The 72,089-nt window shown below is 40.0% G+C and overlaps 1 protein-coding gene across 3 annotated transcripts; it reads left to right on the forward strand.

The window, feature by feature from the left end:
• Window positions 1-8,159: 8,159 nt before the first annotated feature.
• SP4 (Sp4 transcription factor) lies at window positions 8,160-35,442 on the forward strand. Of its 3 annotated transcripts, none has more exons than XM_074837100.1 (6): window positions 8,160-8,735; window positions 9,411-9,511; window positions 9,986-11,537; window positions 30,144-30,372; window positions 30,606-30,805; window positions 31,888-35,442. In XM_074837100.1, exons 1-6 carry the CDS (start codon window positions 8,729-8,731, stop codon window positions 32,133-32,135), a joined length of 2,337 nt encoding a protein of 778 aa, XP_074693201.1. In that variant the 5' UTR covers window positions 8,160-8,728; the 3' UTR covers window positions 32,136-35,442. The 3 variants fall into 3 exon arrangements, with proteins under 3 accessions (XP_074693201.1, XP_074693217.1, XP_074693209.1); XM_074837108.1 differs by lacking the exon at window positions 8,160-8,735 and adding an exon at window positions 9,081-9,307; XM_074837116.1 differs by lacking the exons at window positions 8,160-8,735; window positions 9,411-9,511 and adding an exon at window positions 9,079-9,345.
• Window positions 35,443-72,089: the final 36,647 nt, after the last annotated feature.

The raw sequence follows: 72,089 nt of genomic DNA on the forward strand, positions 1-72,089 counted from the left end.
CCAACTCTCTCAGCTTGTCCTCATAGGGGAGGTGCTCCAGCCCCCTGATCATCTTCATGGCCTCCTCTGGTGCTCGAGCCAGTCCACGTCCTTCTTATGTTGGGGGCCCCAGAGCTGGACACAGGACTCCAGGTGGGGTCTCATGAGAGCAGAGTAGAGTGGGAGAATCCCTCGACCTGCTGGCCACACTTCTCTTGATGCAGCCCAGGATACAGTTGGCTTTCTGGGCTGTGAGCACACATTGCTGGCTCACAGTCAGTTCTCCATCCACTACTACTCCCAAGTCCATCTCCGCAGGGCTGCTCTCAATCCACTCATCGCCCAGCCTGTATCTGTGCTTGGGATTGCCCTGACCCATGTGCAGGACCTTGCACTTGGCCTTGTTGAACTTCATGAGGTTCACATGGGCCCACCTCTCCAGCCTGTCCAGGTCCCTCTGGATGGCACATCCCTTCCCTCCAGCATGTCGACCGCACCACACAGCTTGATGTTGTCAGCAAACTTGCTGAGGGTGCACTCAGTCCCACTGCCCATGTTGCCAAGAAGATGTTAAACAGGGCTTGTCCCAGTACTGACCCCTGAGGAACGCCACTCGTCACTGCTCTCCACTTGGACATCGAGCCATTGACCACAACTCTTTTCCACCAAATGGTCCATCTGTCAAATCCACGTCTCTCCGATTTAGAGACAAGGATGTCATGCAAGACCAGTGTCAAATGCTTTGCACAAGTCCAGGCAGATGATGCCAGCTGGTCTTCCCTTATCCACCAATGCTGTAACCCCATCATAGAAATTCACCACATTTCTCAGGCCCTTAGTGAAGCCATGTGGGCTGTCACCAATCACCTCCTTATTTTCCATGTGCCCTAGCATAGTTTCCAGGAAGATCTGCTCCAAGATCTTGCCAGGCACAGAGGTAAGACTGACTGGCCTGTAGTTCCCCAGGTCTTATTTTTTTCCCTTTTTAAAAATGGGGGTTATGTTTCCCCTTTTCCAGACAGTGGGAACTTCACCAGACTTCCACAACTTCTCAAATATGATGGATAGTGGTTTAGCAACTTCAGCTGTCAGTTCCCTCAGGACACACGGATGAATCTCATCAGGTCCCATGGACTTGTGCACCTTCAGGTTCCTTAGATGGTCTGGAACCTGATCTTCTCCTACAGTGGGTGGTTCTTCATTCTCCTAGCCTCCACCTTTGCCTTCTGTGTCTTGGGCGGTGTGGCTGGAGCCCTGGTCAGTGAAGACAAAAAAGCTGTTGACTACCTCAGCCGTCTCCGTATCCTGGGTAACCAGGTCTCCCATTTCCTTCCAGAGAGGTCCCAAGCTTTCCCTAGTCTTCTTTTTTTCACCAACGTACCCGTAGAAGCTTTTTCTTGTTGCTCTTGACATCCCTGGTCAGATTTAATTCTATCAGGGCTTTGGCTTTCCTAACCTGATCCCTGGCTGCTCGGACAGTTTCTCTGTATTCCTCCCAGGCTCTCTGTCCTTGCTTCCACCCTCTGTAGGCTTCCTTTTTGTGTTCAAGCTTGTTCAGGAGCAACTTGTTCATCCATGCAGGTCTCCTGGTGTTCTTACCTGATTTCTCCTTTGTCAGGATGCATCACTCCTGAGCTTGGAGGAGGTGATCCTTGAATATTAATCGGATTTATTGGGGCCCTCTTCCCTCCAGGTCTTTATCCCACGGTACTCTGCCAAGTAGATCCCTGAAAAGGCCAAAGTCTGCCCTTCTGAAGCCCAGAGTAGCAAGCCTGCTGTGTGCCCTGCTCACTGTCCTAAGGATCTTGAACTCCACCATTTCATGGTCACTGCAGCCAAGGAATATTCATTGATTTTCTCAAACAAGAACTGGCATTGTTATTGACATGTCTCTCATGTAGCATTTTTTACATTTATTAATACAAGATCTGTGCAGAACTGGGTCACTGGTAGCATGTACAAAAGTTGGATCACAAATTGCAAATTACACAGAGCATAGGATATCCTGTCTCTGCTTATATGTATTATAGGCATGTTAACTAGTAGCCTAGCTTGAATTACATTCCACTTTCCCATCCTCTGCTACTTTGTAAGCTGCCAGCATGGTTTCACTTCAGGGTATAGGGGAGAGGGATCATGCTTCTGTCTTTGAAGTACTCAACAACTTAAAAAAAACTCATATAAAATGTCACAGACCAGTCACCACACCCACCATCAAAGCCTCTTCATTTTTGCAAGACAGAATGAGCAAGAAGCATGCATCTGGGCACAGCAACAGTGCATGCAGACTTCCTGAGCCAGAAGTGTTGTTTCCTGAACACAATGGGTCACATAAAATGAGACTGCAAAATTGGAGTTACATCAGGCATGACTTTCTGTGTAGTCAGATATTGTCACTGATGACAAAGACAGGATCCCTTTGAGTGTCACATCTGGCTCTGTGAGAAGAGTTCTGCAAATGCAGGTGGGGTGGCTCAGCAGTGAAAAGAGATTTCTAGAATGGGAAGTACAATATTAATGGTTGATTTGTGATAAATTCAGCCCTTGTTTGGTGAGATAATGGCTAGTATAAGTGTGTTGTTGAACAAGTAGAGGAGGATAACTAGTCATGTGGAGACCCAAAGCACAATTCCACTATATCAGTGCTCCGGAAGCATCTTGGGTCTCTAAATTCAACAGCAAACAAGATTATTTAGGAAATGAAAACAACCATTTTTATAAGAAGTGGTAGTAGACTTTTCTTGGATATTTTCTCAGCTGGATCAGGGTCACTGAATGGGAAAAAGTACTCTCCACATATTCAGGTCTCCATGCTCTAGATCAAAAGGAAGGAGTAATTGTGTTGCAAGCTGTTGTAGATAACCATGGAAGACAAAGCCATTGTCAGGTGATTTGGCAAGGTGCACGATGTCTGGGTGTCCCACAGCTGTCTCCCGGCCACGCTGACAGAAGCAGACTATGATCCCCCAAGTTCCCAGCACGGTGAGATCAACAGACTGACCCATCAAGAGCCACTGCACCTCAACATCCAAGTTCACGAACCCATTCATTGACAATCTCCACTGAGACCTTTTCAGTCACTGCTTAAGTTGTTGTCAAATGGTAGCTGGATGTGTGTGCTTGTCTAGCTCTAAGAAAAATCATTGATCTTCTGTCAGACTTGATTCTACTCACAACTTTCCTACATTTTTTAAAAACATATTTAACAGTATCTATCTCCTAATCATGAGGATGTGCATCCCAAGGTTTTTCCTTCCCTACTTAATTTAGCACTAATGATGGTAGGTTATGTCACATACTTGGCAATAGGGGCTCTCTGGCTTGGAAGAGAGGAGAAGGCAAGATATCTGCAGAGAATGTCAGATATCTGTCAGAAGTTAGGGACAGGAGAAAAGAAGCCAAAGACACTTCATTACAATAACAAGTAGCTCCTTGAGTTCAAACAGATTTTGGGCAAGGCTTTATTTTAGTTTCAAACTTGTGATAGGTTAGGTGTAGAAAAGTGAACAGAAGAGAATCATCACTCCCTTAAGATATGTATGTCACCTTCATGTTGGGTGATGTGATTCTGGGTGGTGAAAAACCATATCTTTGACTAAGTCAGGGGAAGCCCATCAGTGAATATCCTGAAGTTGATGACCATGCTGTGTCCTTGGACATGCCAAAGTCCTGGATCGTAGCTGTGACTTGTTACTGTGACAAGAAATAAAGTCTGACATCTTGAGTAATGTCAGGTGGATTCTACTTTTCTGTCCTATGCTAAAAGCTCACTTTTACAATGTCTGATGCAATGTCATCCAATGGTCCCAGTTGATATGGTAATGGAGTGCATGAGCCCTGTCTAGAGTCACATTATTGTATAAATTCTGTTTGGAATAAATAAATGCTTGGCTCAGTGTCTGAGACATACCTGTTTTCTTCTAGTTACCACCACATAGTAATGACATGAAAAAATCCTAGGAGAACATCAGGTGAGTGAGAAGCAGGTGCAATGGATATAGATGTGGTAGAAGGGAAGGGGATCTTTGTGTTTCAGGCTTGGACAAGTTAGGGCCATGGCAGGCAGAACTGGAGCATTCATTTTTACCATTGCTCTTCCTGGAGGCAGGATTCTTAACCCAGTCCTGCACTGTTTGAGGTCCCCCAGGCTGATGCATTTGCAAAGAAAGGACACTACAGAGGAATTCATGCCTTGAGTTCCCATGGTGTTGACAATAGATGCTTTCTGCAGAATCCAATCAGGTCAAATACCTCTGACTTGGTCCAGTTGGGATCATGTGGAACAGTGCCTAAGAAGCATGCTTGCCAAGTACACGATTTCCACTGTGGCTCTGGTCCAGGCTCTGTTGGATCAGTAACACTATGCCATCATCAAATTCTTCAGTGTTGTTGGAGCCAAGACAGTTTACAACAAAACACCAGATACCAGCAAGGGCCCCCCAAAATGGAGGAAAAATATGCACCCAAACCTGCATATATACAGGGAAAGAGATTTCTTGGAAACATTTGGGTTCCATGACAAATCAGCATCAAGAGCAGAAAGGGAGCATGAAAGAACTGGCAAAAGAGCCTTTGGGCTGGTGAAGAACGTTCATTCAGAAATGCAGTTATCTGATACTTGATCTTGCATAATCCTGCTAGATAAAAATTATTCCTTCATTTGTTTATTTAAATAGTCTCACCCGCAGCACCACCTTTAGTGAGAGTGATCTTATACTAGTTCAGTGTCTTGTGTCTAAGGACTGCGGCATTTTTAATCTAATACTAGCTACCCTCAACTGGATTTACAGTTTTGTGAAGACACTGTCTCATTACTGTCTCTGCTGTTTACAGCTGCTGGCTTCTCATCTCTCTCTGTCCAAACGCAGCCTATGTAAGTGCTGGCAGATAGTAGAGAGGGTAACCAATGAAACTGGAGCACGCAGCCAGCTGTCTCTCCCTCCCCCTTCACACCCCCCCTTTTTTTTTTCTTTGTAAAGATATTTAGGTGTTGCTCTGTTCAGCATTACAAGCCTCACTGTGCTCTGTAGAGCAATGCCTAAATATGTTCAAAAATATCAGTCAGTGTGTTAGGTGAAAAATCAATGAACAGCTTAGAGTGCAAGTCAGAAGTGACATAAAAGAAGATACAAGATAGTTTGGGAGTTTAAAAAGAACAAAAAAAACCACAGGTGGGGAATTTGGGTGAAAGAATATTTCTGAGATGGATAAAAGAGTGGGTATTAGAACCAGGAAAGAAAGTAGCAAGAAATAATGGGAAAAGCAAGCTCAAGGGAGGTAACTTCACAGAGGAAAAAGTTGAAGAAAATAAAGCAAATTAAATTAGGGTAGTAAGGTCAGAAAACCAGAAACAAAGTGTAGAACTGATAAACAAGACAGAAAACTGCACATATGGATACAGAGAAAGGATAATTAAAATATTAAAAACAAGGAGCTGAACAAAACAAATATACACTGTGAGAGGTGCCAAGTAGCAGAGACTCAGCACTAAGTGTTTTTTCTTAGTTTGGGCTGTTGTGCAAACCAGCCACCCTCATGTGATACTACATCTGAGCTACATCTTGCCAGGAACATTGAATTTCGGTGGGTCTCTGCTCACCCACATATTTCCATGCTGTGCTCTCTTTTTGGGTGTCAACATACTTTTAAACTTCTGAGCATGAAAGAAAGTGGTGATTAAAACTTTTTGCTTAATTTTTCCCCATTTCTGATATTTTTCTTTCATCCATTCCAATAGCGGATGGGGATTCCCATGTCAACAAATATACATCCTCAGACCTAATGCTACTTCCATGGAACTCAACAGGTGACTTCTGCTGACTTCCCTGACAGTCCGCAGAGAACAACCAGTATCAGGGTGCAAAGGGTAGGTACTGGTTCATGTGGGAACAGTGCTGAAAGAGGCAGGCTCAGAAAGCTTAAGTTGGCAGAAAGAATTTGAGCAAGAGTGACATTTGGAATTTGGAAAAGGGTAGGTGGTATAGGAGTAACTGTGGATGGTAAAAATATATAAAAATCATGATGCCCCTACTGAAACCACCTACACCACCAACATCTTTTATCTGTCACTTCAGTCACTCACTGAGTTGAGACAGCTTTTACTCTTTGCACCCTAGCGCCAGATTTTCAAAAGCACTGTACCTACAGCCGCAGATAGGAATCCAGTGAAAGTTTGAAAGCTTCCATAGGACTTAAAACATGTGTCTCTCACTAACAAAAAGAGTGGCCTTGCTAATACATTTGCCCATTCTTCACACAACCTCTTTTTCAGGAGGTGCTCCGTACTCCGCCTCTCAGAGCCCTGACCGCACAGGCAGGCTGCGGTGCTTTGACCACCCTTGCCCAGGACCCCTGCCCGCTGCCCAGGGGCTGGAGCTCCACCAGACCTCAGCCCTGGCCCCAGCCCTGGCCCCGTGGTGGAGGTGGCCCCATCTCTTGCTCATCTGATGACCACTGGACTATCGGCAGGTCCTGTCACCACCCCAGCACCGCCCTGCCAGGCTGGGCTCGCCTCTGCAGCCGTCTCCCTCCCGGGGCAGCCCAGCTCTTCCTGCTCCCTGGCACTGCCTAGAAGGCACTGGGATTTGGCTGAGCTGTAAACTGTGAGATATTACCATTTGCTTATCTAAACGCAATTTATTCTGCATCTGTAAGGTCATCTGCTGATGCATCTCCCTATGACCTGTGCGTCCCGTGTACAATGCCTGCGCCATGTTTATTTCTGACCATTTTGTTACTCTGTGATGGACAAGCTTGATCTTTCTACATTTCCTGTCTTCCAGACGGTGTGCTGCAGCCCTGGGATGGAGATCGAGGGCATCCCCGTCCCTTTGAAGGATGAAACTCTTGAACAGCTGGTAAGGAAATTCTTTGGCACTTTGGTCACCGACTTGTGGTTAGTAGGTGCTCTGTATTACTTGACAAAAGAATTTGGGCATGTGGTATAGAAAATTCAAACTGACAGAGCTGCACCTGTGTAGCACTACAAACAAATTTCTTCCAAATTCGGATGGGGTTAAACGGGTTTTACCGTGCTGCCAGTTTTCGCAGATTCGCCATTTCTGGCACCACACCACAGCCACAACCAGTTTGGGCTTACGCAGCCCTCCTTCCAAACCAGTCAGCTTGAGCGGGGACCACCGCCGGCCCGCTCTCCCGCACACCGGGGCCTCCTCCCCCAGGGAGCGGCCGCTACAAGAACCGGAAGAAACCAACAGCACCACCAAAATTTGGTTTTAATGCAGCGACGACCAGCCCTGGCCCACCACAGGCTGCTGGGGGCTGACTCCCGCTCCGTAAATCCGCAGCGAGGCTACGCGAGGCGCCGCGCTGACCCGCCCCGCCCGCTCCCGGCCTACACGGCGGCGCCAGCTCGCGCCGGGGCTGACGGCGCCGCGCGGCACCTGCCGGGCAGAGCGCCCCCGCCCCCCACCCTTCCAACGCCCAACGCCCGCTCTGCGCATGCGCCAGCGCCGCTCCGCGCGCCCCGAACCCGCGGCGCGGGCCCCGCCCAGAACTACATATCCCGGCGTGCCGCGCGCGCCCGCCGCCGCGGCTGAGCCAATGGGGAGGCAGGAGGCCGGTCCCCGCCCCCTCGCCCCCGGCTGCGGGAAATATCCCCGGCAGGTGCGGAGGAAATCCCGGGGCCGCCCTTCCCCCGGCGAGCCGGGCGCGCGGGGGGGGGGGCTGGCTCGGAAGGCTGTCACAAAGGAGGAGCGGGACGGGGGAGGCGGGGGAATAGGCCCTGGCATCCCCATGGGAACCACAGGGGTCCCTTCTCCTCCCTCCCCGGCCGGGGATGCGAGGGGGAGGCCGGCAGCGGGGCACTGGGCGGGGGGGGGGGGGGTGGCGCGCCTCAGGGGAAGCTGCGGCGCGGCTTCCCGCGCGCTGTCAGTTACGAGCGCGCGAGGCGGGCAGGTGCCACCGGGTTGGCCGGCGCCGCGCCCGCCCCGTCGCCCGATTTGCTGGCGGCCGGCGCGCGCGCGCTGTCAATCAGCACCCGAGCGGCGGCGGGCCGCGGGCCGCCCGAGGGCTACGGCTCGGCCGGGCCCCGCCCCGCGGCGGCCGGGCCCCGCCCTCCGCCTGCCCTCTGCCCCTCCCGCCCCTCGCGCTGTCAAGAGCGGCACGAGCGCGGGAGCCGGGGCTGCCCGCCCGCGCCGAGGGCAGCTGCCGCCTCCGCTCCCGCCCCGAAGCGCGCGCGCCTCGGCAGCCACGCCCCCTCCCTCCCTCTCGCCCGGCGCGCGGCACGGGCGGCCAGAAGACGAGGAGGAGGAGGAAGACGACGAGGAGGCCCCTTCGCCTGCCCCGCTGCCTACCGGGGCCGGGCTCGCGGGGAGCCGCGTCCCGCCCCCGCCCCGCCTCCCCTGCCTCCGGCGTGGGGAGCCGGGCTGAGGCGGAGAGGGGCGGCCGAGAGGCTGGCGGCTGGGCTCGGTTTCCTGCTCAGTGGGCGTCAGTTAGGCCCCGGCGGGCCCCGCCCCCGCCGCCGCTCGCCCGCCCTCCCCCTCGCCGCCCGGCCGGCCCGCAGCTGTCACTCAAGGCGGCGGGCTGAGGCCGGCGGCGGCGGCGGGCGGAGAGAGAGGCAGCTACGCCACAGCCCAGCGGCGGCCATTCGTGGAAAAATAGGCCGTCCCGCTCCTCCCAGCTCCGGCTGCGACCGGCCTTCTCCCCGCTACCCCCACCCCACCCTCCGCCTCCTCCTCCTCCTTCTCCTCCCCCCTAGAGCGGCGCCTCAGCGGGGCATTAATGCGGGATGAGCGGTATGTAACCCCCTCCCTCTCTCCCTCCTGTGCACACCCCTCCCTCCCTCCGCTCCTCCCTCCACCCTTCATCCCCCCCTCTATCCCGCCCTCCCGGGTTCCCCCTTTTCTTCCCTGCTTCTCCCCCTTCTTACCCCGCTCCCCTCTTCCTGCCCCTCCACCCATCCGCGCTGCTTCCTCTTATGCCCCCTTTCTTCTCTTCCTCCCCTGCCTGCCCCTCCGACTTGCCTCCTCCGTACCTCCCTCCTCCATTCCCCCTTTCTTCGCTAACCCTCCCTCCTGTGCACATCCCTCCCTCCTTCATTCCTCTTTTCCTCCCTCTTTCCCTCCCATGCACAACCCTCCTCCTGCCCCCTAAAGCATCGACGGCCACTGAGTGGCCGTCGATGCTTTAGGGGGCAGGAGGAGGAGGAGGGTTGTGGGTGGTTTTTTCCTGCTGTCTCTGGGAGAGGAAACCAAACCTCCCCTTTCTGGGTGTTAACTCTCCAGCCCCCATGGGTTGGGTTTCAAACCACGTTTCTTAGGACTCGTTCTTTTGTAATAATGATTTGCGCTGTTGTTTTTATGAAGAGGTAAAGGCGACAAGCTGGGAATCAAAAAGGATATGCTCGTAGGTTTTTGTTATTGTATAAATGAAGGTGAATAATTAACCTGTTACACTTGATATTTTTGCAGATCAAAAGAAGGAGGAAACTATGCCCACAGAGGGAGAGAAATCTCCCGAGGCAGAGAATAACAACAATAATAATAAAAAAGGGAAAACTGGAGGCTCACAGGTAAAGCACACACACCCGAATAGGGAAGTGCCCAAACTATTAGCATTTAAAATTAAATGTTCAGCTAACAGCATTTCCTGCTCAGGGCATCTTTCTTTGGGTTGGATGAAATGTAGTTGGTTGGGTGCAATATTTTTACTGCCTGGACATGTTTTTTTGATTGCATTTTGCAGTGATCAGCTGCTTTCCATGTAATAGAAGCATTTTTTAAAAATTCCTTTATTTTAGGAGGAAAAAAAAAGACTGGATTGAGGATGCGGTTGAGGTCCTGGCTGTCACATATTCATTGATAATTGAGGACTTTATGTTTAAAGATTACTTACAGAAATACATACTTCCTTATTCAGAGCTGTATCATTGGTCTCTATGCAGAAGCTCTTTTTTTTTTTCTCTTTCCTGTGTAAACCTTAATGCTTCTGATAGTTCATACTCATGCTCTTCTGAATCCGTTCTGTTTTCTCTCTTCATGGATAGGATTCTCAGCCTTCGCCTCTGGCTTTGCTAGCAGCCACTTGCAGCAAAATAGGAACTCCTGGTGAGAATCAAGGAACTGGACAGCAACAGATTATTATAGATCCAAATCAAGGTTTGGTGCAGCTTCAGAATCAGCCACAGCAGTTAGAATTGGTAACAACTCAGCTTGCTGGAAACGCTTGGCAGCTTGTTGCTGCTGCTCCTTCTGCTTCAAAAGAAAACAGCGTTGCTCAACAAGGATCTTCTGTTGCCTCGAGTGCAGGAAGTCCCTCCAGCAGTAACAATGGAAGTACATCTCCTTCAAAAACCAAATCGGGCAATTCTTCTGCAACAACCCCTGGACAATTCCAGGTCATTCAAGTACAAAATCCAAGCGGTAGTGTCCAATACCAAGTGATCCCACAGATTCAGACAACAGAAGGTCAACAACTTCAAATCAATCCATCTAATGCTACTGGTCTACAAGACATACAGGGACAAATTCAGCTTATTCCTGCAGGGAATAATCAAGCTATCCTCACAACTGCAAATAGGACAGCTTCGGGGAACGTTATTGCTCAAAACCTAGCAAATCAGACAGTTCCAGTCCAAATTAGGCCTGGTGTTTCCATACCACTGCAACTGCAAACTATTCCTGGTACTCAGGCACAAGTTGTAACAACATTACCTATAAACATTGGTGGGGTAACCCTGGCGTTGCCTGTGATAAACAGTGTAGCAGCTGGAGGAGGTTCCGGACAAGTTGGCCAGTCTACTGAGAGTGGAGTTTCCAATGGAAATCAGCTATCGTCTACACCTGTCACTTCTGCCTCTACAATGCCAGAGTCTCCTTCGTCATCTTCCACCTCTACAACCACTGCCTCAACATCTCTTACGAGCAGTGACACACTAGTAAGCTCTGCAGAAACAGGCCAGTACACAAGCACAGCAGGCAGCAGTTCCGAGCAGACCACTGAAGAACCTCCAACAACTGCTGCAGACTCCGAAGCCCAGAGCTCCAGTCAGCTTCAGTCCAATGGACTACAGAATGTCCAGGATCAGTCGGGTTCCCTTCAGCAGGTCCAGATTGTGGGTCAGCCTATTCTGCAGCAGATACAGATCCAGCAGCCTCAACAGCAGATTATTCAGGCCATTCCTCCACAGTCATTTCAGCTCCAGTCAGGGCAGACTATACAGACCATCCAGCAGCAGCCTTTGCAGAACGTTCAGCTGCAGGCAGTGAGTCCAACTCAGGTGCTCATCAGGGCTCCAACTTTAACACCATCAGGGCAGATCAGCTGGCAAACTGTACAGGTTCAAAATCTGCAGAGCCTTTCAAATCTTCAAGTTCAAAATGCTGGGTTACCCCAACAGCTAACCATTACCCCTGTGTCTTCAAGTGGTGGCACAACCATTGCCCAGATTGCACCAGTGGCTGTTGCTGGTACCCCCATCACTCTGAATGCTGCCCAGCTTGCTTCAGTACCTAATCTTCAAACAGTAAGTGTTGCCAACCTGAGTGCTGCAGGTGTTCAAGTGCAAGGAGTTCCTGTTACCATTACCAGTGTTGCGGGTGAGTGGTCTGACAAAGTTTTGGATTTGTTTTGGTTTGGTGGTGTGGGGTTGTTTGTTTTTTTTTAACTTTTGCAAGAATCCTAGACAGTCTTAAATTAATACTTTTTTCAGGATTTTCTGTAATAAATGTTAAACCCTTAACTGTGAAGAATTACCTTATCACTAAAATTTAGAATTTAAAAGAGGCGACACTTCTAAACACTGAGCTAATATTACCACTTGTGTCAATTGAAATGGAGATGTTTGTATCTGATAAACTATCCTTAAATGATCCTGTTCTCCATCTTATTAAAGACTTGTAGGCTTCGGGAGTGAATGTAAGACTTTGTTGTTAGAGCTCTGATATGTTTAAAAAACAGCAACAGAAAGCTTTTTCCAACCAGGCAGTATTTCCAGTCTCTGCATGGGGGATGTAGGATGAGAAAAGTGACAATATGTGAACTGGGATATCTTGTGATGTGTTATGCATTTGTATGGAACTGTTGTGTTCTGCACTAGCTCCTAAAGTTGTTCCCTTAAAAACTTGAGTTCTGCAAAGAGATTGAGTGGAATAAGGTACACTTGTGCACAACGTAGTTCCTGTGACTTGTCTTATTAAAAAAATAAAACCAACTGGTAACTGTACCTCAGCACTTGCTGATGAACTTTTGATATGTATTATGAAATGCCTGTTTGGTTATGCTGGTCTAATAGTTGGGAAAGGAGCTATTAAAAGGCTTTAGGCTGGATAATGGAGCTTAGTTCTAAAGTAAATCCTGTGCAAGGTCTCTGCAGTGTCCCACAAGGGCAGCCCTATATGTAAAACTTGCTAACTTTTAAAGTTTCCGATAAAACTCGATTTAGGTGTTCTCTCTGCCAGTTTGAGAACTGCTTACATGAGTTTGGTTTTATTTCATACAAGTAAAAGTCTTTTACTGTAGTAATTACAATAAGCTCTTGTCTTAAGAGCAATCCAACTATAGACACAGCTTTTTAGCATAAAACTGTAAGAAAAACCTCATATTTAACGACTGTCCAGTTTGCATGAACAAATGTTAGTATCATATTGACTCTTAATCTGTGTTTTTGTAATCATATACTAAGAGGAGAAATGTTTAACTGGGAAAAGGATTGTTCCCTTTAATTGAAATATTTTGAGGAGACTAAACATAGTTTGATTATAAGAAATTTGCCATTTGGAGAATTTCATCCGCTATGGTGCGCTTTGGCACTTGATGGCATGCTGAAATAGTAAGAGCTGGGTTGGATGCACTGAACATGGTTTACTCAAGGAGTGTTATGGAAATGTTAATCTGGATAATCAGAATTAAAATCTTGACTTTGTGTTTAACTGTAATGGTTAAAAAGGAAGTTTTAGCTACCTGGAGCTGACCAGCTGCTACAATATGCAGTCCAGTTTGCCTTGAAAAAATTTTTTCTTGATGGGAAGGTGCTGGTTGACTACAGTTGTTAGACAGAAGTTCCTGCTTTGGTAGGGGACTCATCGTAGGAAGCCAGCTTTGGGACCAGCTTAGATCTGGGGGTGCAGGAAGAACCTTGCTGCATGCAGGTCTTTTCCTGCTTACTAATGGTGTACAATTGTTTAGTACACACTAAGAGGTATTAGAACAAAAGATTCTGGTATCTTGCTCAGTTATCTTGCCTGCACCTTTGATGGCATGTGATGTCTTCTGGAAAATAAAGGGATTGAGATTTATAACTAAGGATGAAAGGAGGGGAATGAGTCACAAGTATGGTCCTGGAGAAGCCAAGACTTAGTCATACAGAGTTCATATGTTAACTAAACTTAAGCTTTGTGACCACTGAATTCCCCTTCACCTTTTTTTTTTTTTTTTTTTTTTTCCCCCAGATAGGCCTTATGGCTGTTTCCATAGCACTTTTAATTTTATGTTAGCAGCAGTGAATCCTCCAATCTTTTCTATATTCCTTTGTATATAAGGTACTATTTCTGTTCCCCAAGGCTTGAGATTATGGAGAAAGAACAAACTTTGAGAATGTGAGAGATTAGTTATAATTTCCTTCTTATTTATCTCTACTCTCCTGTGAAACTTCCTGATGCTACACTCTGGGAACAGGAGACATGGTAGCGTGGAGAGGAGAGTGCAGAGCATGATGTGCAGTCCTTAATGCTATATTAAGTATTCAAGGGAAAAATGGTTATGAAATAGAAAATACAAACATGCTAAAGTCTAAACTTTGCTTGCTGCTTATAAGGAACAAGCTGTCTTGATCAGGGCTATTAATTTCCTCAGATTTAATGTTTTATATTTGAAGTGGGGTTTGCTATTTTTGTTACAGGAAACATTTAAAAAAAATAAACTGTTTGGTTACCTCAACATCTGCAGACTGGTATTTCCATTCTTTTTCTGCAGTACCTAAGCATGTCAGTGTGAACTCTTTTGTACATTAATTGAACTCTCCAGAAGTGCATCATTTGCTACAAATGAGCAGTAGTAGGTGTTAGAAATGAGCTCTATGGAGGATGTCCAGAGGGTGTCAGGGAAAAGACTGAGTGAAGGACTCATCCCATGCATTGATGCAGGTGCTCTGACTTTGTTAGGAAGAAAGTAAGTTGCTTTCTCCTTCAAGCAAATCCAACCAATCAAGCCAGCTGAGTTTCAGGGTGGAGGGGGAATAAATCACAGTAAGTATTTGTCCAAAATGACTGTTCTTTTGCTTGTGTTGTATTTCTGCTCCATGAACATTAGTTTTCCTGGTTGTTTCTACAATGGGGTAATTTAGGTACTTTTTTCTTAGTTTTTCAGTAGTAAATGAAACAGTAAAAGCAGTAGAACTCTAATTAACTGCAAATAACAAACATTCTTAGCTTAAAATTATTAAGGAAATGTTAAGCGTTTTATCAAATGGATTCTAAATTTCAAAAGAGACAAATTTCACCTTGGGAAGAAAAATATTAAAATCTTCAAGTAAATAATATATTTCAGTCTGCTTTTTTTAACCTTTGTTACTTGAAGTCTCTGGTCCCAAGGTGTGTAGGCTCTACTGTAAACCAAGCAAGATGAGTGTGGGGTTTTTTTGTTGTGTTTTTTTAAAAGTTCAAATGTTGTTCCTGGTAAGTAAGTATCACACTTCGGGTTGTATGTTGTGTGTGGTCAAAAAGCAGGGCAAAGCAGAGAAGTTCTCACATCTTTTCACTTTTTGGCCTGAGGGAAAACTCATTCGATATCAATGATATAGAGGAAAATTGCTTTTTTACTGTGAGAGTGACTGAACACTGACACGGGTTGCCCAGAGAGGTTGTGGACTCTCCATCTTTGGAGATATTCAGCAGTTGTCTGGACATGGTCCTGGACAACCTGCTGTAGGTGGCCCTGCTTGAGCAGGGGGGTTGGACTGGTGCTGTCCAGTCTGCACCACTCTGATTCTGTGGAATTTTGCTGAGATGTACAAAGTGTCAGTCAAAGCAGTAAGTAAATGTACAGAAGAAAGCTGGATGAGAAGATAGAAACTAAATATCTGAGCCTTAAAAACAGATCTTTAAACAATTAGTTAATTAAGAGCTAATCAAGCAATGGACTACATAAAAGCAACTGTGTTTACCTGAACATGCAGGTATGTACAAATACTGGCCTTGCTATGAGATCAGTACCTGTCATGGCCTTTAAGCAAGCTAGTTCTGTACAAAGTAAATTGCATTTCTTCTGTGCTGTATGAACTGTAGTTGTTTTATATGTGATTCCCTGTAGAACAGGATAGCCTTTAATGTTAATAGGTGGTGACTTCTGAATTTAGCCCCTGTGAGCTTGGGGACAAGCAGGTACTGCACATTTCCCTTGCCTTTTTTTCAAGGCTTTTGCTGTGATAGCTGTAGACAAAAGTTCAAGGGATTCCTGGCCCCCTGACCCCCATCCCCTTCTTAAACTGAGGTATTCTTTGCCTTTTTAAAGCTTATTTTCAGGTTCTGTTATTTGTCCGGATGTGTTAATTGACAATATAAGTGACTCTGTGGGAAGGAACTTGGTTTAGTACTAGATGATTCTAAGAAAAATATATAGTTCATAAAACCATTTCCTTTCGATGGGCTAAGTTTTTTGTCCCTCAACACCTTGAGCTTTGAATATTTTTTTTTTTAGGAATAGCATGGAATGTGAACATTTGTGGATGCTGAAGAATATGGGGTGAGATAAAACAGACCAGCTAATCTCTAATGAAATACTGAGAATTAAAGGCTTCCCTGTAAAAGTTCTGTGTTCTACCTGTAGGATTTCTTTCACTGGAGCCTTCAGAAGAGGTCACAAGCTTTTTCTGAACTTGGTCATTGTTTTTGGTGACAGTGGAAGTCCAGTGGTGGTGATCATGTCTTTTCGGAGTAATTCCCTGTTTCTTACGGAAAAAGAGTAGTAGATCAGATTTGTATCTACCTTAATTATGCATCTTGAAGTAATTTTATGTGATGATGATGGTGTTTGTCCCATACAAAAGGGTATGAGACACTTTTGTTTTAAAAATAGTGAAAAACATTACTTGTATTTTATGCATACTTACTCCAAGCTTTGTTAGTTGCTTTAGGCAAAAGTGACCAGATTCCATCACCTTGCAACTGAAGTTCAAGCCATTTTGTTTAAGAAGTGAGGTGACATGGCCTGAATTATGGGGAATTTGGTGTTCATCCACCAAAATAACCTGGAGGAATGACTTCTGTTCAGTGGAACAGTCTGTTGCCTGACAGTACTGGAACTGGAGAGTTAACTCTTCTGCAGAGATGTGCTGTGGATTCTAAACCATTTATTAATGACACTGAAGTTCAATACCAAGTGTTCTTACTGGGACACTTTAAAAATGTAGAACCTTTGCCTTCTCTTTCATACTCTGTAGTAATGTGAGTTACTGAGGCATTTTTCTCTTTGACCAGCTACTTTCATTGCACTGCTATTAGCAGTTACGCAATTTGTCAGTACCTCCAGGTCTCCTCCTGCTTTCTCATGCTTTTTCTCATTTGTCTACATCCAACTTCAGCCCGTCTTCAAGGCTTTCTCTTCCCTTTTCTTCTTTATTAACTCTTTTTGTGTGACAGTCACTGGTTTTCTGACTTGCTGTTCAAAGACTGAAGACATTGTTTAGGTATTACTGTCATTCTGGTTCAAACTTTGCAGAGGAGTTTGAAACATTCTACCAAATTCTTTAAACAGGCATAAAATGATGCATAAGATTAAATGCATGTAGCTCAGGAATGGTTACTGGAAAAAGGGAAACATCACATCCATTTTTAAAAAGGGTAAAAAGGAGGACCCTGGGAAATGCCAACCAGTCAGCCTCATTTCTGTGCCTGGTAAGATCATGGAACAGATCCTCTCGAAAGCTATGTCAAGGCATGGGTGACAGATCATTAGAGACAGCCAGCATGGTTTCATAAAGGGCAAATCATGCCTGACTAATCTGGCAGCCTTCTACGACGGAGTGACACCATTAGTAGGTAAGGGAAGAGCAACTGATTATCATTTACTGTGACTTCTGTAAGGCCTTTGACATGTTCCCACACAATAGCCTTGGAGAGTTGTGGGTTTTATGGATGAACTATTTGATGGATAAGGAATTGGCTGGATGGCCACTTCCAAAGAGTTGCCATCAGTGGCTCAATCTCCAAATGGAGATCTGTAATCAGGGGTGTCCCTTGGGGGCTGTATTGGGACCAGTACTGTTCAATATCTTTATTAATGATATAGTGGGATTGAGTGCACCCTCAGCAAGTTTGCTGACAACACCAAGCTGTGTGGTGTGGTCGACATGCTGGAGGGAAGGGATGTGCCATCCAGAGGGACCTGGACAGGCTGGAGAGGTGGGCCTGTGTGAACCTCATGAAATTCAATAAGGCCAAGTGCAAGGTCCTGCACATGGGTCGGGGCAATCACCAATATCAATACAAACTAGGTGATGATTGGATTGAGAGCAGCCCTGTGGAGAAAGACTTGGGGATATTGGTAGATAAAAAATTGGTTATGAGCCAGCGGTATGCATTTGCAGCCCAGAAAGCCAATTGTATACAGGGCTGCATAAAAAGAAATGAGGCCAGCAGGTCAAGGGATGTGATTCACTCCCTCTTACCCACTCTTGTGAGACCCTATCTATAGTAGTGTGACTAGTTCTGGGGTCCCCAGTAGAAGACAGTCATGGACCTGTTGGAGCGTGTCCAGAGCAGCTCCATGAGAATGATCAGTGGGCTGGAACATGTCTCCTATGAGGACAGGCTGAGAGAGTTGGGGTTGTTCAGCCTGGAGAAGAGAAGGCTCTGGGGAGACCTTATTGTAGCCCTTCCATATACAAAGGGAACTTATAAGAAAGACTGAGAGCCTTTTTATCAAGGCCTGCCTGTAGTCACAGGGCAAGTGGCAGTGGTTTTAAACTGAAAAAGAGTAGGTTTAGATTGAACATGAGGAAGAAATTCTTTACTGTGAGGGTGGTGAGACACTGAAACAAGTTGCCCAGAGAAGCTGTGGTTGTCCCCTCCCTGGCAGTGTTCAAGGCCAGGTTGGACGGGGCTTTGAGCAACCTGGTCCAGTGGAAGGTGTCCCTGTCCATGGCAGGGGGCTTGGGACTAGATGATCTTTAGGTCCCTTCCAACCCAAACCATTCTATGATTCTATGACTATGAGTCAAAGGTGTTTCTGACCCTGTATGATGCTGACTCCAGGTGATGCATATGAGAATAATCCACTCAGATACTCTTCCCACCATTCAGTGATCTGCAGCTCAGGTCCTCCTGAGCTAGAAGTGGGATTTTGGGGTTTTTGTTATGTTTAATAATGCTTGATGGATTTCTTCTGTGAATTTGTCTTTTCTGAGTCTGTGTAAATTTTTTACATGCTCAATACTTGTCTGCAATAACTTGTGTCTTAATTGTTGTATAAGATACATTTTTATTTAATGTTCTCAAACTCCTGTATTATGAACAATTAAATGATCTGATTCACCTTTATACCACTCATGATCTTCTATTATCTCTATCACATATGCTAGTTATTGATGGAGGGGAAGGTGTTTAGTCTGAAGTCCTAGAATATTACCCCTATGTTGCTGAACAAAAGGAAATGCATTTTCATGACAACACATAACCTGTGGGTGTCCTTGCTTGTGTTAATGTAAGTATGTGTAGAAGCAGAATGAGTTGTGTGGCTAAGCAAGGAGGGGTGCCTGTAGGTGGTAACAAGGTAAAAAGGATTTAAAATAGCCACAGTATATATAAGCAAAGTGGCAAATATAAATATCAAGGAGTTGAGGGATGGTGGTTGCATGACATGATCTTTTTCTTTTTTTTTAATAAAATGCAGTGTTTCCCTGGATGTTCATTGGCAAGCAAGCTGCAGCAAACACCTTGAAAGAAACAAGTTGCAAGCTATGGAATCTGCAGTATAAGTACAAAGAACTGAGCTATTTTCCACAAAAACAAAAAATGCAGGTGTTTTTCTTGGGTTTTTTTTTACTTCGTAAGGTGTTACTTGGCATTCTGAGGGTGTAGTTGGGAGGAGTATAGAAATTTAGCATACTTTTTCCAAAGTCATGAGAGGTCATTTACAACTGTTCTCAGGTTGCCTTGGGCTGAGAGTTGTTGCAGAAGCACAGTGTTCTAAGTATTATAGCACAGGCATCCTTTTCAACTGCTTCAGAGTAATTATAGGAGAAGCATTTAGTCTTCTAATGACAAAATTGCTTTAGTTGTGGGATTTTCTTAAACTGAAATTCAAAATAGTGGCAGTAACAGTTTAACAACAAACTATGCTGGTGAAAACAAATGTTTGCCTTGGTGATGGTAGCTTAAAAATTAAGTATCAATATACTGTTCCTGAACTTTATGCATAAGGAATGTTCAATCTACTTGTTCAGCTAAGTTACCTACAGAGAATAACCTGGTAAAAATGCCTCAGTAAAACAAGCCTTTTCTGCCTGGTCTGTGAGCAGCAAGGCATGACTTCATCATTACTTCTAGATAGTGAGAAGGGGAAGCACTTGAAGTATCATCTTTGCTCAAAATTGCCAGGTGAAATAAGTTTCTAGTGAGCTGTTTCTCTGCTATTAGCTTCAAGAATTAAATGTAAGTTCTTAAGACTTCAGAGAAGAATGTTACTAAAACTGTATTTCCCTGTTGGAGTATGTGGTCTTAAAAATGTGTCATCAATACAGGTGCACTCTCTGAGAATATCAGGTTTTGCTATCCCCTCTCTTATTCCCTATTGTCAGAAATTAGAGCATATAGAGCAGGAAATGAATTGGCTGAACTTTCTTGTTCAGAAAATGTCAAGCAAGAAAACTGAGTGATACTGTACATCTTCATCAGCCTGCTTTTGGGTTTGGGTTTTTTCTTTTTTTTTTTTTTAAAAGGGTGCTTAGATCTTTACTAAGCCAACCCTCTTGTTCTTCCATTACTACTCAGGGGTAGAGGGGTGGCAAGAAGCATATTCAAAATCTGATTTCAATAGCTTCCTCAATGTAACTTAAATAGTGGAGTACTTAGCTTCATATGATTTTGGTACTGGTAGATAAGATAAATTCTTACTGTTTTAATATATTAAAAATGTTTAATGGCAATGGTGATTATTGAAAAAAATCTAGCTATATATGGAATGGGATGTTGTGTTCTAAGGGGAATATTAATTTCAAGAATAAACAATGTTGTTGAAAAACAACTGTTTTTCATTGGTCAGTGATTTTAATGGATAATTTAGTTAACAAAGTTGTTTTATTTCTATGCTGTAGGATAGTAGCTTTGGAAGTAGCCAGGACTGCATAACAATGTAACTTTTATAATGAATATTTTGCTTTTGTCATGACACTTTAACCAAAACAATAGCTCTGGACATCTGCAGTCTCTTGAGAAACGTATCATCTTAGCACATGCTTAGCTTAGTTTGGGATATAGTTACATAGTTATATGGATTTCTGTATGCATCCATCCTTAAGAATGGAGTTTCCAGTGATGTTTAATACTATTGCCAGTGGATAACAGTCATATACCTTGATCAGCTGGTTGTTGGTAAACCATGTTATCCTGACATGCATACTTAGTCTAGATTGGCAGACAACTATCATTTTGTTGTGAAGAGAAAATGATCAGTTAATATCGTCCCACCAAAAAAGCCTTTGGGGTACACGTTATGTACAAGTCTGACTTTCCTTAATTATAGAGTAGTTTCAAGTGATGGTGTGACCACTTTTTCCTTGAGCAAAATCCTGAAGTTTAAGAAATATGGGCCTTGATTGTCTTGTTTCTTTGGTCATCAGGAAGTAACTGATGAAAACATCAAGCTCTTCAGTTTGTTCTGAACCAAAAAGGGAGACTGTTATCCCTTTAAAACTGTATACATAATGTTACAGAAGATGGCAGAACTTCTTTGGGTTTGGATTGAAATTTACATGGCCCTTCTTTTGTGATTCTATAATATATAGCTTTGTTGGTCCTTGCCTGATGAAGACACTAATAAAGTTACAGTTTTTACATCTTTATTAAACAAATTAGTCTTTGTATTGGTTAGTCTTATCTACCCATAGGCTATTATAAAATCAAGGCTTGTGTCTCATATTTAGTCTTGCTGTAAAAGGTCTTTAAAAATGTTTTATGAATCTCATTTTTCCTGATAAATTTTAATTACCTTGCCAATGTTTTTTTATTCTCAATAAATTATCAAATACTATACAACTTAACCTAGTTGTAGTCAGCTATCTTTCTTTCTGTTGAAAGGATTTTCCATGTATGTACCTGTTAACTAATCCCTCCTGTGCTCAGAGGTGTATTTACTTTTATCTTGATCAGTATAAAGCCCACATTTCATATAGCCAAAATGTTTACTTCAAGGACACTCATGAACCTTCTAGTCAAGTGTAAAATATGTAAGCTAGCTAAACTGTAGTCAAAAACCACACAAAACACAACCAAAAAACCCCCACCCCTACCCCCAAAAAATCAAATGGAGTACTGGAAACTTAGTTTGCATTTTTTCATGTCAGCCTCCTTCTGTCCTTTCAAGATTAAGCTATTAGTATTTCCATGGTAATATACAGAAATTGAAGCAAGATGCTAAAAAACACTGAGACCAGTATTTTAGTTTCCATATGGCAGAAGTGTGTAAGATAGGCATTTGATTTTATTTGGGGGTGGGGGGGTTGGGATGGGGTTTTTTTGTTACAGTTTGTCAGGTGTTGAGCTCCTCTAGTCAGACTGTAGAGACTAACAGTCAACAAGTTTCTTTCTAGTTCTATCCCTATTTCAGAGTTAAGGGGAAGAATCAGAAAAAAGACCTGGGCCATGTTCTGTTGTAGCTGTCAGCTGTAGAAGAACCTAAGAGTTGGGGTGGGGTGATCAGGTAGAGGGAGATGTTCCATAAAAGTAAACTTTAAAACCTCCATTTCTTATATCTACTACTAGTTTCAATGCCGTGCATCTGGCACTCTGCAGCGCAGTTGGCACTCGAGCTTTCAGGTATCTATTTGCTCTAAGGTTCAGTATGCAGAGAACTACTTGTGTTCATTTGCAGAGAAGTGTTCCTGAACATTCATCCTAAATACACTTTTCCTTTTGACTCTTTTTTTCAGTGATGCTGAAAATCAGCGTTCTTTGAAAGGGTCTCTTGCCTTAACAGTAGTATAACAAGTTATTTTTCTGATTCCAACTCATTCTTTAGAATGCCTAATAAATTTGACTATATTTTCTTTCTGTTTGAAGCCACAGCATCCATAACAACGAGAGACATTGCCTTGCTTTCACTGAAACCTCTAGTTGGTTTTGCAAGACTAGATTTTGTGAGACTGTAGCTCTGTGGTTGATTTTTATGTTGTTTCTGTATAAGTGTTGTACTTGTGGTAGCTCTTTCCTATGTTTAATAAAGTAATAAAAGAAAACTGTCTTTCAGTTTAATAAAAGATACTACCAGCTGGGAAAACTTCTGTCTGAAAGTACTGAAGCAGTGTCAGGTTGTCCTAAAGCACTTGGGTAAAGCCTTACGTTTTTGAAAAGTCATTAAATCGCCTTCATGAAACTTTTGGGGCATTGTTTTGTCTTTGTGTTACCAGTAAGATTCTTGCACAGAAAGAGGAAGACTTCAGGTTTTTTTAAGGTGTTTAAACCCCTCAAACTCTCTTTTTACTGTCTTAAATCTCATGTTTTTAAGTGGTATTTTTCACAAAAGTTAAGCTTGATTATGATGCTGTTCAGTAATTTTTGAACAGACTGAGACATTTGATATAGGAAGTTTTCGGAGGAGAGGATTAACAAGCTCTTACAAATCTCGTCAAAGTTGGCAACAGACAAAAGATCAAAAGTTAGAAACTGGCTTCAGTGCCCCTGTAGGAGGTAGAAAAGGCAGATGTCTAGTTGGTGTTGCAGTTTGCACTGGAAGCTTTCTGCTTTTAGTAGCACCTGGACACAATGTTGTGGTGTGCTACCCAAATTTCCTGCAGTAGTTGGGTGGCTCCAATTCCTCTTTCTACTCCTAACTGATCTCTACAGAATGTGTTGGTCCCTTGTGTCAGCCCTCGTTTCTGTTCTGGGGAACTCTTCTTCTGTCACATATTGTTTCTTCATAAATCTTTATAAACCACTGCTTCAGGGTAGAAGAGAGGGCAGAGTTGTCTGCGTACCATTTAAGTAGCACTGAATCACGTAGTTTTCTGTGTAAATACTGAAACTCAGTGTTGTCTTTGCATATATTTAATTTTAAGATATGATTTGCATTTCATTTTTCAGCGTGAAACCTCCTTCGAGGTAGATTTTGGTTGGAAAAAAATGATCTCTGACTATAAACTATTGCCCCAGACGTTTTTAAATTTTAAAATCTTGGCTATATCTTAAAGTATTATCTTTTATTATATATAAAAATATATTACAAATAAATAGTTTTATAAAATAAATATATGTAAACATATATAAATATCTTCTTATAAATTATATGTCATTGTGGAAAAAGAATATTAAAGGATGTTTGCAAGCTGACTGTACTTGTTGCATGCAGGGGAAGGGGAGATGAGAAACCTCTTTTCCTCCATTGCTTTGCATCAGTAAGTTGTTGAATGGGTGAGTTGCTGATGCTTGCAGAGCTTTGGAACTCTGCAGACTGTCATTTACTTAGCTGTCCTGTAGTAATATACAGTGGACTATGAATGTCAGTTGCAAACTTCTTTCATTTTTGGAATATGCAGTTGAACAATTTTATTTTTTGCAACATTAGCCGCTCTGGCTCTAGGTACATTTTGCAAAGTGTTTCTCAGATTTTGCAGTAAGATGCACGCTACTGAGATAACTCTGTCATTAATGCTGCCATCTTTTTGACAGCTGAATGCTGGTTGCACAACAGCAACAGGAAATCTATCAAATTGTTCTGGGGAACCAAGTACCAGAAACTAGAAGTGTCCTTGTCTTAGCCTTAAATCTCTCTTTGAATATCCATTTTTCTGAAGTTTGACTCCCATGATTTCTGTGGATCATTAAAATTAAGTCCTTTTCTTCCCTTTCTGCCCTATTTGCCTCAAAGAGTAGTTTTTCATGCTTGCTACTTCAGGTGAACAAGGATAGGAATGCACGTGCAATACGTAGTAAAAGGAAACTTGTTTTGACTTACGATGGATAGCTAAGCCTAATAACCATGGTCTTCAGTGGTCAGTCGCTCTGTAGAAAAGTACTTCCTAGGTACCGTGCATTTGCTTTCTTAAATCATCCAGGTGGTGTTACAGGAGTTATTTTGCAAATTAGCCTGAAGCCTAAAATTGAGACACGCGTGTGTGTATATATATTATTTGGCTTCACAGTAATTACTTAAAATCGTTGCGTTTTCTTGCATAAATGTGTTACAGACTCATGTGTAGGAGAAAACATGAGTGGTAACTGCTAAGATGCAGTTTTACTGCAAAATTGGAAAGCCGAGTAAGCGATGCTGAGGAACAAAAGATGTACAATCCTTTATCTTGATAATCTTTTTATCTTGTGATAATAAGTAATGTCTTAAATGCTTAAATGGGAAAGATTAGTGACTAAAATCATACAGGTTCCTCTGTTTGAGAAGCTTTAAAAATTCCTATAATGTTATGCTTAATTACATTCAGTCATAATCATATATGCAATATTGCAATGAGTGAGAATCTTACTGCCCTTGATTTGCAAAATAAATACCCTATCAGGTTGCCTTGTTGTTTGCATGTTGTCCTGTCGTCAAAGAAATGGTCACTATCCAAAAGAAAAAGAGACCTTAGACCTGAGAGAAAATTAAATGCAATGGAGTAGTTGGTATCAGTGTTATTTTGTACTCTAACATTTTGTTGTAACCTGACAGCATGTGCAATAAAGTTCAGTCATACACAAGTTCAGTGATGATTTTGTTAATTAAGAATGTTTCACAGTTTCAGAAAATCACTATTAAGAAATCATGGGAACTTGAGAAAAACGTACCTTCTAAAAGCAGGTGCAAATGTGTGGTGACTGCTTTGACAAGTCATATAGAATAACATAGATGAACTGAAGTGTGACTTTGTTCATGTAGTGATTTGTTAGACCTCTTTCTGAAATCTGTTGAAACATGAGAGCTCTTGTTATTGAAAGGTTTGATTATGAATGGTGAAGTATAGTGATATCGGGCTTTGTGGTTTGGAGTATGTTAGGAAGAAGCAATGTCAAGTGGTCTCATGACTGTAGCAGAATTTGTGGAAGGCTTTAAATGGTATTTTAATGCCCCTAGTAAGAAGTCATATAGATTATTTTTAATAGGTCTTTTTTCTCCATCTAGAAAGTGTCAGGACATCATTTTGTTCCTGTATGGGTAACATGATCTCAGCCACCTGTTTTTAGAATAAGCACAGTTTGTTTCAAATAAAAAGCTAATTTATATCTAGATCTCTCTATTGAAAAATCCTAATTTTATAACCTTTTAGAAGTTGTCCAGATTTAGTTTTGTAGACTGCTGACAAACTCGTATCAACAGTTGAGTTTTCTCAGTATCTTTTCTTCAGTAAACTTAAGAAATAATGAAATTCCTTTATCTTCCCTGAATAAGTATAAATGATGTAGAAGTTAAAGCATGTAGTGATCCATAGTGGATTCTAGTATATAGTTTAAAAAAAAAAATCAAAATCCCATACAACTCAAGACTATAGCAGGCTCATTTTGAGATTTAGACAAGGGCATGTTCTGTCAGCTGTTTTGTGAAAATTTTCTGATTTTTCTTCAAGAGAAAAGATTTTTCAACTGGTCTAAAATAATTATTTTTACTCTCAAAGAACAAGAATTTTATGTTTAATAGTGTTAAAACGAGAAGAGATGCATTTTTTTTCTATCCTGTATACTACTAGTGGGCTAGCTTGTTGGGATGCTCTTGCAGGAGTTCAAAACAAAAATTAAGTCCAGGAAGTACATTCTTGAACTTCCCAGTGTTTTCTGATAACTATGTAAATCTCTGGCAAAGAGTATTTATCAGATATGTGTGCTTCCTTCAGTTACTCTTTACCTCAAAAAGTAGAGATTTGCTTATCTAATATTGTGGCCTGGATCTTTAAATAAGGCTATTTGTGTGATATTTTGAGAGTTTCAGAACATTCTGTTCTGAATTTAGTAAGTGGAATCCAAGGGAAGGGAGTTTAAAATAACAACTCTGTGAGATTAATTTAAAGAAGAAAATCAACATTCACATTAGAAAATGTAATAACTTTGTTAATGCCATCTAAAGAGCAGTCATTTAATTACTGTTTAACTGAAGCCATACAGATAATGTAATTGTCTTCCTGAGCAACCTTACTTCTGGCATTTTCTCTTTTGTATTTTTATTGTCACCTTTACAGTTATTGTGAAGAATTTCTACTCAAATGTATCACTATATTATGTTTAATAAATAGATTAAGGTTGTAGCTCAGTAGTGTGTATCCTATACTCCAAGATATGTGTGGCACTCACATGGAAGGGGAGAGAAGTTCAGAGCAGATGAAGTATGTGTCAGCAGTGGTACTTGATATTCTGACGAAAAGAAGTATCAGAAGACCTTTGCGTGGTTGGTCTTTTCATGACTTAGAGACTGAAAGTTGGTTCGTATCGAATCAGCACAATATACTGGATTTTTAGAAATGCTGAAAAGGCTTCCCCATAAATGTGGATTGGTTGGATCCAGAAAAAGTTATGTGCTGGACATTCATCACTGCAGCACTAGTCATGGAGTGAAAAAAGGAGTTGTCATCCTCAGGGTTCAAGCGCCTCAATTCACATCTGATTTGGAAAGCTTTGGTCTGGCAGCCTGGGAAGGAAGTTGCACTGAAATTTTAATATCAGATTCAAGAAAATTAGAGAGAAAGGGAAAATTGAGAGAAAATTGTGCTCTTCAGCTGTGTTCTGACCACAGACTGGTTAGGTCCCAGGATGTGTTTTTCTCAAATAGGACTTTGTGACATGGATGGAGACATCCCTCTAACAGACTGTAACAACAAAAGATAATTCTTATTAATGTACTTGAAAACGTGACTGATAGTGAAAATAGCGTAAGAGGCTGCAGTAGGTGTGGCTATAAGATCTGTTACATGTTTAACTTTGCAGTGACCATTCATAGATTCATCATTTGTGGTGGTGTTTTGTGAATTAAAGGAGTTTGCATCTTGGGTACGTTTAACAGAGTGAGTGGTCTGTTTGCTGAGAAAGACCACAAGCTGAGCAAGTTCTTCCAGTTAATTTATTTACCTTTGGCTAACCAAAAACTGCAGCAGGTTTTCAACATAAGCAATCACATTATCATGTTAAGATGAGCATTAGATGTAACAAAAATGATCAGCCTTTTTTGACTCTCGTTATTCATAGCACTCAGTCAGCACTTCAGCGGCTTATGAGCCTGGCAAGGAATTGCTCCTGGACTAGCACTTTCTTTGGAAGTGTCCTCTTCTGCCACTGTTAGACCCAATTACTAGATATTACTATTTGCATTCATACCACAATGTTCTCCTTACCCTATCATATTGTCCCTTAAGGATTCTTATGAGTGCTTTTTGTTCCCATTAGAACATGGGAAATAAATTTATTTCCAGTACATTGCTATTCTGAAAAGAAAGATTTTGCTGTATCCTAGACATATGGAGGCTCTGCACTCAAGATTAACCCTGTAATTCTTTTTCTGTGATTCCTCTGCTGCAAATACCAGACTACTTTTAGATTGTTTTGTTGTTGTTTTACTGTCTGTCCAACAGCAAGTGGGAGTCAGACATCTTTTCTGGGTTTGTCCTCATTCTTTTCAGAGAAGTGTAAGTACTCAGCATCTGTCAATATTTGTGGCCTGCTTAAGAAAACAAGGAATTCATGTTTATTCATATCTAGGCAGATCAGGTGTAAGTTCCAGGTGAAAACCAAGAGAGATAGCTGGGGAAATAGCTGGTCAGTGCTTCTGGTGAAAATAACCTGGTACTGACCTAGCACAAGACAGATTTATTCTCTTTCTTGTAGCCAACAGTGGCCAGTTAGAGGACAGTCAAGTCACTTTGGGAGGTTCTTTGTATATCATGTTATTTAGTCCTAACCTATCTGTATGTATGTGGTGTGTTAGGTTTCATCTATTGCTGTTATCATGGTCTTGTACAAGATATATATTGCTCCTCAGCATGTGAATGTGAATGAAGTAGTCATTATCCTGTGCTGTATTGTATATAAACTCACTTGATAGCTAGGCAGTTTAGACTTCAGAGAGAGTGTTTTTCTCAGTCGTTTTCCCATTGATGATGTCTGTTACAGATGCTTGGGAAACAAGTTGCAGTACCCACTTGAATCTCTCTGAATCATATTACCTCCAAGGGATTTCTAAGTTTTAAATTAATGCTTCAATATTAAGGACTTTAAATCTTAAAATATTGTAGTCTATTCTAAGGAATTCTGGTTGGTCTTTACACTCTTTCAATAAGTAAGTAGTATTTTCTCATTTCCCATTTGTATGAAGGCACTGAATTTTTGAAAATGGCAGCATCTAATGATATTTTTTTCCTGTTCCTGTTATTGGCAGGACTGGTATTCAATGTTGTCAGATTGTGGCTGGAAGTCACATCTCTGTGTCAGATTTAGTTTGTGACATTATTTTCTTAGACTGTATGGTACTAACTTTTTAAGCAAATGTCATATTACCCTGCTGCTCAAGAAACTACTCTTCTTACCTATATTGGAATAATCTTTATTTTACTTTAATATCAAGACGGTGATCCTGATTTCCTTTGATCAAGAAAGCCAATGAGATCAATGAACTTTTGCAATGAAGCTGAATTCTTAATTCCTCAAGTCAATCTTAGAATTCCATTTGATTCTGTCAAGCTGCTTTTCCAGTCTTCTTGAAAACGTACTCCCTTCTGCAAAACAAAATCACAGTATGTCTAGAGTTGGCAGGGGCCCATAAGAATCATTGGGTCCAACTCACTGCTCCTCACAGAACCTAAACTAAACTAAATCATATAACTGAGAGTGTTGTCCAGAAGTTCCTTGAACTCTGACAGGCTTGGTGCCATAATCACCTCCCTGGGCAGCCTGTCCCAGTGACTGACCACCCTCTCAGTGAAGAACCTTTTCCTAATGTCCAACTTGAACTTCTCCTGATGCAGCTTCATTCCATTTCCATGTGTCCTGTCGCTGGTCACCAGGGAGAGGAGATCAGCACCTCGACTCTGTTGCCCCCCCTTGAGGAAGTTGTAGACTGCAGTGAGGTCACCCCTCAGCCTTCTCTTGTCCAAGCTGAACAAATGAGGTGACCTCAGCTGCTCCTTGTAAGTCTTGCCCACCAGCTTGGTTGCCCTCCTCTGGACACACTCTAGTAGTTCAATGTCCTTCTTATATTGAGGCACCCAAAACCGCACACAGTACTTGAGGTGAGGCCACAGTGGTGCAGTGCAGAGTGGGACAATCACCTCCCTTGACTGGCTAGCTGTGCTGTGCTGGATGCACGCCAGGCTATGGTTGGCCCTTTTGGCTGCCAGGACACACTGTTGGCTCAGATTCAACTTGCCATCAACCCAAATCCCCTCCTTCTGCAGGGCTGCTCTCCAGCCTCTCATCGCCTGGTTTGTACGTATAACCAGAATTACCCCATCTCAGGTGGAGAATCCTGGGAAAAAAACCCACAAAACCAACAAAGCTCTGGTATGCTAGCTTGTTCAAGTCTAGTCCTACAACATTTATTTCTCTTTGTGACACTTCCTTTGTGGCTCAGTTTTGATTCAGGACAGATTGCAGAAGTGACAATTCTGTATGTGCCATACAGCAACTTTTAAAATTAATTAATTGTAGTTTTCTGAATGTAGATATGCTTTCAAAGGTTATTAGAGAGACATTAGTCAACAATCGATTTAACAATATTTCTGTGTAAGATTTTGTTTAATGGTTTCTCATTTATCTCAGCTTTTGAGAAAAAACACTTTAAACTAGTTCACATTTCTTAGTATCAGTAATTTGCAGTCTTGTACTGTTCTAATAACAAATTATTGTAAACAGGGCTATCTAAGCTAGCAGGTAAGTACTCTGGTAGTGCTTCAGGAAAATGGCTGGATTTAATATTTGTTTTGTGGCTTCCCTTTAGGTGGACTTTTGTTCTATAAAGCATAATAAGTGAAATGCACTTATCTTTATGAAATGACTAATAAAACGTACAAACACTTTCTTATTTTACAGGTCAACAGCAAGGACAGGATGGAGTAAAAGTACAGCAAGCCACGATAGCTCCTGTTACTGTAGCAGTAGGTGGCATTGCTAATGCGGCAATTGGTGCTGTTAGTCCTGATCAGATAACACAAGTGCAGCTGCAACAAGCTCAACAAGCTTCTGACCAGGAAGTGCAACCTGGCAAGAGATTGAGAAGAGTTGCCTGCTCATGTCCTAATTGCAGAGAAGGAGAAGGAAGGTAAATGTAAATTTTATCAGGATGTATTTAGGCATCTTATCACAGCTTCCCTCATTTGGGCATGAGATTTTCTTATATTGCCTACATTTTTTGTTTTCTATTAGAAAGTATGTTTATATATTTCTTTTTAGACAGGGGATTATATTTGTCTCTATTAGCACGAAATATTTTTCCTAATAGCTAATAATATTTTAGAACGTAATTAGTTACCTGTTTAAATTTGATCTTTTTAGAGGCAGCAATGAGCCAGGAAAAAAGAAACAACATATCTGTCATATTGAAGGATGTGGAAAAGTTTATGGCAAGACATCTCATCTTCGAGCGCATCTGCGCTGGCATACCGGTGAAAGACCATTTATATGCAACTGGATCTTTTGTGGCAAGCGATTTACAAGGAGTGATGAGTTACAAAGACATAGAAGAACCCACACAGGTTGGTCAGCCCTCTCTGTATGCATAGTACAGCAAGTCTGAATTATAATGGCCATGGTTAAACAGTGATATCAAAGTTCTAGGATCTCTGAAACTACTTTTAAATGTAAATAAAGTAACTTTAAAACAGAGGAAGTGGTAGATTTTAGTTTTCATCAATTCAAGCTGACTGATATCAAATAAATAAAACGAGATCTGTTCAAACTGTTCTTCTGTACCTATGCTAGAAAAAGATGACCTTTTCATCACAGATAGCTGACGTACATTAGCTAGTGCCTGCTCTAAATTTGACAGATTAGATCAGGCATGTAGGATTGGCCATGGACCAGGGTCATCGCTTCTCACTTGGATTAGCTCAATCCTTAGGAAATTTATTAACCTAGTCCATACATCAGATTTGGTCTTCTTGGGAAGTTTCTTGAAGTTCCAAGCGTGAACTGATAAAGCAAGGTCTCTTAAGAGTTCAGATTGGAAAGGTGGATGTTCTAGAAAATGAAAATTATACCAGCCTTCATATTTCTAGCCCCAAGAAGGTGTGCCTTCCCTCCCCCTCCACTTTATAGTATCAGAAGATAGGACTTGAAGTCTGAGCACTAATTACATTTGAACAGTGACAGGACTTTTTAGTATGTTGAATTTATCTCTCTTGACATAGATTTCATACATCCTCATGGAGCTTTGGGATTCATGTTTCTAAATTCCCTTCTCATCACTGTAATCTAAATAACAAATATTCTTAAAAAAATGCTATCAAGTTGTTCTTTCAGGGCTTTTACCTCTCCTACTCTGTTAGGTTTATGGAAGTTTATGAAAATTTTCCTGTGACCTGAAATTCAAACTTCTCACCAGATAATCACAGCATAGCAAATATTTGTTGAGAACATTTTAGCAGTGAAGAGTAGATTGCCAAAAGCCTGTGACTGTACAGAACACACCTGGAAATCAGACAGGTAGAGAAGAAAACATTGTATCCTTTTAAAGACCCTTCAGATGTTGACTAGAAAAGGGTCAGATTCAAATGATCAAGCAGTGTTCCATTCTCCCTTTCAGTAACATTTTGGTTTTGTTCTTCTTTTAAAAAAGGTGAAAAGAGATTTGAGTGCCCAGAATGTTCTAAAAGGTTTATGCGAAGTGACCATCTCTCGAAACATGTCAAAACTCATCAGAACAAGAAGGGTGGTGGAACAGCCCTTGCTATTGTTACCTCAGGAGAACTGGACTCTTCAGTTACTGAGGTTCTTGGTTCTCCAAGAATTGTCACTGTTGCTGCCATTTCTCAAGATTCAAACCCAGCAACCCCTAATGTTTCAACAAACATGGAAGAATTCTGAAAGGATCATTTATGTGGACGCCTAGTGCTGCACTTAAGTTTACATACCTTTCAGGATATGGAAGTGGGCTGGTAAAGTGGATTACAGAGCAGGAAATCATGCTTTCAGTCATGATTTCTGTAAGTGTTCCAGGTTGGAGGGTCAGCATGGGAAGTGTACACCGGTGCAACAAGACAAAAATTTCAAAAATACAAACAGCGCAAATTGATGTACTGGATAAACAGATGGGGGAATATTATTTCCATACTGTACTTTTTTAGTTATATGTCTGTATATCATGTAATGATTTTAAATGAACCTTCCCCCCCTATTGTATGTTAATGTGTTTATAAAATCAGATAATATCGATGTAAACCAGGGTGGACCTTGACTAGGATTAATATCATTTCATGAAGGTACTTTGTTTTTAAAATAAATTTGTAATATTTTCATGAGAACATCATTTTCCCGTATGGCACAGCAAAACTGAATACAGATGAACAGCAGTGGAAATATTTTAAGTTTTTCTGAGTCCATAGAACACGTCAGTTGATTTTGGCCGTCTTTTCTCAAGTTTTGGAATTACTCAAATAGCAGCTGGATGATGCATGCTGTGAAGTGGTTCTGAGATGGACCTCAGATTAATTTTGACCACTACATTATAGTAGTGTGTATAAATGACAATCAGTAAATTCTAATTCCTCTCTTTGTTTGGAGAGCTAAGGTTATGTAGAATTAGTATATACAGTAGGCAAGATAAAACCATAGAAAGATATTAACATAAGATTTTACAAAAGTAATGGTATCTTTATGTAGGATGAAAAATGAATATGGCAACTTTTGTGTCAACTTTTGGTATATCATTTCATTATATTTTAAAATATTTGTGGTCCATTTCTAACTCGTAGGTTACATGAATCATAAAAACTCAGTTTTAAGCATTTAAATGTTTTAATTTTGTTAGAATTCATGGAAATTAATCAGACAATTGAGTGTTGTAGCTCATTCTCCAGTATCTTCTCTCTGTAAATACTAGTTTATTATATTGTGGTTAATGTGCTGAGTTCTTTATGCTTTGACTTAATAGCCAAAGAAAAGAATTAATTATCACATTTTAACCAAAAAAAAGGTATTGAAAGTAAACATTTTCTCTCTTTTCCCCTAAATATTACTGTCTTTATTTTCTCTTCAAGGATAATATGTGGGCTGGTAATAAGTATCTGTTACCTATCAAATCTTACATTGAGCCTCCAACCACAAAGCAAACTGGGGAAAGAGGAGTATAGTTATCTTTGTACTACACAAGTTTTGATTTCAAAGGTTTGGTTACATTTTCAGATGTGCCAGTTTAATAGGAATATAGAGGAAATGAAAAACAACAACAAAAAAATCAAACTGCATTTTCTATGTGAAAACTCCAGTACGTACAAGGAGGAAAGATGGCCAAATATTTCATACTCAGGATTTTTAATTACTTCCCATGGGCATAAATGTAACCTTTTACGCATAACAGTCATTTGGTAGTAATTCTCATGACCAGTTTTTTAAAAAATTTATACTCCAAAATATTTTTGATGTAACTAAAGGAAGTACAGTGCAAGAAGGATTTTTTTTTTTTTCCCTGAAAATTACAAAAGGAAGAATGTGTTTGGTAGCTGTTAGTATGAGAGACAAAACAGATACCTTGTGCATTCCCTCACAAAACATATACTTCTCATCTGAATAATTTATCAATCTTGTGGTGTTTTCTGTATTTTTGAAGCAAGAGGAATACCAATCATTGTTTACACTGTGTACACTTTAGGCCAGCCCTTTGTAGCAAAATACTAAGCTGAAGGTATTTTATACTTTCAGTTTACATAAAAAGCTTTGAGATTAAAGAAAAACAATTTTACACTGTGGTTATAAATTTCAAGTTTCTTAAAGCTTTTGTAGACTTGTGACAGAGTCTTTAAATTTTAGTTGGGTTTTGTACATTATTTTGTATATTTTATTTAAAGTACTCTTAACTGATGTATCTGGATTTAAAACATCAGAATCAATTAGATGTTACATTTAATACAGATGAACATTAGGTAGTATTAACTGTTAATTTTATTATATAGGAAATGAAACATCAAATATATATTTTATCATTATGCTTCACAATCAGTGCTATAAATTTCTTTATGCAAAGAAGAACTTTCCTAATGTTAATACCATGTTTCCTACAAGTTAACAATTTTTGTAAACTGAAGTTACGAGCATTCTGCACAACCATTTCATATATAATTTTTTCATGCATACATATGTATGCAGATAGGAAACTGAAGTCATTTTTAATCTGCAATGAATCCCTATTATAGATGTATCAAAATCTAAATCTGGTTGGCTTCATAGCATCTCAAGTACATTAACTTGTGTTAGCAGGTGCACATTTTACCGCTGGAATTAGAAACATTTTGACAGTCTGTTCTGCATACCATTCTGAATCCACTTTTCTGTCTTAAAAGGATCGTAAATTTCAATGTCCTTTATTTGACTCAGTGGGATATAGCTGTTGTAAGTAATAGGGCACAGATGTGCAGTAGTATCTTGTTTAATGGCATTTCACTGTTCATTCCCTTTGCCACCATTAAAAATTTTGCTTTATTGTAAGTATCAGTGCAAAGTGTATTTACCATGGTAGAACTCCAGTGTTAGAATAGTTTTTTTCTTAAAATATACTTTCTTTGGTTAGGTTTGTGTATGTGTTGCCGATTACATTAGAAATTGGTGTTAAGTCATTATTTATCACATTCTTTCACGAGAGCAGTAATAAAAGTGTGTAATCTAGGAGAAAAAGTTAATTTGTCAAAGTTAAGTAAGCATGATGTTTAGGTCCTATTTTTCAATTTTATAACTGTTTTATTGCAACAATATTTGTATTTAAGTCTTCATTTTAATGCCTTGTGGTGTTTTTTTATGCATGTCACTGAATTGTCATCCCGCAAGAATTGATGTGCAGCATAGGGTATTAAATCTACATAATGATTTTGAAACAGAAAAATAGTTGATGGTAAAAATGTAAATGTTTTGCAAAAATTCCTTATAAAAAGTTTTGTAGTAATATTTCACTTGTAAATTTTTCTAAAAAAAATGGAAAAGGAAAAAAATGAGAGTAACATTTCCCCACATCTAGAATTTAGAAATTAATTCTGCCAGCAAAGCCTGTAAGGCATTAATTTGACACTTTTACAATGCTGATTTGTATAATTTTTTGGTGGGTTTGGAACTAAAACCATGTACAAGTTGTTGCCTGCAATAACATTTTGCAAGTAACCTATTAAAATTCCCTTGAGTTTAAAAGGTTTCTTCATTTAATTACTTACAATATAAAGCAGCAATAAATTATGTTTGAGTGATAATCTGTTCATCAAGAAGAACACTAGAAAGCAAATGCTTCTCAATGGGGAAAGGTTGGCAGCAGCTTCTGGATTTGTGTAATTAAGACCTGTACTTGCTGGTCAGCGTTTCCCAACTGGCAGACTCCCAGCAGGGAATTAAACCAGCAGATTCTAGCTCAGCATGAATTCTGTGGGGTTTGTTCAGCTCTTGCGAATGGAAGTTATAGTTATTCCTGAACATACCAAGGGAATAACCAAAGGAAAAACTTTCCTAAGGTAAGGAGTATGTGTACGCGCGCACACACACACACAAAAATAAATAAATAAAGGTCTTAAAAAAAAAAAAAAGTTCTGTTTGAGACAGAGAGAAATAATGGAATTGTCACGATTGTATTGCAGACAGGGACTGAACAGAACAAGTAAATGGAAACCTGAAAGTACTGACTTCAACTCATAGAAAATATACTGAGCTTTTCTTAGTGAAATGTAAACAGGCTCCGGCATTGTGTTGTACTAAAATAACTTTGATGGTGTACTAAATTGCCAATTATAATGGTATACTAATTTTTTTTTAATACTGAAAGAATTGTTGTGATAAGCCTTCCTATACTTTTGCAGTGAACAAGGCGGAGTATTTCACAAAGGAAGAAATAAATATCGAATCATAGAATCATTTAGGTTGGCATAGACCCTTAAGATCACTGAGTCCAACCGTAAATCTAGCACTGCCAAGTTCACCACTAAACCATGTCCCTAAGTGCTGCTTCTCCATGTAAGACCACTTGCTTGTTCCATCTTCCAAAAGAAGATGGAATTTAAGATTTGTGGCTTCTAGCCTTGTACTGCAAGACAGAATCATCTTTCCTAATTGTGACCTAAAATCACCTTTATTGTACATTTGATGAAATACCTGTTTAAGTCTCATTAACCTCTATTTAAATGCAATGGTTGTAATGTCAGACAAACTTACTAACTGAAGCCAAACTATGTCATAATTCAAAGTAACTGCATCTGACCAACTAATATGTTTTTACTGGCCAACTCTTTAGTATTGTGGCACTGGCATTTTTATTGTTAATAAATACATGGGGTTTTGAAGCAATAGCTAGATTTTTGATACGAGAGTAGTCTTCCACGTACACGGCCACCATTGTACCATATCAGAAAAAATGCAACAAAATCTAACATAAGGACATTAGGATGAATACGCATGTTGCATTTTACCCTTTTAGTCCTTTAAATGTGATCATTCCACTCTGTGAAACATAAAGCGTAATACTGAATTGAGTCATTTCCTCTGCAACTTTAGATTTGCTACCATTGCTATAATTTTCTGAAATTATGGTTTATATGTATTCCATTAGCTTAATTTTGTGTCCAGCTAAGTAGCAAGTACCAGGGTGTTTTTTCTATGTGTAATATTCATATTTAATCCATCTTGAACTTCCTACTGCCGCCTTCACTTCCTTATGCTTTTCATGTCCCTGCTTCCCATTCCTTTTCCTTTCCCCAGAGCTACTTGCATCATTTCTCAATATCCTGAGGCTTGTCAATGCACATGGAAACATTGTGGGGACCAACAGCTAGCATACGCTGTCTTTGCTCCCTAGAATAGCTTTTGTGGGGACAGGACAGCAAGATAACTTTTCTAGCAGAGCCACTTCACTCTGAAAAGGGTTAGACCTCATTACCGGCAGCCAGACTGGCAATGTAATCAACTGATGTGAATGTCGCTAAAGGCACTTCCTTCAACTCGGCTAGACAGTAAACCACCGTGAGTGGGGGATTTGGCTCCATGTGCCTATTCCATAATGCAAGATGTTTACCATTAGCAGAAAAGTTGAAAGGCCCCTCATTTTGCCATGGAATTGTTTGTCCCTTCTCCAGAAGCACTTGGGATAGAAGATTCATAGCTTGCAAAGGATTTTTAAATTTCTGATATTTGGGAATTGTTCAAGTGAAATGTTTCTTCAAATTATTCCACTAGCATTGATGAGGTATTTTTCTGTCTAGTTTTATTTTAGTTTGTTGGGTGTTTTTTTTAGCAAGGATGGAAAATTACCTACTTCTAAATTGCCAGATCAAGGAACATATGCCTTTCATTGACTTACAGGAGCAGCAGTGTGCAAGGTAAGATTCATAATATGTAGATTCCAAGCTTTGCCTATCATTTATACTTTCATGTATGGAAAATGCCTAGCCTTGAACCATTTAATAATTTCTTATAATAAAGGTTTTCTAGCACAACTTTTTCATTTAAAAAAAAACCAAACCCAAACCCAAAATTATGTCAACCTTTAGAGTTTCCCCTTTCTGTTCTAAAATGGAGTGCATTGGAGACCGTAAATATTCAGAGGTTTCTTTACCAGCAATACATTTTACAGATTTTTTAGAATTTTTCACTTTCTTGCATCTGTGCTCTATGCTGTATCCTAGCCGAGCTTTCCATTAAGACCTCTCTTGCTGCATTCTCAAATGATATAGCTTTTTATCTTAATAATCTCCTGCTTCCTGCTAAAACTGTTGCAGAAACACATAGACAGGACAAAAGAAGTACTCTGTCTCAAATATTTATATTGGAAAATTCTTCTGGAAAGTATTTGTGTTGAATGAGGTCTCTGTTCTATCCCCACATATTATGGAAGCATAGTCCAGGGTAGAGTTTAAAATGGAGTAGAAATTTGCAGGGCAGGAGGTGTTTCTCAAAAAATATTTGTACTGCTGGTCTGAAATTCTGTTAAGTGTTAATTTTGAAGCTGTTTTAAGTTCAGTGCATAGCTTTGTGTCACTTGTATATAATTTAAAAGAAAGTCTTGGGACAAATTCCAGGAAGAACCCAATCTCAAAGCTGGCTGACCTTTTGGTGTTGATACGTTTGTCAAAGTTTTGAAAGATTTTTAAAATAACTAAAACCAAGTATTAGGAGAAGCATGCTCTCTGTAGACCTGGATGTGCTCAGATTTTTAAAAAATGTAACTGAATTAATAAGGTATTGATCTACTTTCATAACTCAATTTACTATCTTAAAGTACTGCTGATGGGTAAGGTGTGTGTCTGCTAAGTGATGCGTACGCATCTTTCAGGAGTCGCTTGAAAGATTTTTTTGAGTTTACCCATCAGCAAGTATATAAAACATTATCCTCTTTTTAACTCTTTTTAGTCACTTCTACTTCAGTCTTACAAATACACATCCACTGCTTACAGTTTTAAAAATCTAAGGAACTAACACAAAAAATTACACAGGTAGGTGGAGCAAAGACAAGAAAGTGAAAGTGAAAGCCAAACCAAGTGAATTAACTTTTTCTAGGCCCATCTTTTACTTTTATCCTGTTATAATTTTTACTTAGGCATGCCAGATTTTCATCTTCTTTTGCAAGTTCCTACCAGGAAACTTCCATAACTAGATGTGGAAGAATGTTTATTTAAAGGAAGAAGGGTAGCTAGGGCATAAACGGGATTCTGGTTGGAGTACCTTTCCCCCGCTAAAGTCTTGGGGTTTTATTGACAGCTGTCATTAAAGCTTACTGATTCTGGTAAAGTGAAAAGAAGTCAAAATAATTGAAGGAGGCAAGAATGACTTGAGAGTGGGATGAGGGGGATGATAAAATATCTAATTAGCAGAAATAAAGGGTGATGTAAAAGAGTAAATTGCAAAACAGGAAACTAAAGAACAGGAACAAACCTGAATGGGATCTAAAATGATAATAGAGGGGTAGGAAAAGTAGTAATTTCCATTTTGAACTAGAAGGGGGTGGAGAATAGGTAGGATTGTCCCTTTGCAAATACACATTTTTTAAATGCTTTTGACTTTTGCAACAACACTGGTCATGCACACTATGCAGGCAGCTGCTTTCTGTCTTGATGAGCAGCAGAAGTCACTGTGTACTCAGCAGACTCACTACTAAAAGTTCTTTAAAAGTGGAAATCCCTTGCTAGTGTTGATTTTTCTAAACTGCTGGATTTGCAAGCACACTGGCATACCTTAAAAGTAGAGTCCCCTGGGAGCTGTGCATGGACATAGTAAATGTCAATCATCCTGGATCTGTTACCATCTGTTTACATTAAGGCAAGCAATCAATTTTTACAGGCTGTCATAAACCAGAAAGATTTTTCTACTGATATAGAAAAAAAATCATTTTCTCTCAGCTTTTTTCTCTTCTTTTATAGCAGCATGAAACTACGCAGAAATCAAGTTGGTAACCTTGATGGAATAAAAATACTCTGGTTTAAATGGTAAGAGTTTAAGACATGAAATAGCAATACATTTAAGCTCCTGCTCTTAAATATGGGCAGAACTGATGTCACTGTCTTCCAACATCAACTTACTGAAAAAGTTCAGATGATGTAATTCAGATGTATTATGGTCAATGTGGCTTTTGCATTAAACACAATCCACACTTCTACATTAACATTTATAAATTTCACTTCTCTTGAACTAAATGCCTGAAGCCTCTTCTGAAATGAACATTACAACCTTTGGTTAGCCTTCTCTTTTTATGCTTTAAGCTTTCAAAACTAGTTTTCCATTGTGGATTGCCTAGAAACCACTTTGATTGCTATTTATTGCTATTTATTATAGCCAGTAATAATGAGTGATTGCACCTTTGTTCTTCCTTTAGTTATGACTGTTCAATAGCCTCTGTGTTCTGTTGGTTTTAGCACAGTAGTCGGTTACCACACTGTTAGAATAAGATTTCTTAGTCTTTTAAGAATTCTAGTCTGTATTAGATTGTTATCTAATTATTTGGTGGTAGCCGACTGATCACCTAGTAGTGTGCATGTGATGAGTAGAGAGCTGGAGAGCAATGGAGTACATAACAAACCAAACCAATGTATAAAGAGGCATTACCTGCAAAAATGCTAAATTTAATACACAGAAACACATGTGGTGAAAAAACTTGGCTGAGACAACTACTTATTGCAACCAACCCCTGCCAGCTGGACAGCAATGATATGTTGAGGAAAATCAAAACTGAAATTTATTGGGAAAAATGATAACAGATTTCAAATGTGTCACAAGTTCAGAGATGGAATTTTGGGGGATTACCTTTTTGTCATATTGAAGAAATGAAAATTCATGTATCACAATAATCTGTATGAATCCCTTCATTTAAATGACTTCACAGAATGTCCCATGTAATCCCTCAGCTCAGCTAGCTAGCCAAAGCCTTCCACAAAGATTCTACAAACAGGAGTTTATAATAAGGATCAGAAAATGATTTTCTGAAGGTGCCCACCCTTTACATTTCAGAGAACAAAAGCTTCTATTCAACTATTTCACTGAGATTTTAGGGATCAATATCTATTTCATGTACATCTAGTCAACTCTCACCTCATGTCCCTCAAGATTTAAGATTATGATTTCAAATTACTGTTGAATTTCTGTTAATTATCTGTTAATTGTCCTTCTGACTGGCCAACTAAGAGATTCAAATAGCCACTCTATGTATCTTGTTGAATGTGTCTATTCAGCTACAGCTGCAACAGCTAACTACAAAATTTACTTTGACTGCTAGAAGACCTTCTGTTTTTCTGAATATTTGAGATAAGATGTAAAGAAGCAAAATAATTATCAGAAAAGAATAAGGCAAATTTAACCTGAGGACAATTTATGTCAGTCACCAAGGTTACAGAAGTCAGTAAGATACTTATGGTCAACCTTTAGGATTTTTAGCCCTCATTTAATGGTAGAATGATTTTATTTTCTTTAAAGAACAGTGCACTCAGTGTTCCCCCAAGGATGTGGCAAAATTACTTGTCTTCAACAGATAGATAGATAGAGAGATAGAGAGATAGAGAGATAGATAGACAGACAGACAGACAAACAGATAGATGAGACTCTTTCACCAGTGCCGATTTAAGTTTGTAGACTGCTCTGGATGTGACCCAAGAGGCAGGTTGGTTTGTCTGCAGGGATGCTTTGAAAAACCCCTGCACTTATACCAGGACAGCTATTTTCTCTCCTACTCTGTGATCCCAGAAAAGAGAAGTAGATCAAGCCTGGCAATGAGGAGCTATATTGCACAGATCGATGGCTCCAAAGAGCAAGTGAAGTTGAAAGAAAACAATTCTTTTGCTGTTTTCTTGAGAGAGTGGAAAGTGCTCTAAAAGTTGGTTACGTGCTAAATGTTGACCAAATGAAGCATGAAAAGCAAATGGATGGCAATGTCGAGAGAGCCAAACTCCAAGCCCTAGCAACAGTGCTGAACTCCGGCTGGCCCCGTCCGAGGGGGAAGTAATCCCCTTTTCTAAGAATATAAGGACAAAGGTGCTCACAGAAAAGAAACTAGAGGAAGAAATGTAATGTCCCTGTGCTGCAGAAGAATGAAAGAAAAATTCGTCAAGGAACACTACAGTTTCTTGCACAAAGTGAGAAGGCAAGCCAGCTCCAAAGGTCTGTCGGGCAGCAGCCTGGCACCCAATGGATTGCTGTCGCTAGGCATTACCTCGCTATTTGTGCTCAACTTTCAAGAGAGCTTTACATGTGGCAGAGCAGGGCTCTGCACATCCAGAGCTTTGCCCACCTACAGGTACTTGTTTCCAGGGTATGTTGGTAGTAGAGCTCAATTCATAGTCACCATTTTTTTTTTCCTAGATGCAACCTATTTTTCATGGAAAAAACTCCATGATTGCAGAGGTCTTCTAGATGCCCATATCTAAATGCACATATTTTATAAGGATGTTGTTGCATTAGTCACATGGGGGAAACAAATTTTTTCTGAGATGAGCAGCCATCTACAGAGGTGCTCCACAGCTTGGCTGACCAGCAGGTTGGCTGACCACCATGGACTGATAGAGGAATGAGCAGCCTGTAAGTGCCGAACTGAAGAAACCTCAGGGAGAAACCTGCCACATACCAAATGAGACTGGCTTTCTTTACAGCTGACATAATGGATGTTTTTCTCAAACACCTACAGGTTTTTTGCTTTCACTGGCTTGAAAACATATATTCTGCAAATATCTGTATTTTGCTTGTGCTTAATCAGATACAATTAGGCAGCTCTAGCAGCTGTGAAGTTGGGAAGGCAGACAGTAGTGACCTGTTTCTTCTGCAAAAAGCAAAGCAAGGAGCAGTTTTAAATCGCAGTTGGAAATATTTGTTATGCGGTGAGTGTAACTTGGGAAAGCACCTGTCCTCGCGCCGCTGCGTAACAGGCAGTTACTTTTCTCATGACCTGAAATTTAACAAAGACCTGCCCAAATAAAATCACGGCGGCCACAACGCTCCCTTCCGAGCCCCCGTCCCGGTGTGTCCCCGGCAGGACACATCCCGGGGGTCGTGGTGGCCCCGAGGGGGCACATTTGTGGTCAGCTTTATTTCTGACAGCTTCCATCTGACGGGCCGTCCTGGCATCCCCAGGACACGCTGGGGAGCAAATTCGGGCAGCCACCAAACAGTTAATTTGTGGCAGTTTTGTAAACATTTGCGAAGGGGAGTGCTGAGATCGGACCCGTATTTCATGCATCCCCGGTGGCGGTGGGGAGAGGGCTGATGTAGAGGTGCTGCTCCGTAAGGACCCGATGCTGTAAACGATCACGAATTCCTCCAAACCCGGCCGCGCCGCCGGTGTCCTCCTCCCCCTTCCCCCCCGCGGGGGCTCCGCCGCCCGCCCGCGGGGCTGCCGCAGACGCCGGCCGGGCCGGGCCGCCCCCTCGGCTGCCGCAGGGAGCAGCGCCCTCCCCCGAGCTCCGCGCCCGCCCTCGGCGGCGCAGGTGGCGGCGGGGGGCCGGGGGCCGCCATCCCCGGGGAGACCGGGACGCTGTGAGGGGTAAGGACGGGGCGGCGGGGCGGGGGTGCGTGCGCCGGGGGGAGAAATGGCGGCGGCGGTAGCGGAGCGGCGTCCGGTGCCTTCCCCGCGGCTCCGTGAGGCGCTCCCGGGCGCGGCAGGTGAGCGGGGCCGGGCGGCAGAGCCCCCGTCCCCGGGCGGAGACCCCCCAGCCCCGCCGCCCGTGGGAGGCAGCGGACGGGCAGCGCGGGCAGCCGCCGCGGGTGCCTCCTGCCGGCCCGCGCGGGGTGGCGGCGGGCTTTTCCCAGGGAATTTAGAAGGTTTTTGTTGTTTCCCCTGTCCCTCCCCGGGGTGAACAGTGCGAGAAAGCAGCGGGTCTGGGTTTGGTTTTTTCGCTGCGGAGGGTTGTGTTATTTTGACAGTCCGAAGGGCGTAGGGACCTGCCGTGAAGATAGTGACAACCTCGCCTCTCAGTGAAATTTAGTTTCAGCCCGAGACAGAAAAGTTCTTTTTTTTTTTTTTTTTTTTTTTTTTTTTTTTTTGGGAGGGATGGGGGATGGAGAAAACCTCAAACTGATTCCAAATTCCTGGTTTGACCAGCAGGCTGAAAAATTAACTGTTAGCGTAACTCTTCTTTGCATCACTGTGAGGCTGCACTTGTATCTTTTCTCAAATAAGCTGAATACATTTTAAGAATAGTTTAACTTTGTGATAGAAACAAAGGGATAGAAGTGCAGATGCTTTACAATGGCAATCTTCCTCCTGTCCCCTCCTTCGTCCTCCCTTGAATGTATGTGGTTTTGAAGACCTTCTGTGCCATTTACTTTGACAAAAGTCATTGATTTCTCCTCTGCACTGGCTCTGTGGCATCCGTGTTGAGAACTAGAAATATGAGAGCTGGATAAAGCTTAGTCCCAGTTAAAACACTTTGTGGCAAATGAGTTGTTTTCATGAATGTAGCGTCTGATCGGAAAATCGGTGAAAACTTTATTTGTGCATAGCAGAGCTTCCCTTCTTCCCCCTCTCCTTCAACCGACAGAGTTTTTGGCTTGTGCCATGGCCAGGACTCTTGCTGTTTCTTACCTCTAGTTGCCGATCTATGCCAGGAGCATGCTGACGTCCTTTGAGGGGATTATTCCCCTGCTGAGGAGCTGCTTCTGTCCCTCTTAGCCCTCTGCCTGATACCATTCAGTGGCCACCATCTAACCATAAGAGTGACTTAATGCTACATGTGCTTGTTGGTGTGGTGGAGTGAACTTGATCACTTGTCCGCATGATCCCAGGCTGCACCCAGTTCAGCCTGTACTGTTACGGCTTTTAACTTTTTCAGGTAGGTTAAAAGTATTTTGCTTCAATGAAAATTCAGATTCTGTATTTCTGAGCTAGCAGTGAAATTCACAGTAACTTGCATAGCTGCCAAGTCATGAAATACAACACCCTGGCAAACAAGATTTTGAAGAGTTAGGGTTTTTTTTGGACATGAATACATAATTTATGGTGAGATTATGCTGTCAGAAATATACTTTTGGTTCCCACTAACTTAAGGAGTTGTGTACAGCGTTGAACAGAGTTAGGTCTGTGGCAGTGTCATCTCATGTCCTAAAATGCAACCTCGCTGGTATCTGGAAGTGTGACACTGAATCTGTATCTGTTAGCTACAAAGCAAGCTACAAAGCAGGCTCTCTGGAAGATGAGAATATATGACTTTTTGGCAGAGTAGATGTCTAAAGGCAATTATGTGTATTGAAATATAGCACCAATGAAAGGTGGTGTGAAGTATCCAGGGATGGTTTTCAAAAGATGATTTGTATGGTCTTATTTTCAAGCCCAGAGGCTTGGAAAAGGTCAAAGCACATCCATAGGGAAGCTGGAAAAGCAGGTTTAGGAGGAAGACTAAGGCGTATATGGATGTTGATGTACTATAGGTGTTCTGGAAAACATTATCTGGATTTGCAACTTGCCTGTTTATGTACCTCCCAACAAAACATGCTGAGATTTTGACTTCTGTGATGCATCAGTTGTTGGAGAGCTCTGATGGGTGGGTAGCTGAGAGTCTACCTCATCTTCTTTATTCTGTCTAAACAGTAGCGTGACAGTGACATTGTCAGACCAGTAGCCTGCATCTTACTTCCTTCAGGTGCCACATGAGTGCCTTGTAATGGAGAACAACTGAAAAGACCTTGAGTTTGGGAAGCTGTCTCAAACGCCACTCGAGCATACAGTAGCATTCATAGAAGAGGTATTTATAGCCATATACTGTAATAAAGCAGCAAAAACAAGGGTGAAATTTTAACTGGCACCAGAGACAACTGATGCAAAATAACTCTTATGAAAGGAAAAAAGTGAGTCTTTAGAACAACATAGCTACTCCACTCTGTAGACTTGTCAGCCGTGGCTTGTTGCCGGAGGCTTAGGTCTGCGTAGCATGTCGCTCTTGCTTTCTTTTTGTTGCTTTTTGTATAATGAATGTGACTGCTGTCATCTGAATTGTTTACAGCATGAAATATATATTCTTTCCTGTGCTCAGGTCTCTAGAGTCATCCTCGATGCAGTGATAGGTGGTGTACTTCTTGTCCAGTATATGTCATTGTGAAAGATGAGGGATGAGTCACTTCCCTTGTGGGCAGTGATGACTAACCGCCTCTCCTTCGGGAGCAATGACATGGTGAAGCTACCACACCAGCGGTTAGGCACACAGGGAATCGACACTTCAAATCAGCTCTCTGCTGACTATATGATGTAAAAACAGTTCATGAAGTCATGTGATTAAAGATTTTTACAGCTCATAAAGGAGGAAAGCTATTAAGAAGGTAATAAGAAGCAGAAGTAGTAGTTTTCCACCAGTTTTCCCAAAATTGTGCTGCTTCTGAAATGTAAATCATAAGAGACTCGTATACAAGGTTTCAAAACTTGTCTTATAAGACTTTTTAGGATTAAGCTATAAAAAGTATTTACATTAGATTTTCTTAAATAAGGCATAAGTATTTGAATTAATATATGTGCAGTTTCTTTTAGTGTACATGTCTTAAAGTTGCATGGAAACCTCTTGCTTTATTAACAACACTGTGTTGCAGACACTCAGAGTTAGGGGCTGGATAGAAAATGGTTGGTTTTTTGTGCGTCTTGTAAAAGTTCTGGGAACAATGTAATTTTGAAGTGTAGCTGGGTCTACAGGAACATCTTGAAGAAGAAGTACAGAGAGACTGTAATCCAGATCAGACTCCTACTTTTGCAATAAAAATTCCCTTAAAATTGCATTTGAAGCTCTGCTTTGAACCAGTGCTGGATCTACGCTTGGTACAAAAGGCAACGTCATGGATGTAAAGGTTGTGTACTGTTCTCTCCAGGTCCTGAATCATGCCAATGGTCCTGACCCTGATTATCTGGGACTCTTTCCTAGAATTTTGACAAGAATTGGCTCATCAATGTAACATATTTATAAGTGGAAGTACTCTAGTTCTGAGTAAATTTTTTGTAATTACAGATCCAGGATCAGATTTTGGATTGAGGAAGAGACCAAGATTCATGTCCATAGTTGGGATTCAGGAAACCCAAATTTAAGCCCAGGACAGCCAAACAGGTTTCACAGAACAGTTTTAGTTGTTACTCCTGCATTTCTGTGAAAAATTGATGTTTCAAGAAGGGAATAAATGTGTGCCATTTATGTCAAAGTATTACAGAAACTGTGTATAAATACTGATGGCAATGACAAAAAGAATAGTTTTCATCTTCCTGTCTTTTAGTACTTTGTTAGCAGCATTCGTATTTCAGGCTGGTCATTATCTCGGCGGTTTGATCTTGAGAGACAGCAGTTATGAATAGGGTCAGGGGTAGAACCGCAACTCTCCTGCCGAGAAGGAAATCTCTTCCTGATTGAAGCCCATGACAAAACTCCCATCAACTTCAAAAGAGAAGTATTTCAAGCACAGCAACCTGAATGCATCTGAAATCCACTGTTGGGCAGTGTGGAAAGGTCAAGGGTTTTGGTTTTTTTTATTTAAAGATTAGTAAGGAAGAGAAAAAGAATGAGAGCAAATTGTGACTAGCATAAAGAAGAGAGAAGAGGAAGTTGACAACTAAGTTCAGTTTGTTGCTAAATCTGTGTTTATTAAGGAAGCTGATTTTCATGAAAGCTAATGTAGGCATTCAGCTGGCTTAGGTATTTCTTCTTAAAATGAGAATGGGATTATTTCTCCTTTGGTTTGATGTTATGGAAACAAATATCTAAGATTTGGTTGTCACAAACAATATCTGTAGCACTGTTTTAGCTGTTCACTTAACTAGCGTATTCTGTAGAGAGAAGCCAAAATTTCCCAGCAGAAGCACCTGCTAAAGTTTTTAACTTAAATCTCATAACTTCTAGTCTCCATGTGTTGCTCATCTCTGTTATGAAAAAAATAGCCTTCAGCAAAAAGTGCTTAAAATTTTATTTAAAAATTAAAGTATTTTAAAACCTTTTTCAAAGGAGAGACTAAATGAGAAATGAAAATGTAGAGATTTTGAGATTAGTTTAGTGCTCGCTCAGTATATACACAAGGAGTTTCATTTATAGGCTTGATATTTAAATCTAGTCTCTAAACTCCAGTGACATCTCATACCCTGACTTCAGTGTTTAACAACAGAAGAATAACCTCCCCCAAAAGTCAGTTTTGCTCCTCTTTTCCATACTGGAGCAAACCCAGACCCCATCAGATTTATGAAGTTTGGAAAGTTTAAAGGGTTTATTATGTTAAGGGTGCATAACTTCCTTCATAAAGCCACAATGAACTCATTAAATTAATGTTTGCCTTACAAGTCTCTAGGGAGCATACATGCAGTGTAAGGCATGCCCTCTTCATGGATGAGATGGGAACTGGCCCGCATGACAGATCTCAGGAAGGCTTTTGGGAGGGGAGGACAGGCTGCCGTGGGAGCAGGGCTCCGCTGCTCTGAAGCAGCTGGTGGTGCTCAGGTGCAGGCTTGGAGGGAGTGTGTGTGAGCTTCAGAGTGCTGAAGAAATCATTACTCTATCAGGGCCTAATAAATTAGGTCTTGGGAGAGGGATGATGATTAAAACAGATAAACAGAAGCACTGTGCTGCTCATCCTAGCTTCTCTAGATCATTTTTTTGCCCACTTGCTTACACATCACAGTTGAGTAATGATTGCAAAACAACAGGTATGCTGAGGCTGCTGTTGTGATATTCTTGTCTTCACTGTCAAAACAAGCAAAACTGAACCCTGAAAGTGAACCTGGAGTTTGTAACTACTCGTGCAAGAGCAGACTTGCATCACTATTTTCCTTATTGCTTCTCTTCCTGTTATTTTTCAGTTTCTTGTTTGTAAATCACTCCAGCGTAAAGGGAGGAGTAAATGGGACACGGTGTGAATGTAGCAGCACATCTTTAGCTGCACTAGACCCTAAAACTGAGTTCATACCAAGGGTCCAGCTTCCTGAATTCTGTAACTCAAAGATTATTCATTGATTTTGATGTTTAGTAATAAAATACCTTGACTCTTATGAGGATCTGAAGTGACTGAAGTCCATACACTGATGAAGACGTTCTTCCAAGAAGCTTACTTGGGATGCTGGTGTGAAGTTTTAATTAATCCGTCTGTGGCTTGGACCTGATTCAGCAAAGTACTTTGATTTGAGCATGTGCTTAATTTTGTCATGACAAACAGTAACATACTTCAAGTTCCTGTATGTTTTCCTAAGCAGAACTCTGTACTGACATGGTTTAATAAACAATGTGGAGAGTTAGGGAATGCTTCTGTAGTGAAAAAAGATGGATTTAAAATAAATGTGTGAACTGGAGTAAAATTCATGATCAGCGTTATGCGTTTGCACTAAATCTAGAGCTACAAGAAAAATATCTTTCCAAAGGATACCACAGGTGCCTGTTTCTAGGAAATAACTTTAAATATGAGCTTATGGCCTGCAAGTAAACTTGCTTTAAATAGTATATATTAGTGGCTATTAAACCATGGAAAGGAGAATTTGTGCTACTAATAGGATTTGTTTCTCCTGTTATGAAAATACTGGGTAGAGGGGATCTAGAGCTACGCCTGCTCCCCTTTCCCCCTACTCCCCATCTGTTTCTATTTTCTGAGGGAAGGAGGAGAGAAATAATAAAAGTGGTGTAAACTACTACTGTGTTTCTGAAACTGCTCAGTATTCATTTTCAGCTGAATGAGAAGTAATACTGTCCCAAAACATAAATTTCCATCTACAGTACAATTTGCCTGAGATTCAAGTACGTATTTGTGTTGATAGAAAAAGAAAATATAAAGCTGATTTTCATTCAGATAGTCATGAGTTCGAGAAGTGTGGCTTGGGTTAGCTTGTTCTTCTCAGATTTAAAGAAGCAGTTTGCGGTATGTCACCAGTACCCAAGTTACTGTTATTACTGATTTGTAATGTTACTTCTCCCCCTTCTCCTCCAGGTGTTAGTGCATATTCTAAGCAAAAGGGAAAACCATATGTCCTGGCCAGTTTGCATTTCCCAAGATTTGGAGTATTGTGTGGAAATCATGAAAAAGAAAACACAAATTATGAAAGGGCTGATGTTGGAAAGAACTCATCTTCCCATTCCCACAGTCGCAGCAAAGACTGACTTACATCAAATATGTGCTGAAAATAAGTAAGGAAAGACTACTGTGTGACCTATGCAACACAGGAGGGGGTGGGGGAATAAAAAAAAAAAAAGTGCACTGCTTTTGGTGATTTTTAGTCTCAGACATAAACTGGTAGTAAAATGCGTTAACGAGAAGGAAATTAAATCTTAGTGTTCCAAACATAATATTTTCATTAATCCTTATTTTCTAAGCATTAGAAGATATTTTAAAGTATTTTCTGTGCTACTGATATATTTTAAACACTGTAATTGCTCTGTCATATGAAAACATGAATTTCCAGGACTTTATACTTTGCGCTTATTAATTTCAAAGGCAAGACTTAAGCTGTCTGTAGAGTCGCCAGAATCTGGAATCATGAGGCTATGCTTCCAGAGTACAAAATAAGGTTATTCTGTTGAATTACCTTTTAAGTGTGTTTCCAATAGATTGCGCTTCTCTGTTGCCTTGAGCGTTTAATGTGAACTGAACTCGTATGATAAAAGGTGTCTTACTGTTTTCTGTGAGATTATTATTGATCTCAAAGGATGGCATCAAAAATGAGCATGGCACTAATCATTGGGATGTGCATCTGTTATGTGTAGAAACAACAATAATATGAGCTATGTGCCAGAGAACTCACAGTTTAAGTAAACTAAAGGCTTGATTTCAGTTTAGGACTGTATAAAGAAATGATTGATAATCAGTTGTTGAATAAGTGAAGATTTATAATCCTGTCAATAATAAATGATTTTGAAGACCCTGGTCAGAGTCAGCTCCTTGCTGTATGTCATGGTACTGAAGCAGGTGAGCCAGACAAGTATGGAGCTAAAACTGAGGCAGAACAGATGAATTTGCTTGAAAGGACTGAAGGCAAAAAAATAGAGTGTGAAAGGGAGAATGTAAATTATAATGTTCCATTAATATTTTATTAAAATACTTTGCTGTATATTATTAGTGCCTCTTTTTGTAAACACTGTCAAATAAAAAAATGCATTAAATAAAATCTATTGAATTTTTATATTAACTATCAGCATTCATTCAAACACCAAATTACCATGTAACTTATTATAAAATTAAACAGTAAAATGCAAATTTTTCACATCTGGAATAATTGCAAGGAACCATTCAAAGGATCTGCTGTCAATAATTTCTGAGAGGGTGTTTTGCCGTGGTTTAGATTAGCAAATACATCTGTAAGTGTGGTCTGTGTCTTCATAACAGTGTTTTTAGCTCTGTCTTGAGGGTTTGTTTGTATGATTTTCCTCTTATCAGAACTAAATTCCAAATTTGTGTTGTTCATCCTTGAATATAAAGGTGAATGGGGGGAGAAGAGCTCTGTACTATCACAGTACTTGCTTTGAAATTCAGGGGCTTTTTTTCCTATTTGCAGACAAGAACCTAATTCCAGGGCAGTGCTACATGCCATCGAATCAATGGTTATTAGGTGGTCACATCAGATGCATGACACTGTGAATAGGGATTCTGCTGAGCCTCTTCTGCATGGCCTTCATCCAGACCCCCAAACTGTGCTGAACTTCTGGAAAGCAAGAAAAGACAAGCTTTTATATATAATTAAGCAAGTAAGTGATTTTAGGTGTTACTGTAAACATCAAGGAGAACATTCTTTTGGTTTGCCTTTCCCCATGCACACTGAAAAATGAGATGCCAAAATGAGCTTTTGTTGTTTTATTTTTGCAAACGGCTTACAGTGGTTTCCCAAAGGAGGCATGCTTTGCATAAGTTACCAAACAAAAACAGAGTTAAACATTAGAGGACAGTGAAAGTTAGTGATGAAGGGCTATGTAGCTGTAAGGAATTCTGTTGTTCTTGTGATCTTTTCTAAATTTCTTCCCATGACATTTCTCAAACTCTGGAGAAAATGAGGTTGAGAACAAAGTTTATATTTGGGAAATTATTGCCATATTTGGCTATGAAACATACTATTGTTTAATGATAGTAATCATAGTTTGTTATAAGTGAAACAGCTCTTTTTAACTGAAAAAGATATGCAAGATTATTTACTTTTCAAATATAAAATGTTGTTGGGAGCTGTGTTTACTCCTCTGTTTCTTCCGTGCTTGCTATTAGTGATGTTGCGATGTCAGGTAAGTGAGCATTATGAAGAGCCCCGTTCATTCGCCACTGAAAGCTTTTGGGGCCTTTCCATGGATTTCAGCTGGCCTAGATCAGCTTTTATCTGCTAGCAGACTTGAGACATATTTATTCATTAATTCTCTGAGTGCAATTGTAAGTTGCTTGAGTTGTCCCTTCTACTCTTTCTACTCTTTTGACAGGCAACCATGATCTTTAATTGGTTTCTTTCTCCTTTGTTAAATTACAGAGTCCTGTTGTTCAAAAAATGATTAAGATCTTAAAGCCAAAGAAAGCAGCTATTATCTTGCTTCTTAGGACGTTTTCAAGGAAGTGGAAGGTGGTAAGGGTAGAGTGAATGAGCTGTATATTTTGTCTGTGTTTATATGTGTGTGTTACAGAATAATCTATAATTTGTCTTGACATAACAGTGTAAGTCATGATGGTAAGATATATCAGGGCTGCAGGGGCATGCACATATTAAATTAAACTGCTTTGTGCGCTGAGCTGGCTCATTATTTGTGTTGGGTTTTTTTATTAAACTTTATGTGGATACTTTTCCTGTCATAAAAATAGGTGAGAGATATAGCAGTAGCAAAATCAATTAGTATGTGCATTTTTTCAGCATCACTTTTGATTCTTTAGCTGCAGTAAATCTGTAGATAGATAAATTCTACTGCTAAAAGAAATTAAATAAGGCAGTTAGCAATAAAGAAATATTTAGCTAATATACTACTTTGTATATAAAATTAAACTTTAATAGAATATAATAAAATGCCAGCTTCTATAATGTTGTTCAGTTTAGGAGATGCTAGCTCTGCAAACAGCTTACACTTGCAAGTATTGTCTTGCCTATTTTACTCATGGTTAAAGAACACTTGAAGTTTTGAAATACAACCTCAAAGTACTCCCACATTTACTTTTTTTTTTTTAAATCCCAGTGTTAAAATTTTGATTTCTTGATGGAGGCAGTAATTTTGTATTAGTGAATTGAAATATATTTAAATGGTTTTTCTGTTGATGTATGACTAGAAGAAAGGATTGAAATGTCTATAGTTTATCAGGTGCCTTTAGTTAGCAAATAGTCTACAGTGACAGAGTGCAAAATTTTTCAGGTCTCTTCTGAACTTTTGAGGCCAGAGATGTGTGAAATGCCTACCACGCAATGGAAGGACATTATTCACTAAGACCTTGCCACCTGTAGAGGCTGGCATTGTTCTATAACTTTCATTTTAATAAAAGTTTTAAGCAGTAAAAGAACAGACTTTATCCATGTTGAAGAGAGACCAAACCTGACTGCTTGTGTGAGTCTGAATCCTTTCCATGTCATCCCATGCAGCAGCATCCCACAGCATGCCTAGTGTGCCTTCTCCTGAAGGGCAAGCTTCTAGCACAAGCTTCTACAGTCTATGAAAAGAAATGAGTTGTCAGAGTTTGTTAAACATCCAGCTTGAAGTAGATGTGAAGTCCCCTTTCCCCTTTGATTGAAAACACCAAGCCATTGAGCATAACACTGGAAGGTGCAGTGGAGCACACAGCCCTTTCCAGAATGTCAAGATGCACTTGCTTCTTGGTGCCAGATTAGTCAGGAGTATTAACCGATATCATTTGACCTCTTGCGATCAGACCTGGCCTGTCCAACATACACGCTTTTTAAAATGATTGCAGACTTCAGACTATTTTTCTTTCATTCCAAGCTAGACTTTCACATTTCCATCACCTGGGTATCTGCAGTGATTCGTGCTTCTCCTCGATCTGATTGGCAGCAGTGAGAGGAACAACAGACTGATTATAGAAGGGTGTTAAGCATCCTTAACTGCCAGAATGGGAATGGGAACCATCCTAGTCACTTGATGAGCCTCTGTGCTATTTCATGAGAAATCTTTGACTGTAACATGCCACTAAAACCTACATATCTTTCTCTTTTAAATAAGTAAAGGATGACTTTGCATTCCTCATTGAAGCTAGGTTAGTTTGGAAATTATCATCTTTTAAGATGTAGAATTTATCCCTTTCATATTTTTACAGCACTTGTAGAAGTGCAAGATATTGATTGATCTGTATCTGAGACCACTGGAAAAATACATTCAGCTCTTTGGGAGATGGAATTCCCAAAGATCCATAATTTAATCCCACCTTTATTTCACATCATCTACCTGACATGGAGCCACTCCGAGTTCTACAGCATGCCTGCACGAGTAGTAGTTCTGCTGCAGCAGTTTTGCAATCTGCTTAGTGATCAGGTAGCGTCAAGAGTAGTAAATCACGTAAGTGCCTAATAAATACATGTTAGTTGATATATAGTACACCAGTAACAAAGATATGGATTTAATCTGTCTGTTTTCTAACACCACAATTACATTATAGATACTTTCAACTAGTATTAGATTATTAAATTTGAAGTTAAGCTGAATAATTAGTCATCAGCTGTACCATTCGCATACTGTGCATTTTCAGGTTGGGTTGTTGCTTCTTACCCCCCTCCTGTTGGTATAAGTTTTCTGCCTCTTTTCTTACCACATTTCTTGGTAGGTATTTCCTTTCATGAGTTGGAAAATGCTAAGAGCTACGCAAATCAAGAAAACAGGGGGTTTGCAGATAAGCTGTGAATGAGCCACCTTGATGCATTTTCTGTCCTTCTATCATAAATAAGCTTTCCTCGTGCTTCCACTGAAACCCACTGTTTTGGTGGGCGTATGAGAACTTTTAAATGTTGCCAAGCAAAGCCATTCGGTAGGATTCACTGTTGTGGAGGTTCTTCTGTTGGTGAGAAACAGGAGTGTTTCCTTCAAAGCCAGCCTGTTGTACTTCCTAAATGGTCACCACGGTCCTTCCTTAGGAACAGCAGGCAGCCAGCCTCCCTGACTTCCCCTGCTTGAGGGGACAAGTGTGCAACGACCAGGGAATGAGAGAAGAGACCTGATTCTCTTCTCTTCTGCAAGAAACAACTCATGGGTCGTGCTTACAGAAGTAGGAGGAGGCTTGGCAGGGCTGTCACTGAACAGGAGGCCCCTGAGAGCACCTGGAGGAGTAAATCTGCTGTCTCTGTTGCAGGCCTAAAGTAGTGTTGAAGTGGTAACTGGGTACAGGGTACTTCACTCTTTTTTCAGGGGAAAAAAACTGTGGCGTGAACATCTGTGCGCTGCAGGAATCCTCCCTCTGGCAGGCTGGGAACTGGATGCTTAGATCTGTGCTTAGATTTGCTTATATTTGTGCTTAGAAGTGCCTAGATTTTCTTGGGAAGGAAACTTGATCTGAAGAAATCAGTTTCCCATGTCACACAGCACTAGGCTATCAGATCTCCTGTTTATTTTTATTTTGTCAAACATCTGTTATATATGGCAAGGTTCCATTTGCCACTTCTTTGACTTTGCACCATCTCCTTCCTTGTGTGTTTTAAGCTGGGCATTAACAGGCTAACATAAAATTTTCATTGAAATTACTCTGAATGCTTGGCAAATTATTGCTGTCTGTTAGAAGGCAAGTATTGATGAATGACAGAGCCTGTGCATTCTGATCTCAGCCCAAAATAGCAGGTTTTGAAGTGGTGCCGAAAGGTTTGGATGGAGCCATGTATTTCTTAGTTTCTAAGATCTGGAGAAAGAGAGGGCAAGAAGTACCTAGGAGGGGTGGCAGTATGACGTAAAAAAAATATGGGGAGGGGGCACGGTGGGGGGAAATAGAATGAAAACTATGACCAGGAAAAGGTTTTTATTTCCCAGCCGCCCCACCCCTTCCCTGCCAACCCTACTTGCATTACATTAAGTAAAGAAGTTAACATCATGTGTTTGATATGAATCTGCAATAAATGTAAATTATGCCAGTTCTGGATAAACTGATGAAACAAGAAGAGCAAAAAACAGCCTATAGTCCCATCCTCATCACTGCTCCCCTACCCCACCTATACATTAAGTATGCATGTGTTCTAGGTGTGATTCTGGGTTTAAGGGAAGCCTTCTTCCACTAATTTCCTAAATGAAAAAAGCTAGAAGGACTTGTGTTGGCACTTCTGTATGTGCTAGCATAACATATGCTACATGAGAATTAGTACCCAAAGGCTATGGAGGTGTCATGGCAAACAGGTGAATAAATTTCCTATATCACTTTTATGGGGCAGAAAATAATCCCTTTACTCTGTTATTTTCTGGATGTTCACTGTACAAAAGATGATGCATAAGGGTCTGTCTAGCTGGAGGGATTTATAAGAGGTTGAACATACTTTGGGAGCATCTCAAAAGTGAGAGTTGTGTTATGAGGTAATTGACAAACTAGTTAGAAAAATTTTTAAAAATAATACATATTATTTTTTGTGTTCATATATAAAGTGGAAATTAACTTTATGACTGATACCATAACTACATTTTTTAAAAGTTACCTTTTAAAAATGTTTTCTTCTGCTGTTCATTTATTCACAGTGTAGTCTAGGTTGTATCTTTCACCAGAAGATCTTTTCAAAGGAGAAACTCAAGAAGAACTGGAGCATGTGAAAATAGCTAAAACTACCTTAAAAAGCTTTAAGGATTCATTCTGTAGTCAAAGAAACAGATTGGAGAGTTACTTTGCCTGTGGCAAGGAATTTAAACCATGAGATTTTAGATCCGAGATGTTGGTTTCCAGATTTGATGTTCCTCAACCACTTACTGAAGATTGAGGTATTCCTTATCGTCTATGTTGCTGGATAAATATAGTATCTGAGAAATATGGGCTATTTTCAGTTATACAGACAGCAAGACTCAGGTTTCTAGTATCCAGAATGCAAAATTACAGTGCATAGCAAGAATTAGGAGTGTTGAATGGGATGCAAATATTCCTTGCTGTGCAAGGAGCAGACTAGTATTAGCAGTAAGGAAAATGACAAACGTGTTTCCTAAATCCAGCCCTTTCCAGGGTTTTGAAAGTTGCTTGAGTAAAGTGCTACTCTTCATATGCAGCCCATGGCTGGGACTTTCTCCTGAGCATGGTACCTGCCTCTGTTTTTCTCTAAGAACTGAGGAGGAGTCATCTGTTTATAGCTATTTAAAATGTGATGTTTTGGGCTAGTTCTTGGATGAGACAGAATAATCTTCACCTCCCCTTTTAAATCTGTGCCAGCAAACGAGGGAAGATGAAAAATCTGAGGTCAGGAAAGGAGTGTAGCATATTTTTCTAATATTGTGGTTAGGGTAGTTGTGTAGGATTGGAGCAGTCATAGCTTCTGGTTCCTGCTCCTGGGGCCTTTTTTTATGGTTTCCTGAGCCTGGAAGCAGTTGCAGTAGGAGCCTAGACTGGCTGCTGATGAGGGTGCCCTTCTGGGAAGCGGGCGATTCAGTTTTGGGAACTGAGCTGCAAAATTATGTTCTTTAGCTCTGCAATTATCTAGATAGTGTGCCTCTCCATCCCACCCCTTTAAAATACTATCAGAGTCAGAAATCAAGTCTTGCAGTGTCTGACAGTGCCTACCAGAGTGATCTCTGAAAGGGATTTGGGGTGAATGCATTGGCTCTTGGCTCTGTTGACTGACAGACAGGTTGAGGTGCTCTGGCTGGGGAGTAGTTGTAGATGCTTAGGAGCAGCATTTTGTGCCAGCAGTTTTGCAAGTGTGGCTGCTTGTGCCCATCATGGGCATCACGTATGGCTGCAGCACATGAACTAACTCTTGCTGACAGTCTTGGTTCCTGACAATCAAAGGGCCCATGGAGAGCTGTGCAAGCAGGTCCCTTCAGGGTGAGGGGGCAGCTGAGTGAAGTCTTTGTAGATCAGAATACTGAGCCTAGGGGTCTGCAGTCCACCAGGAGTCTGCCTGGAGAACCCATGACTGGTTTGCTCCTAGAGAGAATAGGTGTTGCATGTTTCTAAACAGACTAGGAGCCAGTTATTTTCATCCCTTTGGGGCATAAAACAATTACTTCATTCAAGTGAAATCAGAGACCATAGAAATTAATTTGGCACATGTTACAAAGGAGGTTAAAGTGGGTTCAGTTTTACTCCTCTGAGAAAGATTTATGTTTCATTTTCATAGCAACATTTTGTGTTATGATAATAAATCGTGTTTATACATGAAAGTATGTGTTTAGTAGTGCTTGCTCTTTTTTATCTAGGCCTTTTTTAACTTAATCTGATAAAATTAAAATGGACTTAAATTTGTATGTTCTATGAGTCAATTCGTTTCCACTTGTATTTTAATCCTGTAAGTGACTCAACCAGGATAAAGCCTTGCTGGAATTACCTGTTGCTCCTCCACCTTTTTTTCATATTAATTATTTAAGATGGCACAGATTTTAACTTCTCATTCTGCCAGACAGGAGGAGAGGAGGTCAGATGAGGCAAAAACCATTTCAAACATGAGGTTTGTTACTGTTTTTTGTAGAGGCATACCATTAATTAATTTTTATTTATTTGGTCTAAGAAATTTATTAACATGTTGGAATTTCAAAAGCTGAAAAAGCTAGAGTTTGGTGGAATCAAAGGGAAAATTTTAAGCGAGCGGGTCTGCAAAATGAATGTAGAGTTTCTGGAAAGCTGTGAAGTTTTCAGAAAGAGAATGTATGATCCTTCAGATTGTAGTAACATGGTAATATTGCACCCTGCACATAGGCATTTGTGCTGTTATTTCCTCATTTATTTAAAAGTATCTGCAAACTTGGAGGTTGTGAAACTGGGAATTTTATAGTGCTAAATGGAACTAGGCATGCGATGGGCTTCCAACACAGCTGGGTGCAGTGTCTACCACTTCTTCTTTAAACCAGAAATTAATTTTCTTAAGAAAAGATTTCTGGATGCTTTCTCCTGATCAGATGGCTGAATTATTTAGAAGCGCCACATGTAGAGAAGCATTCAGATGGCTCTTGCTAAAGAATTTGTGAAACAGAATCCCCCACCAACATTCCCCAAAATTTAAAAAAACAAAACAAAAAAATTAATTATTGACATACAGATTACAGAATTGATAGTGAGTTCTATAAGTTTTTTTTCCTAAATGTTAGGATTTAATTTACACAGTTCTGGTGCAAATAATAAATCAGTTGATTCTACTTGAAAGATAGAGAAGGTTTTTAAAATGTTGATATATAAGCAATGTCTTGCAATAATAGCTGAAATAATTCCTAGCAGTGTGCTCACTAACGGTCATGGTATAAGTATCTGATAAAACAGAATGTTTATTACTGTTCCTTTCATAGATGCTTTTTTTTGTCATTTTCAGGATTTTGGTGTTAATTCATAGCTATAAGTATCAGTAAGCTTGGAAAATAGTGTTTTCTGAAGGAGTCCACTTAATCCACTTTTAACATAAATGCAAATAAAGAAGTACCCTATCGTGTTATGTAGTTGGCTTTGCTGCCTGCTGGCTAGAGCACTCGGCTGCCTTCGGCGCGGGCTCTGGTCCCAGCACACAGGATGCTTTCAGCGCTGGCACTGGACAGCCCCATGCAGGGAGGAGAGTAGAGCCCCAGCAGCTGGGCTGCTCTGGCCAGCAGGACAGCAGCCAAATTCCCTCTCTTCTCTTTCTGTTTTACCCTGTGGCTTTGTGGGGCAGAGCACCGTCTTTGAGAGTGGGGAGGTATTGATTAAATTCCTCTTGAAGTGGGGAGGCTGGTGAACCCAGGTCTGCCCCGTCGCAGGTGTGTGCCCCAGCCAGGGGAGGTAAGGCAGCAGCGGGGGTGCCCCAGCGCCAGCTGCAGATTTAATGGGTGCCCTGTGATGACTCTTCTTTGCTGTCCTGATCCAAAAGGTCACCATCACAAGCGGGATTCAATCACCCCAAATAATATACATTTAAAAATATACTTTTTCTAATCTGTTTGCTGACTGAACTTCATTTAAATTAAATCCTTCTCTATTGGATGACCAATTTTTTTTTTTACACATACACCCACCCATTCCACCCCCCAAAATCCTTAGGCCAGCTGATTTTACTAGCTGTTTCCCTGCCATTTCCCTGTGTGCCTGACACCTGTGTACCCATGAGTACTGAGTTTGCACAGATGCAGACAATTAGGAGGTGGGCTCAGCCTCCCTGGGGATGTAAGCTCTGCTGGCCTTCAGGAGCTTGGACCTGCTCTGTGATGGTGTTGGCAGTGCATTAAGGAGAGAGCACTGCATGTGCAAGGAATGCATATTTTGTGTAAGGTGCTATTTTAACAGGCAAAGTTTCTGAAACAGACCCAAATCTTGAAGTTGTTATTATTATAATAATATTTATTAATGATAATGTAATTATTAGCAGAATATAGAAATCTACTGTTCTGTTAGATATGGTAGGAAATATATTCTGTGTGGATGCACAGATTTTTCTTGCAAATATGTGGTTTAATCTAGGTAATTAAAAACCCAGTGAAATGGTCATAAATCAGATTTGAACTAACTGAATGGCACAGGTTTAATTCATGCAGAAGCCTTGTAAAGTTGTTAATGTCTTTGGGGTAAAATCCTGGTACTTCTTTAAAATCCATAGCAAAGCTTCCACTTAAGGTCAGGACTCACTATACTGTACTTCTAAATTTCATTGCTCCTGATAAAATCTCTTGCTATTCACACTAAATTCCTGCTAATCCCTGCACAAAGCTACAGAGCAGCCTCAGAAAGGAGAAGTGAGTGGCAGCAGAGTCCTACTGCTGATTTTTTTTTCCTTTTGAGGCATCAGGATACTCTGAAGCATCCTTGTCTGGGGGACATGTGGTTTCAAGACACCCCTTCTCAGGTCTGTATGTAGTTTGCCTTGTTTTGCCTTTACCTCTGAGAAGGTTTCCCTGCATACTCAGTATATAAATTTGCATGGTGATGAGATGCTTGAATAACAGTTTTAAGCTTCTAGTTGCAGTACAGCAATTACTGTATTTGGCCAGATGTAGATTGTAAGATGGTTTGAGCTGATCCATTTTTGAGGCAGTGAATCCTTCCTTAGTGACTTGACTGACTTAGGGCAAAAGCAACCTTTATAGCACACTTCTGAACAATTGTTCTGCACTGTAAGCTTGTTGACTTTCCAGCTTATTGCTAAGTAAAGCATAGTCAATGAGTATTAGTTTTCCAGTTTGAGCTACTCTTACTCATGTATGCAGGCTTAGTGTTGACAGAAGAAGTACAAGTGGAATATCAAGCACCAATTACTGTGCTGTTTTTACTGTCATTATTGAAATATTTTTTTCCAGGTTCTTTAGAAACTTTTCCTTTGAGTTTGACAATACTATTCAGGAGCTTTATCAAACAATAGCTGTCATCGTTAATTTGTTTGTCAGAAGCTGTAAGGTTCATGCTGTTCAATGTATGATATATGAATAGTGTCCGCATATTTCCAAGAGTAAGTTTTACGTCCTTCTGAATAGGTAACGAGCAGTATGTGTTTGGTTAATATGTGGATGGAATTGCCTGAAATCCAGAACAGAGAAAAGGTCTGGTTTGTGGCGTGACAGGGGGCTCTAACCCTGGTGAGGACTAAAGGATGCTTAGCTCTCAGGGCACAAATGTGGGCTTCTCAGACTGATTGTCTTAAATGGAGTCTTGATGTGTTAAATATATATATATTTAAATACATATCACACCCACTCACAGAACTATATCTGAATTTCTTTATTCACTATTTAGAAGTGCATCCTGTTGTGTTTTGGGTATATATGTGTGGGTTTGTGCAGTGTGTTTAAAAAGAAACCCAAACAAACCAAAAACACATTAGTTGAGGGGGGAGGGGGTTAGAAAGGAAGGAGATTGTTAAATAAACAAGTTAATTTGATATGCTTTTCCAAAGATGCTGGATTTTATTTAAATGTCCAACTTGGCTACTGGTACTTCTATTTTTTTAATTTATTTTTCTAGTGCCTTGCATCAGGAAAGAGATACAGCCAAGCTGTAAAGAAAAAAAGAAGATTTTCTCAGAGGTGATCAATGTTTAACATATTTAACAAAGGAACAAGTGTAGCTTTACGTGTACATGTTACTGTTTTGTGTTGCTGACAGGTCAAAGCAGAAGGTGTGGGAGATGTCCCTTTAGAGCCAACATCAACATGCACCTGTATCTTCTGCTCTGGTATTATTCTTCCAAAAGACCTTGTCTGTTAACATGGTTAATTATCTTGAGTATTAAGAAAGCACAGCTGTGCTACAGAAAATGACTGTTGTTCTGTTGCCTAATACATGTGCTGGCTGTGGATTCTTAAGATATTCTAATTTAATGTAACAATGAGTCAGAGTCAAAAGATAATGTTTACTTAGTGAGTTGACTTCAAGTATTTGAGTAGCTGAAATTTGATGCTCACAATATCCTACTTAATGATAATATGCAGAGATAATTTGGACTTGTAAAAACTTGTTGAGAAATTCTTTGTTTAACTCAAGGGTTAACAGGATGAAACAGCGTAAATCTAAGGAGTAATATTACCTGGCATAGATGGCTATCCTTCTTATCAAGCTTACTAAACAAAATATTGTAATCATTTGCTTTCCTTGGATGTCTATATCACTAGTACACGCATGTATTGATCTTGCACTGGTACACACATGCATAGATCTTACATTGTTATTTAAAAATAATCTGTATTGGTAAGCAAGTGCTTCAGTTGTTAACTCGGTTTCTGTAAAAAAAAAAAACCAAACCAAAAGCATCACAACGTTAGATAACATTATCATTGTTCATCGGTTAAAAATAGTACTGAAAAGCCTGAAATACAAAAATCTCAGAAGTTTGTTCAGTGACAGACATGAGCTATGTGTTTAGCACAACCATATGCTGCCCATTAGTTTTTCTTCCCATTGGAAATACATGCGTTTTATACAGTTTGGGTTGTTTTTTTTTTTTTTTTTTTAACATTACATTCTAACATTGAAGATGATTATACTCAATTTGAAGGCAAAACCCTGGATCAGGACAAACATCTTGTCTCAGTTCTTTGTGTAGGATTTCATGACTGTTCAGGTTTAGAATTCAAGGTCAGTATCCATACACATGAAACTGTTCTTCATTTATTATTAGAAAAACAGTTTTGTGCATTGCTTAAATTATACTTTATATCTAGGTAAGCTATTTGTGAATTGGATGCCTTGAAATACTGACTAACGTGTATTTCAGCTGCAGAATCAAACTGAGGTCTTTGATTCTGTTCTCATTTTAATGATGTTCTGAATACAGGTCCTTTCCAGAAGTTAACCCATAGCTAAGGCCAGATCTAAAATGTAATTCAAAGAAACAGAGAGATTCCCCACTCGCTGGCATTCTGTATTTGCATTTGACTGTACAAAGCATGGAGGATCTCATGAATGGCAGATGCATCCAGGCTCTCCATCCAGTGTAGCATATAGTTAGTCTGGGTAGTGGGAGTGTGTTTCTGCAGTAGTATGTATTATTCTTAAACAGAATGTAAAATGTTAAGATAAGGAACAAACAGTTCTTCAAAATACAATTTAGTAGTTGTCCTATGTAGACCTGAGTAAGTGATGTCATGTTATTAAGAAAGAGGTAAGTATGTAAGATTTTCAAATGGGTGATTGTCCTGAAAGCCACAAGGAGAAATCTCACATTTTAATCACCTTTGATGAGGACTCCAATGGAGTATTGTGCCCAGGTATAAGCATTACGTTTCAGAAAAGGTCATCTGTTGGTGGTTATTGAGGCTGAAGAAGAAAAGACAGAGAACAGACATAAATCTTCAAATACATTAAAGACTTCTGAATACAGGAAGTAAGTAGTCTGTTTTCTACATCCCTAACATAATGAACTTAAAGTGCAGAAGGTTAAAGTCTGACTGGGAAAACCATTTTATGCCAAGCATAATGAATCACTAGAATAGCTTGCTAGGGGAGGTGACAGGCTCTTCATTATTGAAAAATCTTTTAGGGAGGGCTAGAAAAATGTCTCTTGGAAATGGCATAGGTATAGCAGACCTCGTCTTAGGGCGGGAACACAGACTAATTACTCTTAAAGTCCCTTTTAGAGATAGATTTCTATGACATTGTATACATCACACTGAAACTGTGTCAAAGTATTGCAAATCAGTCATAATTAATACTTAACTACAAATTTTGAGTAAATGAATGTTCCTTTTGGCATTGTTAGCAGTTAAATGAGTATCTTGTATTTAATGCTGACATTTGCCCTGTTTCTTTCCAAGCATTTTCTCACTGAATTCAGATAATACATACAGTATTAAATCTGCTCTTTCAAAAGGCAGATAACTTGTCTTAACTTTAAACATAGCAAGAAGAATGGAAGATGGCTTAACCTCAGAGAAGTCACTTCTGCTTGCCTCTTGTTTGGTAATTTTTTACAGCAGTAGGCTGCTTTTTTTTTCTTTTTTCCCCAAAAAACCATATTAACATACAATTAAGACTTTGTGTGAGACACTGGAGGAAGAGCCTAGTGAGTTATGAGAGAGAATATATCTGGAAAAGGGAGAAAAACCACAGGTTAGAGAAGTGCGGGGTAGGATTTAGAAAGTATCTAGAGTGTGCGGTATATGCCTGGATCTGGAGATCCTAGTTCCATACTTTCTAGGATCTAAACTAACCTGTCATTCTTTAGGATTCTAGAATTCGTCTGTTTAGCACAACTTAAGAGCATATTTGGAAATATGTGCTTTGTTTATCACCACATGGCACATACCAACAGTATAGCTTGGTAGAGTTCCAATCCTTCTACTTCAGAAGCATTTTGGATGAGATTTCAAGTTGGGAGTATTACAGAAGAACTCTAGTGCTTACTTTGCTGTTTGTTTTCTTTTTTCCCTTTATTTTCTTTTTAAGCTTTTAACCATCTTTGGAAGCTTTCTTAAAAAAACTGTCATGAGGGAGATATTTAGCCCAAATTACAATATTTTGTTGGAAGTGTTTGAAGAACTGAATAACTGCAGATGTATACGCGATGAACACATTAAAAAGGTATTGCACAATGCAGAAATCAAAGATTATTTTCTTGTTGGTTCATAATGGCTTAATTTCTGTTCTCATAAGCAGGTGGAAGACAGGAATGAGATAATTAAAAAAAAATGTGCCAGTTACTTCAGGAAATGAAACTTAAACGGTTCAAAGAACTGAAGGAGCAAATACAGACATTTTGGTCCTACTTCTCATCTCTGCCTCACCCTTAAGTGTTTGTAGTCACTGATTAAGTGGAAAGTTAACAGCCTTTTAAAAAGGCATCACTAATCACTGAAAAGTGTGTTCTGTATCGTATGGTCCCTTACCCCAGTGAATTTATACATCCATGTTGTACATGTGTGCAGTTCAAGTTTTGTGGTATGTGCTGGAAACTTCCTGTTTCTGCAGTGAAGTGCACTTGGTAGTACTCTCCAAACCACATTTTAAGAACTGTAAGAGATTTGCTTGAGGGTTTTTTGGATGAGACAGTACCTAACAAAACCAGAATTTTGCTGCTTTAGGACAACACTAAGGTATCTAATGTAAACAGTATTATTGTTCTATAGTGACAACACTTTCAAAGATACCTATGTGGGACCTAGACATCCAAGTCATTTGAAAATTGTGCCCCGTCTCTCCCTCCTTTCCTGGTCCTTCAGTAAATGTGCTTTTAGGTGGCAGCACAAAGGATGGAAAGCTACTGTAGAAGAATTAGACCTACCTGAATTAAATTGTTGAGTAACAACCACTCCAACTGTTGACCACTGACATAGCTGCTAAGAGACAATGGGGCATATCCTCCTTTTTTTCCTGGAATTTTATTGTTTCCAGCATTCTCACTTCTTCCTTTATGTATCTTTTCCCCTCTGGTTCAATTCAGTAAGGCTATGGCTAGCTTAGAAATGGTCATCATACATAGAACTTCATCTAAAAATGAATGATGTGGGAAACTAAAACTTTTCACCATAATTTGGTTGTGAATTGCTATCATTAAATGAAAACAATTGATTAGGTGTGAGGTTTTTTCCTTGCAGAGTCTTAGAAAGTCCAGAGGCTGCTTTTATTTCTCATAAATATGTGGAAATGTTGAAATTCCTTGACCAATATGAAGATCATACCTATTGTGAATGAAAAGTTCAGGTGGATTAAATTCTCAGTTTAGTTTAGACCAACCTCTAATTAAGCGTAATCCTGAAAATGGCCTCCTGAGTGTGAATTTTTTACTGTATCTGATCTTTTTCCTTGACTTCATAAAATGACTAATATTCTGGGGTATGAGCAAATCTTAAAATCTTACATCTTACTTATTTTGTTGTCTTTGTTTTCCAGTTGGGAAATCTAGTTGCTCTATACCTGCTTATGGGACAGTTCTTACTTTAAACAGTAAAGAAGGTCATTACAATAGTAAATTGTTTCCCCAGAGACACATGGAGGAATATAATAAAGACAGTTAGCTCTTACCCTGTAAGATGCAGTGGTTCTTTAAGTTATCAAGCTTCAAAAAGCCCTTAAATTCCTACTCTTAAATTGCTAAATACTAATTAAAAGATGTCTCCTGTAATGCCTTTGTATCTGGGATTAAATGCAAAGTAAACAAAAAGTCATTGTGGTGAGGCTTCTGAAAGAAACAGTTTAGCTTATATTTATCCTTTCATTCTTCTAGTTAGTGGCTTTATTGAGAGAGGTGAAATACCTCTTGATGTTGAACCAACCCAGCATTCCAGATTCTGCTTTAGCTATATATTAGAAAAGGAACAATTTTGCAAAGGTTTGTGATGGTGGGATATGTCAGCAAAGTGTGGTCTGTTTTTTCTTTTTTCTTCCCCTCATCCCTTGCAACTTGTATTCGTGTGTGTGAGTGTGCACATGGCTCTAACTATCCTGTTGTTGAAAGGAAATATTGCATCTTTGTCTAACAGAATCCAACCCACAGCTTAGGCTTCAGCTTGCAATGTTGGCCACAGCTGACCTGCAGGCACTGCCAGTCTGGACCTTCCAGGCTGTGGATTCAGTTGCCTTCCCGTAGCTTACCTTCTACCTGGCAGCCTGTTCTGTTTTGAGACATTCAAGGTCTGCATAGTTTCCCTTGCATAATCTGTAGAGCTCCCTCAAATAGCTGTTCTGCCCAGAAAAGTGCATAATATCACGTGTGGGACATCAGAGAGATTTCATCCTGTGTGTGTCTTTCCCATGAACAGTGTATCGGAAACCTTGAACTTGTCATTTGGCTGTATAGCAGACTAATGCAGACTACTCTGGAGGTGGAATATCCTCTGATTGTAAAGGAGCTGAGAACTATTGACCAGCTAAAAGAAGCAGAGGAAATGTGCACGTGGCAGGTGACAACCCACTGGGACTGCATCAAACAAGCGAAAACGTCAGTGTGTGATTTGGAGCAGAGAGTTCAGCAATCAAAGGGCAATGTTAGGTCAATCCAGGGAATTATGAATGCTTGGATGGAACATGCCCTATTTTTCAGGAAAGGCAAAAAAGAAGCTGTATTATACCTGGATGACAAAGGAGGAAGACTTGCTAAAATATACGAAATGCTGCAAGGTGTAGCTACCAGACCCATCATCTTGTTGAGGTAATGGCCAAGTGAGCTGTATTTTGATGTGATATGGGTGTTAAATATTTGGCTATTAATACTTTTGTTCAATTATTTGTGTAATTGCACAGATTTCATAAAAGTTCTTTAAGACTGATGATTGCAGACAAATAGGGAGAAGAGAGAATAATTTTGGGCAACGTTTGAAAAGAACATTAGTGCTTTTAAAAGTTGGTAAATTGGGAATGACTGGCAAGGCAGTTATGATAGTGCTGCGGTCTCATTTTTGTAACTGAGATGTGTTGTTCCTGCGATCCCCACAGGTAAAGTAATTTCTGCAGCTGAAGAAATTGTCCAGAAACACTTTCTTGCACTAGATATATTGTGAAATAATTTTGATTGGAAATGTGGATATTCCTTCCTTATATGTGTAATTAAAAATATACAACAGATAATTCACCAGTGTACTTATGAATGCTAAAACAAATTATAATATCCTTAAATATGAACCACTGCATTACATGACTACAGGTGATATGTAGTACAGTGACTGAGTCAGAGAACTTAACTTGAATAAGACGTGAATTCAGAAGCAGGGTTTTTTGTCTCTTTGTCCCACTTTTGCTAATTTTTTGAGGGACCTGCTTCTCTGTCTTCTGCAAGAATTTTTTTTTTGTCTGTTATCAACATTAATCTTAGCACTAGTATCTGGAGTACCTTTTAGTTCCATTTCAGATCTAATTTTACTTGTATTACTGCCTTTATACTATTGATATTTATTTTAAAAGATCAAAATAAAAGTCTCTTTTCAACATTTAGTTAAATATAACAAGGGTTGATACTGCAGTGAGAGCAAACACGCAGAAATATTCTTACAAAATGTGGATATTCCATCAAAGTTGCTGTATTGTGTAAGTTTTCTACCAACATGTAGTCTTTTCAATGCAGGGATACCTGCACTCTTGCACTGAGTTTAGCTAGCGTGAATGCAATTCCAGGGAGGTTCAGGAGTCTCCTACACTGACCAAAGTACAGTCCAGGAGCACACGATACAAGAAATATTTGAGAATGTTGTTTTGTGATATACATCAATTATATAAAAGAATACTGAAAAAAAGAGGTGTATTGGATGAAGATATACATTAGCAAAACCATATATTAAAGTACTTTTCAATTGTTTTTTCTTTGTTTGCTTATTTAGGGAAATCTAAAGCAGATTCTTCCTCAGCCTCTTGGGAGATTTATATAGAGTATGTTGATGATGTTGTAGTTGATGGTTTATATAACACCATAATGCATTCTTTAGACTTCTTTTTGAAAAAATGCAGAAGTAAGTTTGAAGCCAGCTCCACTTTCTCAAGCACAAATGATCCTTAATGGCCCAGAGATTCAGTTTAGACCTTCTCTAGATAAAGAGGCTGGTGATGGCTTTTATGACTTAGTAGATGAACTCCTGGGTGATGTTTTCCAAATGTCTGCCCAGTAGAACACAGTAGCAGCACACCTGGGATCAGAACACTACCAGGTCCAGCTTCTCCTCTTGTGTTTGGAAATAATGAATCCAATTAATTGTAAGCTGCAAGAAGTTTATTTTTAGCTGCAAACTCATTTAATAGCATCTGTCTTCAAATCCTGAGCCTCATCTGTTCTCCGAGTTACGCAGTTTATAGAGGCATAGTCCCATTCATTTCCAAAGGCTTACTCATGCTTTCATCCACTTCTGCAGCTGTGAGCAGCAGAATGAACTCATCCATTTTATGCAAAGCTAGTTTAGATTAGCTGAATATTTATCTCTTGGTTGCTGTGCTGTGAGCTTCCACCTTGGGTGCCATGTTGAAATCTGTAAATCTGCACATAGTGGAAACTTAATCTCTCAGCCAAGTAAGGGATGATCCACTAAACTGATGGTCAGAATTATATATCGTCCATGAAGGGTTCAGCTTTGAAAAACTTATCAAGGATATGTATTCAGTTAGGTTTTAAGTGTTCATATAATGAAATTTAACCCAAAACAGGAACAGCTGAGTGGATTGTAATTTCTCTTGTTAATATATCTCTGGGAAAAAGGGGTGGAATTCCAGTCTTTCATCTGCATGTAAATTTAACCAACTGGCATTACGGTCTCACTTACTGAGATAGCAAAACTTTTTTTTGATGCCTAGAATGATATAGACAACATGCTTGATCTGTCTGAAATCAGGCAGGAGATTATGGAGAGAGTGGCAAATGTTACCAACAAAGCCCTGGACTACAGAAGATCTCTTGCTAGCTCTGTGCCTCTCGGAAGACTGCTCTGAGTTTTTGAAGCAATTCCTTCTCCACGGTCATGGTTTAGCATCCACAAAGATGTCTCTTACTGTTGAAGTCTCTAAACAGTCTCCCACTATTAAACTGTTTAAAGAACAGGCAAGAAAGCCACTGGTCTTAGTAACTTGCTATTTTGTTAGGAGGAAAATATTGGAAAAGTATATGCATTTATTTCTCTCTTTTGCTCTAGATTAACATCTATGAAAATCTTTATGTTCAGATAAGCAACTTCGGAGACGCAAAAATTTTTGAAAGTTAGTTTAAAGTGGATATGAAGCCTTTCAAAACAAGCTTGCTAAACATTATTAAGAAATGGAGCTGGATATTTGAAGAGAACCTCCTGAGATTTATCATTGTTAGGTAAAATGGAGTACATGTGTGCATGTTTATATGCACTAAAGGAATAACTATAAGCTTGTGGTCTTTTTACATGTAATGCTTCAATGAGCTGCATTTGCAGATTTTTTTATTGTTATTTTCTGAGGGGGTTTTTTAGTGGTATTTGTTGTTTTGGGTTTCTTTTTGTTTTCCAGATATTGTACTTGCATATCCTGTTGGGTTAATTCTCGATAGTAGCTCTTGCCATCTCTGGAAGTCAGGCCCAGAAAGTCTTAAAATAATACAGTAAAACTGTATTGGTTTTGTTTGATTTTTATAAACAACTACTTATTTTGTAAAACAGTAAGTAGTTTCAGCAGGGCTTGCTACATGTTTGTTCACTGTAGTAAGGAATGTTTGCTCTGTTTGTCATCATATCTGCCTCTGTCTGGTACTCTAACTGACTTAGGAGAATTTATAAAAGTGATAGCTGCTGGACTCCAAAGAGAGGTGACTGAGGGAGATTATTGTGTGCTGGTAGAAATCACAGTCCATCCCTTGGCTGTGAAGGAGAGGCAGACAACTGCTGATGAATGCTTTGAACCTTTAAGAGATGGTTGCACTGTTAGAAAGCTATGGACAGAAGATGCCAAGCAAAGTTAATGCCCAGTTAGAGGTACTGTAGCAAAAGTAATATTTCATGTTTACATGTGTGTATATGGTCCTAAAATAGCAGTATTAGATTTCAGTGATGTAAAATAATTCCATTCTCCTTGTTTCTTCTCAGCTACCAGCAATAAAACCAGGTAGCTTTTCTTATGTTCTTTAAAAGACTTGTTTTATGTGAATGATGGAAAATCAGTTTAAAAAGAGATCTGTTACATTTTGTTCTGATGAGGCCTGTAGTTATTTTTTGCCTTTATTTTTTAATGACCAAATCATGTTGACATTCATAAGCCTCATCCCAGAAGCTGAGCCATGTAGAAACTCTAGGGAGTGTGTTTCCTATGTTGCTTTGCCTTCCTTTACACAGTTAGCAGTAGTTTGGGGGTCTGTTCAAATATGGATACAAAAGCTGGGATTTGATGCCTGTCAGGTGATGTTGTCTTTCAGATGTCCTCAGCCACTTGTTTCTGTATGTGTTCTGCCCTACACCCATCCCAGTTATAACTATTTTGGGTGGCAAGTGAAATTTGGGAGAACTATTAGAATTAAACAAACCTCGGTGGGAAGAATAGGTGGGAAAGCACAGCTGCAGTGGTTCCTACTGACACTAAAAGTAAAGCTTATTAAGCTATGGCTTTAAGATCAGCATCTGCATAAGAGAGATCTTTATTTGGTCTGTTTTGGGAGGTGCACTACACTGTAAACAGCATTAAATAGAATTGGGTAGAAGTCCAACTAATGTTTTCATCAGATAATCTAATTAGGCAAAATGAAAACTTCTTATCAGCTCCAGTGAGTTTTCCAGCCCACAGTGGAATTTCTAGTTCTGTGTCAATCTGGTCCAAACCAGGTTGAGGGGTTGACTAGGAAGATAAATGTAGGATTTTTTGACATGTACCTTAAACTACTCATTTAGTTACTCTGAAGTGACTTGGTTTCAGGCTTCTCTTGTACTTTCTTCTGACACAGACAAAAAATCTGTCAAGGTGGAGTTTTTTTGTCATCCTGATGGAATGTTTTTTTTCATATTGTTTACTGAATGGTTTTTCTGGAGATCTTGGGGAGACTTGTAGAATGAGAAAGCTATTTCCAGGTCAGCTTTTATATTTGAAAATGTGTTAAAGCAGCAGGAGTGGAGCTCTCTGTTTTACTGTGTAGAAGATTCCCAACATATTTTTGAATCATGTTTTATGTGATTATACATAAAATAACAGAGTTCATTAAGTTCGAGTAGTTTATGATTACCAATGATCCATAAAATTAATTATTCTACAGTTGACAAAAATTCTAGCAAAAGCTATGGCACAGAGCATCGCCTGTGGTTAAATAAATCCTCCGCTGTGTTTTCTTATTCATAGGCAGGTGTTGGGATATCCTCACAGTTAATATACAAATTTTACTGATATATTTCTGCTGTATGTGATATTTTTTCCTTCAAGATAATATTACTCTGTTAAATAGAAATTCCCTGAAAAATGGAATGCTGTTGAGAGTTGTGTCGGTAAAGCACAAAGTAACTCCTCTTCAGGCATCTG

Source organism: Strix aluco, chromosome 1 (genome assembly GCF_031877795.1).
Source record: "Strix aluco isolate bStrAlu1 chromosome 1, bStrAlu1.hap1, whole genome shotgun sequence".
Lineage (NCBI taxonomy): Eukaryota > Metazoa > Chordata > Aves > Strigiformes > Strigidae > Strix > Strix aluco.

Excerpts from the sequence above, each read along its gene's own strand:
- SP4 (XM_074837100.1), top strand. Across the intron at positions 30,373-30,605 it reads TGCAGAGAAGGAGAAGGAAG|AGGCAGCAATGAGCCAGGAA; the intron begins GTAAATGTAAAT and ends TGATCTTTTTAG. Across the intron at positions 30,806-31,887 it reads ACATAGAAGAACCCACACAG|GTGAAAAGAGATTTGAGTGC; the intron begins GTTGGTCAGCCC and ends CTTTTAAAAAAG.